Raw genomic sequence first — 54,975 nt, forward strand, 5'->3', positions numbered from 1 at the left:
TCGGAGGTGCCAGCGGCTCGGGCGAGGCCAGCCTGGGGCGAGTGCGAACCAGCGGCGTTCCGATCCGCGGAGTCCTAGCCTGGAACGTTCAGACCCTCGGATCCCGGCCTCGAATATTCGGGGCCCCGAGGCACTGACAACCCGGAGTGCCTGGGCGCGCCAGCCACGGGCGGCGGGCGGGCAGGATAGCTTCCGCGCTCCGCCCGTGGGAGCACTCGCCCCTCCAGGAAGCGCCCGCCTCGCCTCCCACTTCCCGCCCCACGCCCGCCCCCGCCCCCGCCCTCGGCCGAGGGAGGAGCCCGAGCAGCAGCCGCCGCCGCCGCAGCCACTGCCCGCCCGGCCGGGGAGGAGGACCGAACCTCGAGCAGCTGCGAGCGCACGCGAGCTGGCCATGGCCGCGGGGGCAGCGCCCTGAGCCTGTCCCGCGCCCGCGGGCCCAGCCGAGCAGGGGAGCTCCCGGGGATGCCCCGGAGGCCCGAAGTGCGGGGAGCGGCAGCCGCGCGGTGAGGGTAGCGGGACCCGGGGTGAGTGGGGCCCCGGCGGGGAAAGGGGCGGGTGGGGCGCCCTGGCGCGAGGGCTCAAGTTCGGCCTTGGGGCTCGGCTTCTGGTGCCAGTGGCGCCTTGGAAGGAAGCTGGGTTCCGCTTCGGGGGACTGCGGAACCACAAGCCCCCTCCCTCCACCCGCGCTCACCCGGACTCCGGCGTTTGGGTGACTGAGCTCCGACCCGGCCACGCGGGGGCGCTCCGTCTTCGCCCCGACCGCGGGGGAACAGAGGGCAGGGTGCCGAGAGGACGGTGGCGCCGCCCGGGGTCCGAGCCCAGCGGTTTAGGGACCCTCCTACCTCCCCGGAGGCGCCTGGGGGCTTCAGGAAGGTGGAGTCCCGCCATCATCGCAGCTGCGGAAGTGCTGAGTTCGGGCAGGCGCGGGGCCCACTCCTCGCCCCCCGTGCCCTACTCCCAGCCCCCCAACCCCCCTCCGTCCCAGGCCCCAGAGAACTGCTAGAGAGTCAGCTCCCTGCGGGCGAAGGGGGAGCAAAGAGAGGGAGTGGAACTGGGCAGCTTCCCAGAAGTCGGAGTGTGTTTGCAAACTAGTTTTTTCTCAAACGCTGTCTGGCACCTGTGTGTTTAGGGTGGGGGCGGGGAGGGGGGAGCATGGCGAAAGAGAGAGCAAGGCCCTTTCTTCCTTCCCGTTCCTCGTTCCCCCGCAGCGCTGCTTCTCTGAAAAATAGAGGGTTCTTACTTTGCTCTTCCCATTTCATCCCCCAGCCTTGTTGGACAAGCCCCTTTGGGGAAGGGGCTGTGATTTGCCCAAGGTGACAGGTGGCACTGGAACCCACGGCTCTGTTAGCCAGGTGGAAGTTCTTCTTACTGTCTGGGACTCCCCCAGCCCTGTTATGTACTGGGTGAAGTGACAAGGGCAAAGGATCTGGGAGAATTAGCTGAGTGACCCTTTGTTTGTCTGCCCTTAGTTTTTGCTCCCCTAGGGGTGTGGGCTGTCACTGAGGGATGGGGGGCTTTTTCTGTTTCTTGGAGCACCCACAGCTTCAGTAACTGGGGAGAGGAGCCAAGCTGTAACCTTCGGCAGCTGCACAGCCCTAATGGAGAGCTTGGGAGACCTGGGTCTGAACGCCTACCCAACAGTGGGCTCCTGGCCTAGACCTTCCTCCCCTCCGAGCCTCCAGGTCCTCATCTATAAAATGGGCTAATCGTCCAGGGCCTGTGCATATGGAGGCTGGGTGCAAGCATAAAAAGTGGTTTTATTGCAGTTCCTCTGGTATGGAGCCCAGTGAGTGCTGGGAGTGTCCCAGGCATGTGACATAGCTGGCCGGAGTGGGAGGGGTCACCCAGGCAGTTTTCTCCATGGAAAGAACTATGGGCTAAGAACGTGGACACTTGAGTTCTCCTGGCCCTCTGCCGTGTCCTGTTTGGGTGCCTTGTCACTCCTAGGGCTTCAGGGCGTTTCCATTGGTAAAATGAAGCAAAATTTGACACAATCCAGTTTACAGGGCTGCTGGGAGACTAGAACCTGGGCCAGGGGGCAGGTGTTCTGCAAAGTTGGGTGCACTGGTGGTCATGGGACCTCCCTCCCAGAGGCCACAAGAATTAAAAATCCAGGGACGTAAGAAGAGAGTCAGAGCTAGAGCCTCAGTTTCTGTGCCTGTAAAATAGTGAGAGCAATACTCTGTACATCTTTATAATCTTTTAGGGTAGTTGTGTAGTTCTTTTTTTTTTTTTTTTTTTCTTTTTGCGGTATGTGGGCCTCTCACTGTTGTGGCCTCTCCCGTTGCGGAGCACAGGCTCCGGATGCGCAGGCCCAGCGGCCATGGCTCACGGGCCCAGCCGCTCCGCGGCATATGGGATCCTCCCAGACCGGGGCACGAACCCGTATCCCCTGCATCGGCAGGCGGACTCTTAACCACTGCGCCACCAGGGAGGCCCAGTTGTGTAGTTCTTTAAAGGTAGTTGTGAGGATTAAATTAGACAACAAAGGGCTTGTGCACCAGCGCTGTGACTGGTGCCCGGTAAGCGCTCAGTAAATGTTAACCATCGTTATCATTATTCATGGGAATATTAGTAAGACTGACGTGGTTACTGATTTAGGATTCCTTCTGGGATTTCCTCAGGCCAGCTCGCTTCTCTCTCCCCCACTTCCTTCCTGGAGAGAGGAGCCTCGGAATCCAAATGTTGGACTTCTGGGCTGTTCCAGGGGCAGGCAGGGTCCTGAACAGGAAGGTGCCACTAGGCTGAAGAGAACACCATGGGGGATGGTAGATCCAGTGGGGTGGTCCCGTTTCCCCCACCTTGGGCTGGCCTCACAGGGCTCTAAGGGGTGATGGAAAACAGAAGAGCATTCTCTAGGAATTCCCTCAGGAGCAAGGTTGCCAGGCAAGGTCCCCTACTGTGAAGCCCTCAGCCAGGGCCGGGGTCCCATCTGCCTGATGCTCTCCGCTTCTCTAACCCTTGCAGGGGCTGCTGAGTCAGGGCAGTCACGTCAGGAATCCATCTCCCTCCAGCTGGGAGACTGTGGCCTCAGAGAGGGGGCAGGATTCCTCTCCTCCTGCCGGGTCCCCTGCAGGACACAGGGTGGGCTCCTTGGAAGCCAGGAGGCCAGGTCACCCTAGGGTCTTGGCAGGCAGCAACTGGAGAAGACGATCATGTCCCACCCATGCCGTCCAGAAATAGGGTATGGAGTCCCAAGGGGATTCATGGCTTCCTGAGGTCCTACAGGGCCTGAGGAATGAGCGGGGGTCCGAGGCACCTCCTGGCTCCCAGCCAGGTGTCCTCTCCCTTCCTTGGGCCACCCGGCCTCTGCTCTGTGGTGGCGTCAAGAGGGCTGTGCTGGCCCATGTCCTGGAGTGTTTCTCCACTAGCCCTGTCCACACGTGCCTCCAGAGCCCTGAGATGAAACTAGACTAGACGCTGATCCCTCGCTCACCATCACGTCACCTTGTTTAACTTTTCCCGAGCCATTAGCAGCTCTCTCCCAACATCTGATTCATTCAAGTGTGTGTCAGTTTGTTCTCCGCCCTCCTCCCCAGGGGGTCAGCTCCAGGAATGGCAAGGGCATCCTGTGTCCATCTTGTTCAGGGCTCTTTCCCTGCACTTACTGGCTTAATGGCTGAGTCCACCCCTCCTCGTGGCCTCCTGTTGAATGGGTCTGTGATGTTGGGTGATGGAGCCTAGAAGAATCATGAGCTCACCCTTTGGGGTTTCTGGAGGAATCTCTGTCTCACCATACTGAGTGCTGGGGCACTGTCAGAGGGCAACGATGGAGGAGGGGCAAGTGCTGGCCTGGGGGAAGGGAAAGTCGTGAGTCTGGGAGAAGGTGGGATTCTCCCGGCACTGAAGGTCTGGGGGAGGTGGTCATGGCGGCTGCTGATCTGGGTGGGGTGTCACCTGCTGCCGTTGCCTGCAGAACCAGAGGTCTGGGGTGTGCTGGGGGGAGTTACCCATCCTCCAGGTGACCTGGACCAAGTCTCTTAACCTCTCGGACCTCGGTTTCTTCATCTTTGTGGGAGCTTTAGACCAGAAGCTGGCTGTTCCCTTGCTTTCTTCATGTGGTTTTTTTTTAAAAAATTTATTTACCTTTGGCTGAGTTGGGTCTTCGTTGCTTCGCACACACTTTCTCTAGTTGGGGTGAGTGGGGGCTACTCTTCGTTGCGGTGCGCGGGCTTCTCATTGCCGTGCCTTCTCTTGTTGCGGAGCCCGGGCTCTAGGCACGCGGGCTTCAGTAGTTGTGACACATGAACTCCGTAGTTGTGGCTCACGGGCTCTAGAGCGCAGGCTCAGTAGTTGTGGTGCACGGGCTTAGTTGCTCCGCGGCATGTGGGATCTTCCCAGACCAGGGCTCGAACCCGTGTCCCCTGCAGTGGCAGGCGGATTCTTAACCACTGCGCCACCAGGGAAGCCCCTTTCATGTGGTTCTTAAGGCAGCCGTGAAAGGGGTTGTAAACCAAAGAGGGCTTTGCCCAGTTGGCGTGATTCCTTTTCCACCTGTGGCTTCGGGTCCCTGCCTTCCAGAAAGGCTTCCCTCACCATGCAACCATCTATTCGTCACTCAACAAATGTGTTGTGTTTTGTTTTGTTTTAATAGCGTAATATATCAAGGGTTTATTTACTGTTTTAGGTAGAGCCACAGATTTGTTTATTCATAGACTTTAAAAATTGTACTTTATATTAGAGTATAGTTGATTTACAGTTTGTGTTAGTTACTTTCAGGTGTATAGCAAAATGATTCAGTTATACATATACAAATATCCATTCTATTTTTTAAAATAAATTTATTTATCTTATTTATTTCTGACTGTGTTGGGTCTTTGTTGCTGTGCGCGGGCTTTCTCTAGTTACGGCGAGCAGGGGCTGCTCTGTTGCAGTGCGCGTGCTTCTCATTGCGGTGACTTCTCTTGTTGCGGAGCGTGGGCTCTAGGCACGCGGGCTTCAGTAGTTGTGGCACGTGGGCTCAGTAGTTGTGGCGCATGGGCTTAGTTGCTCCGCGGCATGTGGGATCTTCCCTGACCAGGGCTCAAACCTGTGTCCCCTGCATTGGCAGGTGGCTCCTTAACCACTGCTCCACTAGGGAAGTCCCATGTATCCATTCTTTCTCAGATTCTTTTCTCATATAGATTATTACAGAATATTGAGTTCCCTGTGCTATACAGTAGGTCCTTGTTGATTATCTGTTTTATATATAGTAGTGTATATATAACCATAAGTTTGGTAACCATAAGTTTGATTTCAAAGTCTGTTTCTGTTTTGTAAATAAGTGAGTCTGTTTCTGTTTTGTAAATAAGTTCATTTGTATCATTTTTTTATATTCCACATATAAGTGATATCATATAATACTTGTCTTTCTCTGTCTGACTGACTTCATTTAGTATGATAATCTCTAGGTCCACCCATGTTGCTGCAAATGGCATTATTTCATTCTTTTATATGGCTCAGTAATAGCCCATTGTATATATGTACCACATCTTCTTAATCCATTCCTCTGTTGATGGACATTTAGGTTGCTTCCATGTCTTGGCTGTTGTAAATAGTGCTGCAATTAACACTGGGGCGCATGTATCTTTTCAAAGTGTGGTTTTCTCTGGTTATATACCCAGGAGTGGGATTGCTGGATCATATGGGCTCTAGAGCGCAAGCTTAGTAGTTGTGGCACATGGGTGGCTTAGTTGCTCCGTGGCATGTGGGATCTCCCTGGACCAGGGCTTGAACCCCTGTCCCCTGCATTGGCAGGAGGATTCTAAACCACTGCGCGACCAAGGAAGCCCAGCACCACTTATTGAAGAGACTGTCTTTTCCGCATTATGTATTCTTGCCTCCTTTGTTGTAGATTAATTGACCGTAGCTACATGGGTTTATTTCTGGGCTTTCCATTGTTCCATTGATCTGTAAGTCTGTCTTTGTGCCAGTAACATACTAGTTTTTTTCTTTTTTAAATATTTATTTATTTATTTGGCTGCGCCGGGTCTTAGTTGTGTCACGTGGGATCTTTTAGTTGAGGCATGCGGGATCTTTTTAGATGCGGCATGAGGGATCTTTTAGTTGTGGCATGTGAACTCTTAGTTGCAGCATGTGGGATCTAGTTCCCTGACCAGGGATCGAACCCAGGCCCCCTGCACTGGGAGCGTGGAGTCTTAGCCACTGGACCACTGGGGAAGTCCCAGTAATATACTGTTTTGCTTACTGTAGCTTTATGGTATAGTCTGAAGTCAGGGAGCCTGGTTGCTCCAGCACCATTTTTCTTAAGATTGCTTTGGCTATTGAGGGTCTTTTGTGTTTCCATAGAAAATTTAAGATTTTTTGTTCTAGATCTGCAAAAAATGCCATTGGTAATTTGATAGGGATTATATTGAATCTGTAGATTACCTTGTCATTTTGATAATATTGATTCTTCCAATCCAAGAACATGGTATATCTTTCCATCTGTTTGTGTCATCTTTGATTTTTTTCATCAGCATCTTATGGTTTTTGGAGTACAGGTCTTTTGCCTCCTTAGGTAGGTTTATTCCTAGGTATTTTCTTCTTTGACACGATGGTAAATGGGATTGTTTCCTTAATTTCTCTTTCTGATCTTTCATTGTTAGTGTATAAAATGCAACAGATTTCTGTGTATTAATTTTGTATCCTGCAACTTTACTGAATTCATTGACGAGCTCTAGTAGTTTTCTGGTAGTTTCTTTAGGATTTTCTATGTATAGTATCATGTCATCTGCAAACAGTGACAGTTTTACTTCTTCTTTTCCAATTTGGATTCCTTTTCTTTCTTTTTCTTCTCTGATTACCATGGCTAGGACTTCCAAAACTATGTTCAGTAAAAGTGGTGAGAGTGGAATCCTTGTCCTGTTCCTGATCTTAGAGGAAATGCTTTCAGCTTTTCATCGTTGAATATGATGTTAGCTGTGAGTTTGTCATATATGGCCTTTATTATGTTGAAGTATGTTCTCTCTATGCCCACTTTCTGGAGAGTTTTTATTTTTTATCATAAACGGGTGTTGAATTTTTTCAAAGCTTTTTCTGCATCTATTGAGATGATCATATGATTTTTATTCTTCAGTTTGTTAATGTGGTGTATCACACTGATCGATTTGCAGATATTGAAAAATCCTTGCATCCCTGAGATAACTCCCACTTGATCATGGTGTATGGTCCTTTTAATGTATTGTTGGATTTGGTTTGCTAGTATTTTATTGAGGATTTTTGTGTCTATCTTCATCAGTGATATTGGCCTGTAATTTTCTTTTTTTGTGGTATCTTTGTCTGATTTTGGTGTTAGGGTTGTAGCAGCCTCATAGAATGAGTTTGAGAGTGTTCTTTCCTCTGCACTTTTTTGAAATAGTTTCAGAAGGATAGGTGTTAACTCTTTGCTAAATGTTTGACAGAATTCACCTGTGAAGCCATCTGGCCCTGGACTTTTGTTTGTTGGGAGGTTTTTTTTTTTTTTTTTTTTTTTTGCAGTACGCGGGCCTCTCACTGCTGTGGCCTCTCCTGTTGCAGAGCACAGGCTCCGGACGTGCAGGCTCAGCAGCCATGGCTCACGGGCCCAGCCGCTCCGCAGCATGTGGGATCCTCCCGGACCGGGGCACAAACCCATGTCCCCTGCATCGGCAGGCGGACTCTCAACCACTGCGCCACCAGGGAAGCCCCTTGTTGGGAGTTTTTAAATCACAGTTTCAATTTAAGTACCTGTGATTAGTCTGTTCGTATTTTCTATTTCTTCCTGGTTCAGTTTTGGGAAATTGTACCTTTCTAAGAATTTGTCCATTTCTTCTACGCTGTCCATTTTATTGGCATATAGTTGCTTGTAGTAGTCTTTTACGATCCTTTGTATTTCTTTGGCATCTGTTGTAACTTCTCCTTTTTCATTTCTAATTTTATTAATTTGAGCCCTCTCCCTTTTTTTTCCTAATGAGTCTGGCTAAAGGTTTTTCAATTTTGTTTATCTTTTCAAAGAACCAGCTTTTAGTTTCGCTGATCTTTTCTATTGTTTTCTTCATCTCTATTTCATTTATTTCTGCTCTGATCTTTGTGATTTCTTTCCTTCCAACTTTGGGTTTTGCTTGTTCTTCTTTCTCTAGTTGCTTTAGGTGTAAGTTTAGGTTGGTTATTTGGGATTTTTCTTGTTTCCTGAGATAAGATTGTATTGCTATAAAATTCCCTCTTAGAACTGCTTTTGCTGAGTCCCATAGGTTTTGTATCATTGTGTTTTTGTTTTCATTTGTCTCTAGTTATTTTTTAATTTCCTCTTTGATTTCTTCAGTGATCCATTGGTTGTTTAGTAGCATATTGTTTAGCCTCCATGTGGCTGTGTTTTTTACAGTTTTTTTCTTTTTTTTTTCTTTTTTTTGCGGTACGCTGGCCTCTCACTGCTGCGGCCTCTCCCACTGTGGAGCACAGGCTCCGGACGCGCAGGCCCAGCGGCCATGGCTCATGGGCCCAGCCGCTCCGCAGCATGTAGAACCCTCCCAGACCACGGCAAGAACCCGCGTCCCCTGCATCGGCAGGCGGACTCTCAACCACTGCACCACCAGGGAAGCCCTACAGTTTTTTTTCTTATAATTGATTTCTTTTTTTTAAAAATTAATTAATTAATTAATTTTATTTTTGGCTGCATTGGGTCTTTGTTGTCATGTGCGGGCTTCTCACTGCGATGGCTTCTCGTTGCGGAGCATGGGCTCTAGGTGTGCGGGCTTCAGTAGTTGTGGCACGCGGGCTCAGTAGTTGTGGCTTGCGGGCTCTGGAGTGCAGGCTCAGTAGTTGTGGCACACAGGCTTAGTTGCTCCACGGCATGTGGGATCTTCCCGGACCAGGGCTCGAACCCATGTCCCCTGCATCGGCAGGCGGACTCTCAACCACTGCGCCACCAGGGAAGCCCTGGGATTGTTTTTGTAGGTCTTTTTTCTTCTCTTCCTCTTTTGTTCTCTTGTGATTTGATGACTATCTCTAGTGTTGTGTTTGGATTTCTTTTCTTTTTTGTATGTATATCTACTGTAGATTTTTGGTTTGTGGTTACCATGAGGTTTTTTTTTTTTTTTTTTTACCATGAGGTTTTGATATAGCTGTCTGTATATATACAAGATTATTTTAAGTTGCTGGTCTCTTAATTTCAAATGCATTTCCAGTATCCTGCATTTGTATTCTCCTCTTCTCATGATTGCTGGTTTTGATATCATATTTGTGTGTGGATGATTTCGTACCTTTACTGTATGCTTACCTTTACCGGTCAGCTTTCCCATTCATAATTTTCTTGTTGCTAGTTGTGGGCTTTTCTTTTCTGCCTAGAATTGTTGTAAAGCTGGTTTGGTGGTGCTGAATTCTCTTAGCTTTTGCTTGTCTATAAAGCTTTTGATTTCTCCATCAAATCTGAATGAGAGACTTGTTGGGTAGAGCCTTGCTTGGTTGTAGGTTTTTCCCTTTCATCACTTTAAATATATCATGCCACTCTGTTCTGGCCTACAGAGAAAAATCAGCCGATAACCTTATGGGTATTCCCTTGTATGTTATTTGTTGCTTTTCCCTTGCTGCTTTTAATATTTTCTCTTTGTCTTTCATTTTCGTCAGTTTGATTAATGTGTGTCTCAGCATGTTCCTCCTTGGGTTTATCCTGTATGGTACTCTCTGCACATCCCAGACTTGGGTGACTGTTTTCCTTTCCCATGTGAGGGATGTTTTCAGCTATTACCTCTTCAAATATTTTCTCAAGCTGTTTCTCTCTCTCTTCTCCTTCTGGGACCCCTATAATGCGAATGTTGGTGCTTTTAATGTTGTCCCAGATGTCTCTTAAACTGTCCTCATTTCTTTTCATTCTTTTTTCTTTATTCTGTTCCACAGAAGTGATTTCCACCATTCTATCTTCCAGCTCACTTATCCATCTTCTACCTTATTTATTCTGCTATTGATTCCTGCTAGTGTTGTTGCTGTTGTTTAATCTATTTATTTATTTATTTATTGGCTGCGTTGGGTCTTCATTGCTGCGTGTGGGCTTTCTCTAGTTGCGGTGAGTGGGGGCTACTCTTTGTTGTGGTGTGTGGGCTTCTCATTGTGGTGGCTTCTCTGTTGTGGAGCATGGGCTCTAGTGTGCAGTCTCAGTAGCTGTGGCACACAGACTTAGTTGCTCCGCGGCATGTGGGATCTTCCCGGACCAGGGCTCGAACCCGTGTCCCATGCATTGGCAGGCGGATTCTTAACCACTGTTCCACCAGGGAAGCCCCCTGCTAGTGTACTTTTTTTTTTTTCAGCCTTTAATGGGGCATTGGCGCGTGTTTGCAGAGCCTGGGAGAGGGGAGTGGGAACACAGAGAAGGGGATGAACAATACAGGTCACAAGGTTTCCGCATGTATTTTTCTCACTTTACTGCTCTCTTCTCCCTGCAGTCCTGTCTATATAAATCTAGGGGAAAAACTCTAAAGCCATGCACTGGGTGCCTTCAGTGTAGAGGCCAAAATGGTTTGCTGGTTTTTTGTTTAATTTATTTATTTTTTGTTTTATTTTATTTTTGGCTGCGTTGGGTCTTCATTGCTGCGTGTGGCCTTTCTCTAGTTGCAGGGAGCGGGGGCTACTCTTTGTTGCGGTGCGCGGGCTTCTCATGGCGGTGGCTTCTCTTGTTGCAGAGCATGGGCTCTAGGCATGCAGGCTCAGTAGTTGTGGTATGCGGGCTCAGTAGTTGTGACCCGCGGGCTCAGTAGTTGTGGCGCATGGGCTTAGTTGCTCCACGGCATGTGGGATCTTCCCGGGCCAGGGCTCGAACCCGTGTCCCCTGCATTGGCAGGTGGATTCTTAACCACTGCGCCACCAGGGAAGCCCAGTTTGCTGTTTTTTCTAAACCTACTTTGCAAATGAATGGGGCGGAGTGAGGCTCTAAGTGTTATGCAGATTGTGAAACTGAGTTTTTGGATGGTTAAGTGACTTTTCCAAGGTCACAAAGCCATAGAATGGCCAAGCCAAGGCTTCAGATGCACCCCCTGGGTCACTCCCAAGTGCATATAGGGTGAATATGCCACCCCTGCTCTTAACCAGGTCCTGAAACCAGGTGTGTGATCTCAGTTGGAATACTGTGGGTTTTGGCCAGGTTGGAGTCTTGGCCAAAACCCAGATTGGGACTTGAACCCACGTGGCCGAGTGGTTTCAGGACTTAATGAAGCTCAGGTACTTGATGTCTCATTGCAGAAAGAATTCAGTGAGAGACAAAGCGATAGGTAAGAAGTGGATTTATTTAGAGAGAAACACGCTCCACAGACAGAGTATGGGCCATCTCAGAAGGCGAGAGCAGCCTGTTTGTTCTTTAAATTTTCTAGCTCTTTGTTAAACATTTCTTATATCTTCTTGGTCTGTGCCTCCATTCTTTTTCCATGATCTTGGATATCTTCACTGTCATTACTCTGAATTCTTTTTCAGGTAGATTGCCTATCTCCACTTCACAGAGTTGTTTTTCTGGGCTTCTATCTTGTTCCTTCATCTGGAACATATTCCTCTGCCATCTCATTTTGTCTAACTTTCTGTGTTTGCAGTCCCACAGGCTGCAGGATTATAGTTCCTCTTGCTTCTGGTGTCTGCCCCCGTCTCGTTGTGGCTTCTTCTTTGTCTTTGGAAGTACAGTATCTTTTGGTAGGTTCCAGTCCTTTTTTGTCAGTGGTTGTTCAGCAGCTGGTTGTGATTTTGGTGTTTTCATGAGAGAAGGTGAGCTCAGGTCCTTCTCCTCCACCATCTTGTCTGGGCAGGCTCCTCATCAAATGTTTTTTGAACAGCTCCTCTATGGACTGTGGCGAAGCTGGGGTACAACTACAGAGCTCTGAATAGAGTTGGGGGGATAGAGTGAGGCAAGCAAATGACAGAGAGACAGGAAAACTTAAGATGGTGGGAAATGCCATTAAAAGAATGAAGCAGGGTGAAGTGATTGAGATTGGTGAGAGTCTACATCAGGGAGACTTCTGGAGGAGGAGGTGTGACATTTAAGCTGAGATGTTAACCTATGGCATGACATTCATGGCTGTATCCCAGCAGGAACTAGGATACTTCCTGGATATGCTCCATGGATATATATTTTTTATTTATTTATTTATTTACTTTTGGCTGTGTTGGGTCTTCATTTCTGTGTGAGGGCTTTCTCTAGTTGCGGCAAGCGGGGGCCACTCTTCATCGCGGTGCGCGGGCCTCTCACTATCGTGGCCTCTCTTGTTGCGGAGCACAGGCTCCAGACATGCAGGCTCAGTAGTTGTGGCTCACGGGCCTAGTTGCTCTGCAGCATGTGGGATCCTCCCAGACCAGGGCACGAACCCGTGTCCCCTGAATTAGCAGGCAGATTCTCAACCACTGCGCCACCAGGGAAGCCCTCTCCATGGATATTTTTGAATGAATGAAGGAGGGAGGAGTGCCCAAAGCAGAGGAAAGAGCACATTACAAAGGCCCTGAGGTGGGAACATGCTCAGTGTGTTCCAAGAGCCCTTTCTCTCCACCACGCAGCTCTCTGTCTCCTTTGGTGGCTCTTGTGTCTCGTCAGGAGCTAGGGGCATCTGGCCCGCCTCCTGTGCTCTGGCTGTCCCCGCCCCGTGACACAGGAGAGTGCATGCTCAGCCCCCAGCAGATGATGCTATCCAACCTCTCCCTCCTTTGGGCCCCCAACAATCTTTCCGAGTCTAAGTCACATCCCTGTGGGCACCCTGAGGGCTGTGCTGGGCAAGAGCACAGTGGACCCCATCTCCTTTCAAACTCTGGTTTGCCACTGACCAGCTAAGTGACCTTGGGCAGTGTATTAGTTTCCAAGGGCTGCTGTGAAGCCACCACAAACTGGGTGGCTTCAAACTACAGAAATGTATTCTCTCACAGTTATGGGGGCTAGAAGTCCAAATACAAGGTGTTGGCAGGGCCATGCTCCCTCTCAGGTTTCTAGGGGAGGGTGCCTTGTTGCTTCGTCCAGCTCCCGGTAGCTGCAGGCACCCCTTGCCTTGTGGTGATGTCACTCCAGTCTCTGCCTCCTTCCCATGGCCGCCTTCCCTCTGTGTCTTAACATCGTCCTCCCTTAAGGACATCAGTCATGTGGGAACAAGGGCCCCCCGTACTCCAGCATGTCCTCATCTTAACTCTTTACATCTGCAGCTACCCTGTTCCCCGATATGATCACATGCTGATCTTAGGGGTTAGGATTTTAACACCTCTTCTGAGGGACACAGTTCAACCTCTAATAGGCAGGTTACATAACCTCTTTGTACCTCAGTTCTCTGTTCTATGAAATGGGGTGGTAATAATAGGGCTCCTCTGCTGGGGTTGCAGGATGGCCTGCACAGAATGGTGGGAACCTCTGGACAGGGCCAGGCACACAGGAAGCACGCGGTCAATGCTGTTATTTCCATCTTCTCAGTGAAGGTTTCCTGGGAGCAGCTGGCACTGTCCTGGGCCAGGAGGACTTACTGAGGAGGGCCTGGGGCTGGGCTGTGGGCTTCTTGCCTGGGATGCAGAGGCTCAGAGAGGCCCCTCCCCGCGTCTGGATGAGAAGGGGCGGGTGGGCGCCTCTTCAGGGTGGCGGGGTGAAAGCCATTAACAGAAGGTGGGGAGCTCAGTCTGCAGAGGGATGTGAGTAGAGGGTGCCCAGCCACTGTAGGCGCCCACGAGGGGATTCGGGTACTGAGCAAGCCCAGATGACCTTTCAGGCCCAATCAGCCTGGAGCTCCTGGGCAGGAGCTTGGGGCTAGAATCCCAGAGCAGCCCAGCAAAGACTGAGGGGCATATGTAGACTCCCCAAAGCCAGAAGGGGCCTGAACCCTGACAGGCAGGGAAACTGAGGCGGAGAGAGGAAGGGACTAGTGGGGAGTTCACATAGCGAGTTGGGAGCCCCTGTCTCCTAGTCTCCCCATGGTAGGCCCCTGGGTGGGTGTGGATGCCAGGGGGTAGGGCCCCAGGGCTGGGTCCCAGTCCCTGAGGCTGCCCCACAGTCCCTTTCAAATGAAGCTACTTTGGAATGACTTTGGCTGGTGGTCATTGTCACCATGCCCTCCTCCCTCCATTAGCTTGGTCCCCCCTCTCTGAGCCTGGCCAGATTCACCCCGAGGTCCCCGAAGTTCTTCCTGCATTCCAGAGTCCATCCACGCCCGTCCCCTGTAGCACTTGCTGGGAAGCAGGAGGGCAGGGCGTCGCCTGCCGCACTTTGCAGATGAAGGAGCTGAGACCTAGAGGGAAGGGGGAGCAGAAGCGGGCAGAACCCAGTGCCTGGACTCCTTGGGCGGTAGTGTGGAGGCTGCCTCTCAGCCTGCTGGACCAGCCCCTGGGGCAACAGGCTGGAGATAACCCGGGATCAAGCCCTTCAGAACAAGGCTCAGCTGAACCAGGGTCCTGGGGATCCGGAGGAGGCCCCCTTCCTCAGAGTCCAGAGCTTAGTGATTTGGTGGTGGCTACAGAGAATAGCCTCCCTCTGGGTGTGGTCTGGCCACAGCTGGGAGCCTCAGGGGAGCTGGGGGTGGGGGGGCGTCAGGGCTGACCCCTGCAGCAGCCTCCTCCCCATGCCGTCTGTATCTATATTTATCCCCATGTTGGCCTGGCTGCCTGTTGGGAGTGCAGCGTCTTCAGAGCTCAGCAGCTTTAGCTAAGGTAGGGAAGTGATTTGTGTCAAGATGCTGCCCGCCCCCCACCTTGACGGGAGCACTAGTCTGCTCTCTGAGGGGCTGTGCACCGCCTGGCAGGAGCCAGTGCAGCAGTGGGTGTGCAGCGAGGGCCCCAGGGAGTATTAGCAGCTTGGGGATGGACCCCCCCACTTCAGAGAACCAGCGCTGTGGGACATTGGGGTGGTAGGGCTGCGGCTAGAAGGTGGCACCAGATAAACTGTAAAGCCTTTCAGCTCAGAGATTCAGAGAACTCCTGATTTCCGAAATCCTAGAATTCCCAAACCCTGGGATTCTGTGAGTCTGTGAATCTGTAGGCTTCTGCAATTCCAAGATGCCACAGATTCTCTTCCCTTCCCCTTCACTCTTCCTTCAACTTTCAGCAAACGTTTGTCGAGCTCCCGTTCTATGCCCCTCTGCGCTGGAAACAACAGAGATGAAAATAAGATCTGGTCCCATCTTTAAGCTCAAGTGAGGGTGACATTTCCTAAGCCAGTGGTTGCAATATGGTAACAATGTAAGTGCTTCCCTCTCCAGGGCCAGGGGCTCAGGGGGCACTTTGTAGAGCAGTCCCCAAGTTGTGTTTTTTTAAAAAACGTTTTCTTGAAGTATAATATACAAAATAGAGCAGACTTCCTGCTCAGTGGCTGTTCACAAACCAAAAACATCCATGTTAGCAGCCCCTAGACTGAGAAACAAAGGTGACCCTCACTGAAGGCCCCTGGTAGCCCCGTCCGGTTACTCACACCCTCCCCCACTATCTTGCAATGCCCCTCCAGCAGCATAGACTTGTTTTGCCTGGGTTTAACTTCATGTAATGAGATTATACAGGATGACATGCTCCTTTGCGTCCGGCTTCCTGCCTTCAATATGTTCATAAGACCTATTCATATTGTTGCTGTCCTTGTGCTTCCTTCATGCTCGTGGCAGTGTAGTCCACTGTGTGCACGTTCACCATTTATTTATCCCTTTTCCAGATGATAGGCATTTAGGGGACTCCCGGCCTGGGGCTATTACAAATAGTGCTGCTCTGAAAGTTCTCCGGTGTGTCTTTTGGTGAACATATTGTGTGTTTCTGCTGGGCGTTGCTGGGTCATCATAAGGGATGCATTTATTTAGCTTTGTAGTCGCTGCCAAACATTTCTCCAAAGCGGTTGTACCAATCTACACTCCTGTTGGTGACGTATGAGAGTTCCAGTTGCTCCACATCCTTGTCAACACTTGGTATTGCCAGCTTTTTAAATTTTATCCTGGGGGTGGGGGCAGGAAGGCATAGTGGCATTGATTTCGTTTGGTTTTGCTGAGCTGAGTTTGAAGAATGACAGAGCTAAGTGAAGAAGAGGGAAGGGCATTCCAGGCAGATGGAGCAGCATGTGCAAAATTACAGAGGCATGAAAAGGTACTGTTGGAACTCTGTGTAGTAAACAGCATAGCTAGAGCCAGAAATGTGTTGAGGCAGTGCGGTGGGCGGGGCGGGGGGGGGGGAGCAGGGTGCGGCGGCTGTCAGGGTGTTTGGACATTGTCCTGAGAACAGTAGGGAGTCCCGGAGAGGATTTTCTCATTTGAGCGAGTACCTGCAGTGTGTCAGGCATTTTGTAATTTACATTTTTTTAAATTAGTTTCTGCTTTATAACAAAGTGAATCAGTCATACATATACATCTGTTCCCACATCCCTTCCCTCTTGCGTCTCCCTCCCTCCCACCCTCCCTATCCCACCCCTCCAGGCGGTCACAAAGCACTGAGCTGATCTCCCTGTGCCATGCGGAAGGGTAAGCTGTGACAAAGCGAAAGAGAGGCATGGACATATATACAGTACCAGACGTAAGGTAGATAGATAGTGTAATTTACATTTGATGGATAAGAAAACTAAACTGAGACTCAGAAAGACCAAATGACTTGTCCTGAGTCATATTAGCAGAGGCTCTGGAATGCACGTCCTTCCAAGCCTCAGTTTGCTCTTCTGGAGAATGGGAGTGGTGATAACACCTCAAGGATGTTGTGAAGCTATAGAAGTTAAAGTCCATAACACACTGGGCACAGGGCCTGGGGCAGGCGTTATTATTACTCTCATTTTATATCCTGTCTCCATCACCGCAGCCATGCCACCCCCTCTCTTCCCTGCCAGCTGACAGGGTGGGAGTGGGCTCTCCTAGCTCCCACAGTTAGGAAGGGCTGGCAGAGAACTCTAGCTTCAGCACCCTATTTTCCTGCCCCACGGCAGGTCTTCTAGGTTGCTACAATGATTAATCTACAATGGTTAATCTTATGTATCACCTTGGCTAGGCTATCGTGACCAGTTGTTCAGTTAAACACTAGTCTGATGTTGCTGTGTAGGTATTTTTTAGATGCGATTAACATTTAAATCAGTGGACTTGTATTAAAGCAGATTATCCTCCATTACGTGGGTGGGCCACATCCAGTCAATCAAAGGCCTTAAAAGCAAAGACTTAAGGTTTCTCCCAGAAGAAGGAATTCAGCCCCAAGACTGCAACATAGAAACCTTACCTAGTTTCCAACCTGCTCGTCTTGCCCTGTGGATTTCGGACTGAAGACGGCAATATCAACTCTAACCTGAATTTCCAGCCTTCAGTTTTGCCCCGCAGATTTCAGACTTGTCTTCTCCAACAAGCTCATGCGTCAGTTCCTTAAAAGAAATCTCTCTCTATATATGTAGATACCCTATTGGTTCTGTTTTCTCTGGAGAACCCTAGTACAGTTGCCATTTGACTTCCTGGATCTTTCTCATCTGGGAGATGGGGTGAAGGAGGCAACTTAGATCTGGATGCGTTCAAGGCATGTTCTGACCCTGTAAGTTCAGTAAATGCAGCCATCAGGGCTAGTGGGGACCAGGCATCTGGTTAGCCGAGGGTTCCAGTTACCAGAGTGTCACCATCTAGACCAGAGGCTGCAAACTCAGACATCTGCCGAGACCTGGTGGGAACTCAGCGTGTGAAGTTGGCAGGGCTTGTATGGGGACCAAGTATGACATCTGCCTAATTAGGCCAAGAGCGGGCTAAACCAGAGCCATCCCTGCGGTATGGTCAGCCACTGGTGGGCCGTGTAGCAGCCTCCCGCCTAGGAGCTTGGTGTTCAAAGTATGGTCTCAGATGGGCCGCCTCAGCAGCGCCAGGAAGCTTGTTAGAAGTGCAGACTCTCAGGTCCTTCCCCAGACCTGCTGCATCAGAATCTGCCCCACCTACCCACCCCTCTGGGATTTGTGTGTTATGAGGAGGGCTTGTTAAAGCACAAATGCCATTCTGGGGACTGTTTGGGGCCCAGGAACCTGCCTTTCTAACAAGCTCCCAGGAGATGCTGAGGAGGCCCATCCGGGAACCACCCTTGGAGCGGAGAGAGCCTGCGGCCACCCCAGCATCCTCTGTTGTCACTGATTAGACCCCACTGAGCAGGATTTGCTGCATGATGAAGACCCAGGAGCCCTCAGCCCAGGAGAGTAGCACCTTGAAGGGTGTGTGGGTGTGGGGTCTGAATCTGTTACTCCCTCCCTGGCCCCCTATCTACCACTTTGGTCTCCCTTGGCATCTCTGAGCTGTGTCTTCCAGCTGAGAAAGGGAGCCTAGAACCATATCCTCAACGAGTTTTCACTCCTGGTCCCCTTTACATACACCATAAACTTCACACACCTCTCCCCCTGCCCCCAGCCATCAAGAATCGCTGATAATAGCACAAGCTGCATAGTGTCATTCTAAATGCTTTACCTCATTTAATCCTCGACATCAATACCTGATGAAAGCACTTTTGTTGTTCCTGTTTTTACAGAAGGGGAACAAAGACCAGAGAGGCTAAGTAACTTGCCTGAGATCACACAGCAGGTAAATGACAGAACCAGGGATTCAAGCCCAGCAGTCTGAGTCCAGAGTCAGTGCTCTTACCCTCAGCACAGTACCGACCAGAGGACCGCACCCCTGTCCTCGTAACTGCTGCCAACAAGACTGTAGAGCGTTACTTGCTGCAGTTCACACTGAAAACAGAATTTCATTTTTCAGATATCAGGTTGAGCATGCTTTTTCAGAGGGCACAGGATGCCCCCCAGTTCTGACAGGCCATCCCGCTGTTGCACTTGCCCCTGCAGTGGGGGGCACCTCGGCACTGCCCCTCCCATCTCCCTCTTCCCCACCTGGGTCTCCAGGTCTCCACCTCAGCCGCTGCCTCCCCGCCCCCTACCGGCTCTCCCTGTACCTGCCTCTGTTGGTGTCTCCCATCACTGCCCGTCTCTGAACTGGGGCCCCTGCAGGCCACCTCGGTGTCTCTTCCCCACAGTGGGTGGGGTGCACAGCCGGGCTCCTGGGTCCTGAGCTGCTGGGGCCAGTGATGGGCGGGGAAGTTGGAGTAGGGCAGCCCTAGCTCTTAGCCTCAGCACCATTCTTCCCTGGCTTAGAAGCACCACTGCCCCCTTCTTGGGCCTTGGTTTCCACCTCTGTGAAATGGGACATGAACCCCTCTAGTGCTGGCCTCTTGGAGCAGTTATGATGGTCCCGGGACTGAGAAGGGGCTTTATGATCTCTCAAGTGCTGTGTGTAGCGGGGAGGTGGTTGTGATTCCTCTGGGGCTGCAGGTTAAAGAGCCTGCCTGAGGGGCTCCCTTCCTCATTCATTTGCCACAGTGTAGGTGCTGCTCTAGGTGTTGGGGAAACAGTGATCCCTCCCTTGTGGAACTTACATTCCAGACAGTGCACAAGGCAAATAGACAAATTAGTAAAAATGGTTGTAGATTGCATTGATCTGTGAAGGAACCAGTGTGGGGCTGAGATTGCATTAGCTTGGGTGACCAAGGAAGGCTTCTGAGGAGGTGACATGAAGCTGACAACTAAGACCTGTCATGTGATGGGACTTCCCTGGTGGTTCAGTGGTTAAGAATCCGCCTTCCAGTGCAGGGGACACGGGTTCGATCCCTGGTCGGGGAGCTAAGATCCCACATGACGAGGGGAAACTAAGCCCGCGTGCCGCAACTTGAGAGAAGACTGCGTGCCGCGACGAAAGATCCTGCATGCTGTAACTAAGACCCGACACAGCCAAATAAATCAAAAAAAAAAAAAAAAAAAAAGACCTGCCATGTGAAGAAAGGCATTTCTGGCAGTGGAAAGAGCAAGTGCAAAGGCCCTGAGGCAGGAGAGAGGTTAGCGTATTTGCAGAGCAGAAGGAGGCCAGTGCAGCTGGGGCACAGGGAGCGAGGGAGAGTGTGGCATAAGGTTGGGTCAGGTCAGGCCCTGTTGGCCTGGGGAGGATTTGGATTGTGTGACAAGGAAGGGCAGCCACTGGGAGATTTTCAGGAAGAGCTGTGGTAGCATCTGATTTGCATGTTTAAAGACTCCCTCTGGCTCTGGCAGGGTGTGGAAAAGAGAGAGTCTGGGGGCTGGGGTTCCTCAGGGAGACCTGACATGGGCCAGGGAAGTGGAAGCGGGGAGATGGGGACGATGCTGGATGCATCTTGGCGGTGGAACCGACAGCAGTAGTAGGGTAAGGGGGATGAAGGAAAGAGAGAGGTCAAGGAGGATGGGTTCCTAGGTTTCTGGCTAAAACTGGAATGTTCTAGACCTGTGACTCAGCACCAGAGTCTCCAAACCCTGTTCTTCTGCCTAAAGGGTAAGATGTCTTAGGAGCCCGGGCCAGCGGACCCTGTGGGAGCTTAAGCCTCAGTCTTGTTCATTGTTGAAGCCCGAGAGAGTGCTCAAGGAATGTTTGCTGAATGAATGAATGGGAATTCCCAAGCCCTGCCCACTCTTTGCCTCAGTTAACCCATCTGTAAAAGGGACTGCTAGTTTTGTATCCCCGCCTTCCAATTCCTTCCCCGGGGCTCTGGTCACCCCAGAAGGCCTGTGTCCATCTGGGCCAGGAGTCAGGACCATCCACGAGCAGGCCCCAGCTCCCCAGGCCCCCTCTCCAAGCCTGAAACCTCAAATTACCTGTGCTGCGGTGATGCCCCAGGGAGCGTTTCCATCTTGCCCAGATGCACATGGCAGGCCCAACCCTCCCTTAATGACACCTTGCCTGCCTGCCCTCCTGCTGGAGTAGGAGGGGAGGGGGCCCGGCCCAGCCTAAGCCGTGGTTTCTTTTTCCATTGCGTCAGGCCTCAGGGTCTGGCCTGCCTGCCCGCTGCCGGCCAGCACAGAGGGGCCCACTCTGACCCCCCCCGCCCCAACTCCAGACATCATGTGCTCCCCGTTTCGGGGATCCAGAAGCTTCCAAGCAGAGGGTGAGTTGGGGATGGGGGACCTGCCCCTAGCTGGGGGAGGAGTGCCCCTTCCCCGCCCACTCATCACTCACTCTCTCTGGGGCCTGCAAGCTGATCCAGGTGGGGCCACAGTGGGCTCTGAGGAGCCTGGCCCAGCCCGACTGTCCCCTGGACCTGGCCCTCCTGGCCACACCCTCAGCCAGGCTGGAGCCAGTGAGGGGTAGGAGGACAATGCAGTAACCTAGGCAAGGAATGATGGTAGCTCAGACCAGGGGGAGGGTGGGGGAGAAGTGGCCCCAGAGTGTCCATACAAGCGCTTGCCTTTGCATCTGTTAGCCTGCGGGCATGTGTGTGCGTGAGTATCGGTGTGACGTGCACAAAGAAATGTGTGAACCTGGGTGTGTGTACCTGATACCCCTCAGGTACGGGATGAAAACAGAGGTCTCTGACTTGGCAGTATGGGGGATGGTGGCCCAAATGGCATCTATCATGTCATGAAGGGGGCTTGTGAGGTGGAGAGGGGTGGGTGAGCTGGAATCCACCCCATTAGTGATGATGGGAGAGACAGGGGTGCGGGCAGGGTAACCCCAGAGGAACTGGTGACCTTGGGGGCGCCGGGGTCTTCTTAGCCTCAGGCTCCCTTTGGCCTGGCTGACTCCCCAGATGCCCCCACCTGGTTCTAGGTCCCCACCATGCCCAGCAGTCCCCTGGCCCTGGGGCCATATGTTGGCCTGGGAGTCTGGAAAATTGGTTCACAGCCTGCCTCTGTTTCCTGACTGTGTGACATTGTACAGGTGACTTCTGCTCTGAGCCTCAGTTTCCTTATCTGCAAAATGGGGGTGACTCTTGTGCCCCACCCGACCCCAGGTAGTTGTAAGCATAAACAGGTGTTCTCTCAGCCTCTGTGTGGATGAGTCCAGCCCCCAAGCACTTACCCACAAAGGCCAGGTTCCAACTCCTTGACTAATACCTTATCCCCTGACTGTCGAGTGGGTAACTGGCCCTGCACTGCCCCAGAGGAGGGAGGTGAGAGGAGGCCATTCCTTCTGAGAGCATGACCCCACCTGACCATGCTGACCAGCACTGACTACAAGCTGAGCACGTCACCCACATGATGTCTCTGATCCTTATTCACTCTGGCGGGGCAAGTCCTAAAATCGCCTCACCCTCCAGAGGGGGACACTGAGGCTCGTTCATTCACTCTAGAGTGTTTACTGAGTGTCTACCAAGTCCCAAGAACTGTGCCAGAGCTGGGATCCTGCGGTAAGAAGACTACCCAGCTCCAGCCCTCTAGGACCTCATGTTCCAGGCTGGCTGAGAGCTGCGGAGGGCAGCCAGGTCCTGCGGGCTGCAGGCTCCCAGAGGGAGCCGGGGCTTTATTCGGAGAGTGATGGAAGTCTTGCAGGGTTTTAAGCAGAGAGGTGACATGGTCCAATTTGTGTTTTTAAAAGCTCACTCCAGGGGCTTCCCTGGTGGCGCAATGGTTGAGAGTCCGCCTGCCGATGCAGGGGACGTGGGTTTGTGCCCAGGTCCGGGAGGATCCCACATGCCGTGGAGCGGCTGGGCCCGTGAGCCATGGCTGCTGAGCCTGCACATCCGGAGCCTGTGCTCCGCAACAGGAGAGGCCACAACAGTGAGAGGCCCGTGTACCGCAAAAAAAAAAAAAAAAAAAGCTCACTCCAGCCCCTGTGGGGACACAAGGGGTGGTTAGACTAAGGAGGGGCAGCAGGGAGGCTGGCGAGGAGGTGGCTGTCCTCCAAGCGGGAAGGACCGAGCCACAGTGGCAGTGCTGGGCCCGCTCCCTCTCCCTCTGACCCCAGCCCGCTTCCTGAGCGCCGGCCCCTTGCTGGGCACACAAAGCCCTGGTCTGCAGGAGGCCTGCGTGAGCGCGGTCCCCTCTTCCGCTCCAGACACAGCGCCCTGGGCATACCTGACAGAGAGAGGATCTGGACAGTGACAAAGCCAGTGCTCAGCCTCCGCCCTCCCACCGTCTGTCCCTAGAACAGAACCTCATTATGGTCACACGAGCCCAGAGCATCAGCACAGCACTGCAGTTTGCCTGCAGTATTTATTCTTGTCGTGTAAAAACTAGTTTCCATCGGAGGGGCTGGAGAGCTGCGTGTGTGCCACAGGGTGGCCATGCCAAGTCAGGGAGGGATGAGCAAATTCGTGACCCGGCGAGGGGAACGGGGAATAGGGATGTCCAAAATGGACATCTTGCCGGGTGGCTGATGCTGGAAGGCGGGCCTGGGTGAACTTCAGATGTGCCAGTGGAAATAAGATCTGACCACACCTTGTAGGACTGTGTCATGATGTGTCGTTAGCACATGAGGAAACTGAGGCACAGAGAGCCGAGGATAAGGACCAACTCAGGCAAGATGTGAGCGATATGGAGCGTTTGTCCATTCGTTGATTTATACACTTACCTTTTTTTTAATCCAACAAATGTAAACTGAGTGCCTCCTATGGACCGGTCACTGTGCTTAGGCTGGTGATACAGGATGAACAAGACAGATAATGAACAAAGTCAAGTTTTGGATAAGTGACCAGAAGGTAGCTTCCTAGTGGCCAAAGCAGTGAGGGAAACCTGAGCAATTACAAACTCCGTTGTAGCCGCAAGATGCCGATATGCCAATTGCTCAGGAGAAGCCCAGGTTTTCCTGGCAAAATGAATGGGATGCCGGTGTCCACTGTGATTTGTTGCTGATCTGACAGGGGCAGCTTGGACCTGTGTGTATCTCACAGGTAAAGACGGACCAAAGCAGAGAATGACTTCAAAGACAAACTAAACACACCTACCGGAGACTCCTTTTTCACGCATTTCCTGCATTCTTCAAGCTTTTGCCCATGTCATCCTCCACACTGCCACCCCGCCCCACACACACTCCTTTTGTTCCATCTTTACCCACATCTTGAGGGTCAGGTGGTGACGCCTCCCCAGGGTGGAGTGGCGTAGCAGATGTCTGTCCCCTCTCTGACCCCCAATGCTGTCCCCTCAGACTGCGAGGAGCTGCTGCTGCCGTTGCCGACCCCCATGGCCTACATGCCGGGTGGAGGTGCCCCAGCACCGGGGGTGGCCCCCGTGGGCTCCCAGTACTGCGTGTGCAAGGTGGAGCTGTCAGTGAGCGGCCAGAACCTGCTGGACCGGGACGTCACCTCTAAGTCCGACCCCTTCTGTGTCCTCTTCACAGAGAATGATGGCAGGTGGAGCGAGGTGAGGCCCCTCTGTGCGCAGCTGCAACGGGTGGAGGGTGGCTCGGTCGCTGGGGAGGGGCTCTCATTGGATCCCAGGGACCTGGGGTCAGGCCCTTGGAAGTACTTGCAGTGTGGGCCGGGGGTTACTTAGAAAATTGTTATTCTGAAAATCAAATTTTATTTAAAATGTTTATAACAGTACTTAAAATAATTATATTTGTGTTTATTATAATTATATAATTTTATATTTAGTGTTCTATAATATTTTAAGTTACTATAATATATAGTTAAAACCTTAGAGTTTTGCAAAATGCTTGCTTTCATTTTTAAAATAACTTTCCCTTCTTATTCCTAAATGAGCACAGTCAGTGAGGAGCAAACAGAGAAATAGGGAACTCAGGCTTTGGTCCCAGAGCTGGACCAAGACCCAGCTCTGTCACTCCCTGCTGTGTGGCCTTGGGCAGGTGGCTATCCCTCTCTGAGCCTGTCTCCTCATCTGTGAAATGAGGATTTTCTTTCCCTGCCTACCATGGAGAGTCCCAGAGCTGGGGATGTTGATGGTGCCACAGCCAAGGACTTCTGAGCTGGAAGACTTTGGCCTGAGGGCTGGGGAAAGATGCAACTTAAGGAAGGATATTGAGAAATCCAAACTGTTAAGACTTTCAGTGTTTAAAAATGGCTTTGTTTCCTATTCCGAAAGGGGTCTATATTCATTGCAGTAAATTTAGAAAATCCAGGTAGACCTAGAGAAGAAAGTCAAAATGGTTGGGAACCCGCCTGTCAGGGAGAACCAACTGTTAATGGTTTGGTATCCAGCCTTCCAGATAGTTTTACATGCACATAAATTTTCCAAAATATGTTTCTATTTTTCATAGTTATTTAATGAGGCTTCGGTGGGCGTCCCACAGAACATACTGTGGTTTACAAAGAGTTTCCACAGATGTTGGCTCCTTCTTATGGTGCCAAGGAAATGGGCTGGGATTGTTGACCCATTTTACAGAGGAGAGCTGGGGCCCAGAATGGGGAGGGACTTACGTGTCTCACCGAGCACGTTGGTGGTACAGCCAGAAGTGGGAGGTGGGGCATGAGGTCCGCCGAGGATTGCGGGGGAGCCCCAGGCCTGAGGCCAGCATGGCCAGAGTCCCCTCCGACAGGTCTCCGGAACTCCCCCCGCCCCCGCCCCGCCCCTCGGGGAGTGATGTCCTCCCCCACTGCACCCACCCCCACTCATGGCATGCCCCCCACCCTCCCTGACAATCTTGCTCCCACCCAGGCCAGACACCCTGGCTAAAAATAGCTCAGGGCCAAGACCTCTTCCATCCCTGCTGCTCTCTGGCCCTTGGAAATGGGATGGGTGGGAGGAAAAATCAACACAGCCCAGGCCCCAAAATAGACTGTCACCCAGACTCCGCGGTTTGGGGCTTCAGTACAGAGAGGCTGGGAGGCGGGGTTCCAGTCCCAGCCCCACCAGGGTCCCACAGTGCAAGGCCCTGCCCTTCCCCAGGCCTCGGTCTCCACACTAGGTGGGGGGTGGGGGCCGCTAGCTTCCTGGTTTTGACATTCCAGGGTTCGAGGAAGGTACAGACACCTGCCTCCAGGGAGATGGGGAGCCCCTGACCCCACTCCCCCCTAAGTACCCCTCCTTCTCTCTGTTTCTCCTCTCAGCTTCCATGTAAAATGTGGTTTGAAAAAAGGGTTCTCCCCACATAAAAAGGATGAAAGCCGCAAGTGTCAAGTCCTTTCATTTCACAGAAGGGGAAACTGAGGTCCAGACGGGAAAAGGGACTCCCTCTGTCACTTAACCTAGGCAGGGACAGGGTCCGACCTCTTACCTTGGAACCTGGGTATGGAGTCAGGACCAGTGTGTTAAAAGTGTGAATGGTGGGCTTCCCTGGTGGCACAGTGGTGAGAGTCCGCCTGCCGATGCAGGGGACAGGGGTTTGTGCCCTGGTCCGGGAAGATCCCACATGCCGTGGAGTGGCTGGGCCCGTGAGCCATGGCCGCTGAGCCTGCGCCTCCGCAACGGGAGAGGCCACAACAGTGAGAGGCCCGTGTACCGCAAAAAAAAAAAAAAAAGTGTGAATGGTAGAGTCAGGACTGGGTTCAAACCTTGGCCCTGCCCTCTAGCTGTTCGACCTTGGGTGAGTCACTTAACGTCTCTGTGCTTCAGTGTCCTTATCTGTGAGCTGGGAGTAATGATTGTTTCAGCCACCCGGGTAACTGGCCATGAGTGCCTGGCACAGAATTGGGTGTTCAGCAAGTAAGCACCATGATTCCCTGTAGCCCAAGAAGGGTTGAACCAGCTACTTGACTCTGACACCTGTTTCCCTGCCCCCTGCCAGTATGACAGGACAGAAACTGCAGTCAACAACCTCAACCCCGCTTTCTCCAAGAAGTTCGTCCTTGACTACCACTTTGAGGAGGTGCAGAAGCTCAAGTTTGCCCTGTTCGACCAGGACAAGTCCAGCACGCAGCTCGAGGAGCATGATTTCCTGGGCCAGTTCTCCTGCAGCCTGGGCACGGTGAGCCGGGCTCCTCCAGGAGGGCGGGGTCAGTGCAGTGCCGCCATAAGTCACCTAGCTCCCGAGGATGGGGCAGCCCCCTGGAGAGTCTGCTGCTGCCTGCTTTCCCTGGTCCCGTTTTCCCGCCTGGCTCCCGAGGTGGCATCACAAATGCCGACAGCCTTGGGGGCCAGCGGGCACAGAAAGGGGGGAGTAGGCAGGTGGGGTTGGGGCCAGGCTGAAGTGTTCCCCTCGGAAGACACTGAGCACAGTGCCACACAGGAGTGGGGTGCCCTGTGGCCAGAGCTTCTCAGTGGTAGAAGTAAGCAAGTGTGGTCTGGACTTCCTGGGATGGGAGCATCTGACCAGCAACCAAGACACCCATGATAGTCCCACTTGATGGCTGGCTCACTGTGTGACCTTGGGCCTCTTCCTGTCCCCCTGTGGGCCACATTTCCCCCTCCAGCTCACTCCTTGGTGAGCTTACGGAGGTTGCAGGGCTAAGAGCTCCTGATACAAGTTCCGATCATTGTTAATGGCTGTGTGCCCTAGGGCAAGCCCCACACCCTTCTGAGCCTCACTTTCCCCATATTTTACTTGGGGATAGTGATGACCTCTCTGCCCAGTCTGTAGGGATGGTGGGTGAATAAAATGGAAAATGCTTCGAGAGGTTCTAGTAGAGACTGAAAGGCCCTGGGCCTTCCAGGAGATGATATTCAATGAAAAAAGCAAGGGCCCAGCAGTTGTGTAAGAAGTGGGGTGTGTCTCTCAGGGTCCCCGCCATGTGTCTACACCCTCAAAGGGTAATGGAGGAGAGAGCTTTAGGACCAGTGGGCAGGGGCAGGAACCGACAAGGGCTGAGGAAACCTTTACAGGGCTGACACCTGCCAGAAGCCCAGTCACCCTAGCCTGGAGGGAGGGGCGGGGCAGGAAGTGGTGTTGCCAGGTCCTGGGGAGAGCTGTGGCCACCACGGGGAGGCCTCTGGACTGGAGCTGAGGCGGATGATGAGCAGCAAAGCTTCCGCCAAGGCTCAGCCCAGCCCTTCTCCCCTCCTGCTCTCCTAGCTCCTGCTGGCACCCCCGTTGGCTGAACCCCAACAAGCTGTAAGACAGGGGAGCCAGGTGATGCAGTCCTCAGTGGCATAGAGAAGGTGGAGAAGGGCAGAGAGAGGACCTAGGGAGAAAAGCTAGCACAGGGAGACTAGGAATATGCTCACATTGGCACAAAGAAACACTGGCCTTTTCCCCAAGAAGCAGAACTGTGGTGGCACATGGAGGGTGTGGGAATGGGGTGTACAGAGACGGGTGGGAGGGAGACTTTACAATGTGTTCCACTTGTCCTTTCTATATTGTATGGATCCTTGAACTCTGTGTGAATGTATTCACTATTCAAAGCAATGAAAATACATAGGATGAGTCAGGGTTTGATCCTCTCCATCAGGGATCACACCCTGAGGGAGGGTGGGGGTCTCTGGATGACTCTGGGGGAGGCAGTTACCTGGCTAACCTCCCTTCAGCAGTCTCCAGAAAGTGAGCCTTACAAGAGCCTTTTCCTGGGGACAACCAGGTCAGCAGAATCCGACTGCTGGGATTCTATCCCAGCTGTGGGACCTCGGGCAAGTGTCTTAACCTCTCTGGGCCTCAGTCTCCTCAGCTGCCCGGTGGGGTTAGCAGTGGTTGCTGTCTGCCTCCCATGGCGGGGATCACGCAGGGGGAGGTTTAGCCAGCGCCTGGCATGGAGCATCGTGCTGTGAGCAGTGCCTGTTGAGGATTTTTTCCTCCCTGGGTCTCCTCCCCAGCCCTCAGAATGAGCGCCTCTCTTCTCTCCCTCCAGATTGTCTCCAGCAAGAAGATCACTCAGCCTCTGCTGCTAATGAATGACAAGCCTGCGGGGAAGGGCTTGATTACGGTACCAGCCCCCCTCCCCGCTCTCTGCAGGCCCCCCACACACTGCCCACTGCCCTCCCCCATCAATGAGCCACTTCACTGGCAGATAATCACCAGCTTTGTTTGGAGTAAAAAGGCCCAACTTACAACTTAGCAACAGGTCTCTTAGCAACGGGCTCCTGGCTCCACATATGATGTGTTGGGGCTGCCAAACTGGGGAGTGGGGGGCACTGCCAGGGGTCCCCACGGTGGCTCCCCAGGCAGGGGCACTACTCCTCCTCCCTGGAGGCCTCCAGAGCCCTCCCTGCATCCACTCCCGGCACTGGCCCCTTGGGCGTCTTTCAGGCGTTTCAGGGCCTTGCCCATCGGAACTCTGCCTGTGGCTGCAATGCGCAATGATTCCTCTGATGCGCAGTGATTCTTGCGATGCGCAGGCCCTTTGAGCGGCTGAGCTCTTCGGTCATTAGACTCCCGGAAGCAGGGAAACCTGGTTTTACAGATGAGGGAACTGAAACCCAGAGAGAAAGTGCCCTTGGGCGGTTCAGCTAGTGAGGTTCGCTCCTGGATTGTCCCTCTTCAGAGCCTGTGTGACGCCAGGGGTTCTGGAGGGAGGAGGGCTGTACCTGTGTGTGTTCACAGGCCTTACTCCCCTGCCCTGGAGCCTTCCTGGCTCCCCACTGCCTGTGGAGCCATGCATTCCAGGCTGGGAGGGAGCCAGCAGTCTCAGCTGTTTTTTACCCCGTTCACGTCCATGGCCTGGGTTCAAGGCAAACTGAACTCTTAGCATACCCTGCACTTACCCCAGGCCCTCATCCACTGTTCCTGCCACCTGGAATGTCCCCTCCCAGCCTCCCCGACCTCTTGGGGTTTAAAACCTCCCCATCTAAATGCCTCCACAAGCCAGCTGCCCTCCACATGGAAGCCAGCCCAGAAGGACCCCACCCAGCGGGTATGCCATCCTCTGGCATTTCCAGCAGTTCGCCTCCAGACCTGGGTTCTGTCCTCTTGTGAAATGGGGGCAGTAATAGGGCCTACCCTATGGGGTTGTTGAGCAAGTCTTAGCTGGAGGGGAGGAAGGGGAGAAGGGGCCTCTAGCCTGGCCTCTGTCTGTGGTTCTCAGGGTCAAATAGCTCATTAGGTGAGGCCATTCCAGAGGTGTGGGAGCAGAGGAAGTCCTAGCCGAGGGAGGGCCCAGCCCATTTGGGTTGCTGTTAGCCAGAGGGCCTTCCCTGCCACTCTGGGGAGGTGAGAGGGAGAGGCCCGGAGAGGGCAGATGGCAGCCTCGAGGTCACCCAGGTGGTGCATCACTGGCTGGCCTGGGGCAGAGGGCCATGGCTGATGGGGAGGGCATGGAGGCTAGATGAGCGGTGTGAGCTGACTAGACAGCAGAGGGAGCTTGGGTGGCCCCTTGCCTGCCCTGGGCCTCAGTTTCCCTGGCTGCACAGTGAAGTTGTTAGAATTTCCGACACCTTGGTGTTTTGAGGTGGTTGTGTGTGCTCCCTGGATCTGCAGTGGGGACATGAGAGGGTCTGTCAGGCTGCTCGCTGGCCCAGAGCCTCTCCCTAGGGCTCAAGACCACCCTCCATGTTTGGTCCCTGCTTCATCTCCCCCCCACCATCTCATGGCCCATCTCTTGAGCCACATTGGGGTCACTTTCTGATTCCTCATATCCAGAAGAGTTATTACCCCCATCTTCCAGAAGATGGAAACTGAGGTTTGAGGAAGACGACAGACTTGTCCCAGGTCACCTGGCACTACTCTTCCCCACCACTCCCCTCCTAGCCCTGGAGAATTGACTCCTGGGGCAACCTGTGTCCACCCTGCCTGAACGGAGGCCAGAGGGAGTCTCAGGACAGACCCCGACCCCCGATGTTCCTCTGGCCTTACAGATTGCTGCCCAGGAGCTTTCAGACAATCGGGTCATCACGCTGAGCCTGGTGGGCAGGAAGCTGGACAAGAAGGTGAGGCAGGCAAGGGAGGGGGCTCTCCATCAAGGAGCAGCAACCCTCCCCCAGCCCTGGGGTTGTGTGGCCTGGGACTTCTGGCCACCACCTTCATTGCCCCTCCAGGGACAAGTCCATAGCACACAGTCCTACTGACACCCCCAATTAGGACTGCTTCCCCACTGAGGTAGTGAGTTTCCTATCACTTAGAGATATTCGAGACATGGCTGGAAACCCACTCGTTGGGGCTCCCCATCGCATGTAGTGTAAATGCTAGGGTCCTTACAGTAACCTACAGGACCCCACCTGATGTGTCCTCAGCTCCCCCTGACTCCCTGACCTCACCCCTTCCTCATTCCCTACTTTCATTCTGTTTTAGCCAAATCAGCCTCTTCATTGTCCTAGGATTAAACCAGGCACCGCCCTGCCTCAGGACCTTTGCACTTGCTGTCTTTTCTGTCTGGGATGTTCTTTACCCTGAATATTCTCATGACAGGCCCCTCTCTCACCTCCATGTCACCTCCTAGTGAGGCCTTCCCTGAAATTGCAGTGGTCCCTGATTTCCCGCCCCCTCCTCCTTTATTTGTCTCCTTAACACTAATTGCTGCCTCATGTATATTACTTACTCATTTATTTTATGTCTCCCCCTCTTGAATATAGCCTCTTTAGAGTCCATGTTTTCTTAAATAAATGGAGTTTTAAAGGACTCTTCTGCTAGGATAGTTTGTTTTTCAGAATCCCACTAAAATGAATTAAAATCCCATCCTGCTGGGTGCCTCCCTCTGCCCTGGGAACAATCTCCCTCTTGACGTCCTGCCCCACTGAAGATGCTGGAATTGTAACTTCTACAGGCTCCAGGTCTTAGGGTCTCTGAGCCCAAGCTCTGGTAACCCCAGGATGGGGCAGTTTCTCCTGGGGCTGCTGCTTGGTCCCAGGGGGCTGCAACTGCCCTGGGCGTCTGCTGAGCCCTGCAGAGGCTGAGGAGAGGGGCCAGGCTGGCTCTGCCCACAGCCCTCACTCCTGACGCCAGGTGTGGGAGGCGGCAGGGCCACACCCCCACCCCATCTGAATCTGGTGGAGTTATGCCTTCCTCACCCTCATTCTCCCGCTTCCTCCAGGACCTCTTTGGGAAGTCAGACCCGTTTCTCGAGTTTTATAAACCAGGAGGTGATGGCAAGTGGATGCTGGTCCACAGGACTGAGGTGGGTGTGTGGGGCTCCAGGGGTCTCTGAGCCAGTGGGTCTGTAGTCCGGCCACACCCGACAGCTCAGGACGGGGCTAGGCAGTCACAGTCCTGCGGTACACAGGAAAACCCAAACTGGCCCCTAAAGGACTTGTTCCCTCCCCATCACAGGGGTGCTCACTTCCATCCCCAGAGGCATGGCTGTGGGTCTCTCCACCTTGCCACTCCCTGTCCCATTGGGCTGGCCCAACCCCAGAGCTGTACCGGCCCTGGGCCTGAGTTCACCCTTGCCCCTCACTGTCCTGCAGGTGATCAAGTACACTCTGGACCCCGTGTGGAAGCCATTCACTGTGCCACTGGTGTCCCTGTGTGATGGGGACATGGAGAAGCCCATTCAGGTGAGGGGGGCTATGGGAACTCTGCTGCCCGCCCTACCAGCTCCGGCATCCTGGTTACCTGAGGCTTCCTGGGGGTGCCTTGGCAAAGCTCTGGAAAAAGAACCCTTGTGGGGGGAGGGGCAGGAGACCTGAGTCCTTGTCCCAGGTCTGCCTGACCCTCTGAGTGATCTGGGCAGGGTCCTCATCTCTGTGATTCCCTTGTCTAAAATGGGAACAGAGTGACTGCTCTTTTTTTCCCAGAGGGCTGTGTGCTGCTAGCTAGGATAATGAATGTAGAATCACCTTGGAAACAACCAAGTGTTGTTGCTTTGATGAAGGTGATGATTACTAGTCTCTACAGCCCTAAGTCCTCAGGGGCCATGTCTGAGAGCAAACGAGGTGGGGCGAGGCCCCGAGACCATGTAGGGATCCCCAGGCAGGGCACCAGGAAACTTGGGTTCTAGTTCTGGGTCTACTACTGCCACTGTGAGACTTTGGGCAAGTGCTTCCCACTCAGAGCCTCAGTTTACCCATCAGTACAATGGGTACAACAATTCCTGCCTTCCTTCCAGGAGTGTCATGGCAGCTAAGTTAAAGAGCATATCAAGCTGGGACTTTCTGTGCCCATCTCAGGAAGAAAATACCAGTCTAGGGAGGACTCCAGACCATAGCCCATGAGGCCAGGTGGGCCACAACCCAAGACAGATTAGCAGCCCAGTGTCAGGTCTGTGAGGTGTGCAGCTTCCTGCTCCAGAGGGAATGGCCTTCATTACTAGAGCAGGCACCCTTTCTCCTTTTCCCGGCAATCATGGAAGGCTTCCTGCAGGAGGCAGTTCAGGAGCTACCGGCATCATCCCAAGCCACCCAGTCAGATCTGGGGGGAGAGGGAGGTACCACCCCCCAAAAAAGGCATGGGATTTGCTCAGGGAGCTGAGAGGAGCTGGCGAGTGCCTCCTGTGGGGCAGCTCTGGGGTGACCTCGCTGGACCCACTCCAGGTTATGTGCTATGACTATGACAACGACGGGGGCCATGACTTCATCGGTGAGTTCCAGACCTCGGTGTCACAGATGTGTGAGGCTCGTGACGGCATCCCGGTAAGATGTGCACACGTGCGTGACCCCAGGACCTCGGCAGGGGATGGGGAAGGGGCACAGGTTTTTGAATCAGGCAGATTGGGGATCAGATCCCACCTCTCTGCCTTATGACCTTGAGCAAGACATTTAATCTCTCTGAGCCTCAGTTTCCCCATCTGTCAAGTGGAGGCAGAAGAGTAGAGTGGGAATTAAATGAGATTAAACAGGTAAAGTACCTAGAGCATAGTGAGCTGTCTATTTAACTCTGAGAAGTCAGGCTCTGGGCGACAGTTCTGGGTGCATGAGTGGACATGACTTGGATGAGTTGTCTGGGGATGGAGGGCAGATGCACATCTTCTGACCTTGGGCAGATATAGCTTGGCATGAGCCCAAGGTGGCAGGAACCGTTTCTGGGGGGGCTTCCTGGAGGAGGCATGCTGCCCCTTGGTCAATGCTGTGGAGTAGATTCTGGGGCCCAGGGGAGGGTCAGTCCCCACAGCAGCACCAAGCTGAGCTCCTCTTTCTCCTGTGTTGCCCAGCGGGAGTTTGAGTGTATCAACCCCAAGAAGCAGAAGAAGAAGAACTATAAAAACTCAGGCGTCATTATCCTGCGTTCCTGCAAGGTGAGCCAGCGTGGGTGGGCATGGGGCACAGTCCCAGTGTGGGGCCACACAGAAGGTATATCACTGCAGAAGAGACAGAGCGTTGGGTTTGGAGCCAGCAAGGCCTGGGTTCAAATCCTGGTTCTGCCATGTCCTGGCTCTATGACCCGAGCTTAACCTCTCTGGGCCTCAGTCTCCTCATCTATAGAATGGGAAGGTTAACCAGGTAAAGCATGTAAAGTGTTAGTTTCATATCACATTCCTTTGTGGAAGTCAAGGAGGGCATGTGATGACCTTCCAGGGTCTCCTTGTTGGAGCGTAGCTGTAGGGAGTTACTGCTTCCCAGGCTTGCCCGTTGCATGTTCAGCATCAGAGGGGCAGAAGATATCAGGCCAGGGTGCCCTGTCCTCTGGCAGTGACATTAGTGAGGACTGAGGTTACAGGACCGTAGTGTAACTGGGGCCACTGAAGTCCACAAAGACAATGAAGTTTGCACCGGCAGTGGCCAGGCTGAGGTCAGGGGCCAGGCCCCCCTGGATATCTGGTGGCCACGTATCTGCTGGAATCGGGTAGGACGTTAAGGAAGGCAGCCCAGGCCACAGCAGCAAGAACCCTGGATGCTGGGCCTGACGGTTCCAAGTCCTGACACTCTCTCTACCAGCTGGCCGACCCCAGGCCTCAGTTTCCTTGTCTGGAGACTAGGATTTACATGACCATTCAGTGAGGTCACAACGTAGCAGTGCCCTGTAGAAGTTAAGCTGGCAGGTTGCAGCATCATGATTTCGGGTCCTTGTTTCTGAAACTTGGGTCATTCACATCCCTCTTCATGATTTTTTCCACCTGCCTTGTTATGTTTTGTATTCAGCCCCTCCTCCCCCCATTTTGGTGTCTATTTTTACTTAAATACATTTATTTTGAAAGGAACCTTTCTAACGCCACCAAAATTGGAAGGCCAGTATTCTTTGCCAAAAGGAGGCAGAGACCATCCAAACAAACAATGTTTTAGCAGCTTTATTAATTATTAGTTTATAGCAGAAGGCCTTGAGCCAGAGGCCTGGCCTCTCTCTGTTCAAAGTCGAGGTTGGTAAGGGCTACACTGGGCCCTGGGACACTGCCTGGACTCATCGTGTGTGCGTGCGTGCGTGCGTGCGTGCGTGTGTGTGTGTCCGTGTGTCCCACCTATTGGTAACTGTTGCTCTGAGTGCTTTTATAGAGGGATTTGGGTTTTGTTGTAATCAGATCAGGTCCATCTGCCTTTTTCCGCCTCCTTGACCCCTGTCAGGACACAAAGCAACAACTCCCCAAAGGTCACCTGTGGAGTGTGGCCAAGTGAAGGCGAGCCCTCAGGTACAGGGCAGGGGCCCACTCACCCCTCTGATTCCTTCCAGATAAACCGGGACTACTCCTTCCTGGACTACATCCTGGGAGGCTGCCAGCTCATGTTCACTGTAAGGCTCTCCCCCATCCCACCCCACCCCAGTGAGGATCCTCCCTAAGGGCTTGGGCCATGATTGCAGCAGGAGGGTCTTGGGATAAACTTCAGGAATGATCCTCCCCAGGGCAAGGGGTGTGTCTGGCCCAGAGGAGAGGGTATAGGTGGATGGGCCTGAGTCAGGGCTTAGCTTCGGTTCAGGGCCTGGCTGCCCAGCCCTCAGAATGTCACTGGTTACACTTCCTCAGAAGGAAAAAAAGCCAAATTCCTCCCCACTTCCCTTCCTGCCTCATCTGCTGTGCCCTCATCCTTGCTCACTCAGCTCCATCCACACTGATCCTCCCCCAACACGCTAAGCTCTACTCTGTCTCGGGGCTTTGCATTTGCTGTTCCCACTGCCTGGAATGCTCTTCCCACAACCTTCTCTTGGCTGCTGCCCTGCCATCCTGCAGGCTGTGACACAGAGGTCACCTCCCCCAGATGCCTCCTGTTCCTCTTGTCACTTCTCCTGTTTTATTATTCTTCAGGGCACTTGCCACTCTGAATTTTCTTAAGTATTTCTCACTTGTCCCTGTCCCACTAGCGACTAGTGACTGTGAGTGTCCTGAGTGCGGGGCCACTGTTTTGTTTTTTTTCCCCCTCCACCCTCGGTGTATCACTCAGTGCCTGGCACATAGCACCTGCTCAGTATATGCTCATTGGAAGAATGAATTGTCACTCTGCCGGTGGCCTGGAGTGTATGCCCCATAGACTTCTCCCGTTCCTCACCCGAAGGGAGGCCTCAAGCCCAGAGGAGAACTCCTGCCAGGGTCCCATACTCTGCTCACCTCCCACCTAGCCTCTGTGCTCTCTATCACTGCTTCTGATCCCATGGGGGCTGGAAGTCATCTGCAGGACTATAAGGTGCAGGGGATTGGCCTTGTTGACCTGTAACCCCACTGGTCACCACAGCCCCCCCCCCCCTGCAGAGTGGCCGGGCCCTATTGTTCCTCCTGCATGCATGTGTTCACTCAGCAAATGATACCAAGCACCTCCTGTGTGCCAGACTCCAGGCCGTGCCCTTGCAGGGGTCCCTGACTGATCCTAACTGAGTTCTCAGGTGGCCATCTCATGCCCTGGGTCCCTCTCCTAGTCCTCCCCAGCTGGGCAGTCTTGTCCGCCCCTCTGTGCTGGAATTCCCTCGGGGCTGAGAGAGCAGGTGGAGCCCAGTACCCTGCCCACCCGCCAGCTCCAGCTCCCTGTGGGGCACCCACCTGGTGCTCTGTGCCCAGCCCTGGGCCTGGTTCCAGGGCCATGTGTCTTACCTGCAGTGATCATCCAGTCTGACTGGGAAGGCAGGCACTGCCCTACCAGGCAGCCCCAGGTCCTGGTGCCCCTTGGTGGTCTGAGGGGTGATGAGGAGATGGCTTGGTGCAGGGGCGAGGTGTCTGGGAAGGCTTCAGTGGGGCAGTGGCACCTGAATTGGGCCTGCAAATTGGAGGAGAATTAGATAGGGAGACAAGGTGGCCTGGCTCTTCAGGTAGAGGGAAACTCATGAAAAAAGGCCTGGAAATGGGAGGAGATGAGTGTGTGGGTTGGGACAGTGAGGGGGGAAAAGGAATTTGGGGCTGTAAGTTGGCTTTGTATCACATCTGGGCAATAGACTTTATGTTTGGGCAATAGGGAGCCACAGATGGCATTAGAGCCAGAGGAGTAATACAGTCAGACAGTTTCCAGGTTTTGGACCATCTTTTGGAAGGGTGGGTCAGGGCTGGGAGATGAAGTGGGCTTCCTGTGTCCCATCAGCCCGTCTGTTCCCTGGAGGTGAGGTAGGGAGCTGGAGTCTCTGGCCACACTGGGTGGCCTTTTCCCCCACTCTGCAGGTTGGGATAGACTTCACAGCCTCCAATGGAAATCCCCTCGACCCTTCCTCTTTGCACTATATCAACCCCATGGGCACCAATGAATATTTGTCAGCCATCTGGGCTGTTGGGCAGATCATTCAGGACTATGACAGGTAAGCTTGGGGAGGGACTCTGACTAGTCAGCTTGGGCTCCATCCATCCTGGGAAGTTCAGCTTTTCAAAGCTAGAAGGGACCCAGAGATCATCAAACCTAGGAATGAGTAGCATAGGACATGCATGCAGTTACCATCCCTTCCTATACCTGTGGCAGACATTGCTAATCAACTGCTGATCTCTGACCTACTGAGCCCAGATCCATACTGAGATCCTTCTCCACACGGTACACCGAGTAAGAAAATGAGTCAGGATAGAAAATGAAATCTGTTTGCTATTGCTGCAACCTCCACTGTTAGAGCTGGGGGAAAATGGGCCTAGGACGTAGATAGAGAATTTATCCAGTCACCCAGATCAAGGAACTGGAACCCAGACATCTTGATTCCTGTACCTGCCACCTAATGGCCTAACAGCCTCACTCCTGTTGGGAACTTCAGAGGAGCAGCCAGCTCCTCTGACCATGCTTCCTGGAGATCTTTGGGTGGGGTGGGGACAGTGGAGAGTCAGGGAAAGCTGTGTAGAGGGTGTGGCCACCAACAGGATGGGCCAGATGCAAAGTCAAGAGGGCCTTGGAGGATCCAGAAGTCACTTGAGGGTTGTGATGTCATTCTCACAGATGGTGCTTGTTCGGACCTCCAGGTCAGAGTGTGGAATGACCAGGAGGACACATGGGGAGCAGGGGAGAAAGGAGCAGGTCCCACAAATTTGGTAGGAACAAGAGCAGGCTCAGGAATCCTGTGTGCACTTCGGCCTCCTTGAGAGAGGCAGCCTAAGGTGCAGCTTCTGACTCCCAGGGGGTTCAGGGCCTAAGGGGTGGCTGTGACCCCAGGCCACATTAAGAGAGGTATGGCATGCAGAGCAGGGGAGGTGGAAGTCCCCACCTGCATGGTTGGGTGGAGGAGCCTGCTGTTGCTGCTCCAGAGACCCTTGTATCCAGCTACCCACTCAGCCCCTTTGCTGAGCCTTCTCATGGGCATTCAGGCGTTACTGGACACTTGCTCCACCCCTACCCCTCTTACCCTCTTCCCCATCTCAGGGAGAGGCACTACCACTCACTGAAACCCTTCACTTCCTTTCTTTCCCTCATCTCCCCCATCATTCCTTCAGGAAATCCTTTCAAAATATGCTTGAATCCAGCCTCTTCTCCCACCCCTACTGCTACCAGCCTGTTTGAGCCACCATCACCTCCTGACCAGAGCGATTCAGTAACCTCACTGGTCTTCCTGCTTCTGCCCTAGTCCCTGACAGTTTGTCCTCCACACAGCAGCCGGAGGATTCTTCAGTAAATACATGTTGAATGAATGAACAAATGAGATACAGTCCCTGCCCTCAGGGAGACCCCATTCGAGGAGGAAGATAGGGAAGAAATCACTGGGGTTCCAAGAGACCGGTTTACATGTGAGACAGGAGCTGTGGGAGCACCAAAGAGAGAGGCATCCTGGGGTCTCAGGGAAACCCACAGAGAATGGGCCATTTGAATTGGGCCTTAGAGGATGAGTAGGAGTTTGCCACAGGGAACAGATTGGGAAAGGTAGTTCAAGAAGGGGTGCAATAGGATTGAAGTTGGAGCGTGAAGATGCCCTGTGTGTTTGGGGAACAGTGAGTAGCCAGTGGCCAGGGCTGGGGGACTGGGGAATGAGGGAGGGCAGGTAGAAAATGAGACTAGGCTCTTGGGCTAGATGATGAAGGGTCTTGAATGCCAAGCCAGTGTTCTCATTTTAGAATTTTTCCCAGCCATAAAAGGGTCGTCAAGAAACAGCCAGTACATTTCACTTGCATCATGACTGTGGTTTAGTGATTGCCAAGGTCCCCGTTTGAGAAGGATCTAGAAGCTGTACTCAGGCCCATGGTTAGGAGTGCTGTGGTTGATTAGCAATGTCTGCCATAGGTGTAGATGGGGGTCAAGCCTCTTATTCACCAGATACCCAGAAGTGGGTTTGGGCTCAATAGATTATTCAAACAGAGCTTTTTCTAGAGGTGGTGAGCTTTTTCTTTTTGTCCGTGGAGGTATGCAAGGCAGAGTGGGCCCAGCCCTGGGTAGGGGGTTGGGAGGGTGAGCGTGGGTAGATGAGGCCCCTGTCTGGTTGTCTCACAGTATTTTTTTCTCCTTTCTCTGATTAGTGATAAGATGTTTCCAGCTCTGGGCTTTGGGGCGCAGTTACCCCCAGACTGGAAGGTAAGTGAAGCCAGACTGTTTTCCTTTTGGCTGAGATGGGATTTGCATGTATGGCCTCTCTGGGATCTGCTTTGGAAAGGTTGGGCTATGGCCCAGCTGCCCTGCCTTCTCTGCGTTTACCCCAAACCTACACACATTTCTCAGCTTGAACCTCATGCAGGCAGTGGGGCTAGAACAAGGAATAAGTTACGATATCTGTCCCCTGGTACCCCAGTCAGGTAGGGAAGATGCTAGATTTTAGGAAATAAAAATATAGGATACCCAGTTAAGTTTGAATTTCATATAAACAAGTTGTTTAAGTATGTCCTAAATATTGCCTGGGACATACTTATACTAAAAAATTATCCATTGTTTTTCTGAAATTCAAATTTAACTGGGCATCCTCTATTCTGTCTGGCAGCCCTAAAGACAGGCAGTGTCATCAGTGCTGAACGGGGCAGCAGTCCCTAGAGGAGGGCCCCAACCTGGCCTGGGGGTATCAGGAAGGCTTCCTGGAGGAGGTCAGGTCTAAGCCAAGAGGGGAAAGGAGAGTAGGAGTTTGCAGAGTGACTTGAGGTGGTGACGTGGCAGGTAGAGTGTTCAGGGCAGAGAGAATAGCCTGTGCAAAGTCTGGGAGGCAGAGGGAGCAGGGTGGTTGGAGGAACTGAAAGAAGGTGGGCGTGATGAACTCTCCATGAAAGATGGGCAGGGTGGGGAGAGATGTGGCTGGAGAGGTGGGGAGCCAGCCGTGCAGCAAGCAATGGGTGGGTCTACCTGGGGTGTTATTGGCATTTTTGAAGGCTCACTCTGGCTGCTGAGTGGGGACTGGCTGGGGTGATGGTTGGCAAGATGGAGGGATGGAGAGAAGGGGCAATGTCCATTACAGGTGAAAAAACAGAGGCTCAATGACTTGTCCAAGGTTACGTTCAAAACAGGGAGCCTGAATTCCAACTGGGCAGGTGGACTCTCATGTCTGTTCTCAGAATGTGCTAACCTTCTGATGAGAAGCCTGCGGCTGTGGGCATAGAGGACTCCTAAATCTACATGTATGTCTCAGCCAGTGGCCCCTCGTCTGCCCTGCTGTACCACATGCTGTTTCCAGAGTGAGCGTTCCCCTCACATCCTCTCCGGGGAGGGCAGTTTTCACCTAGAATTTCAGGGAGTGGCTCTGTGGCCTGCTGGCTATTGTATGGTAGGGGGCAGGACCCTGTGGGACCACAGCTGGGCCTCTGGGCAGACACGGTGATGCCACTGGGGGCAGGGCGGGCTGGTGCAGCCAGGCCCAGCACTATCTTGTTGCTAGGACACCAGCCAGCTTTCAAAGAACTCTGGCTGAATGAGATGTTTTCTTGTGCAAAAGCCTCCTTGGAAATGTCACAGGGCAATTCTGGGGAGGCTGGGGCTTGGCCAGGCTGGAGTGCCCGGTGGTGCCAGGAGGGATGCTGGAACGAGGCTTGGAAAGGGCAGATGCTCTATCCCACCTCCCCCTGCTGCTGGAGCTGGCCAGACCTGGGCCCTCCCAGCCCCTTACCTTCCCTCTCATTCTAACTCACCTTACTGTGCCACATGAACCTTCTTCTGTTCGTTCCTACCTCAGGGTCTTTGCATGTGGTCTTCCCCTGGCCTTTTACCCCCTTTTACTGACTTCCCATTGCTGCTGCTTAGCCGAGAGATCATTTCCTCTAGAAGGACTGCCTTGAGCGTGCACACGTGGGGCCCCTCCTCCCTGCCCCGGAACTTTGTGGTCACTCTGTTATGTGTTGATTTGCTCATTGTCTCAGGGAGGGCACTTGGTCTCCTCCTTGCTGTGTCTGGCTCCAGGCATGCAGTACGTGATTGTTGACAGTAAATTTGGGGCCCAGTGGCCTGAGCAGACAGAGGTGTTGGTTCTCTGAGTGTGGGAAGTTAGAGGGAGCGTGCCACTCGGCTGCCTGCCCTCAGGACCTCAGTCCCTCCCTGGGCCTGGTCCAGGTGAGCCCCAAGAGGACCCCTGACCTGGGTAGTGGCTGAGGGACTCAGGAAACATTGGCCTTTCAAAATTAGCCAGAGTTAGTCAGATGAAGAGAGGGATCAGGCTGAAGGACAGGCCTGACCAAGGTCTGGGGTGGAGAGGAGCACAGTTTATAACTCTCCCCACTTTATAGATGGGAAAACTGAGGCTCAGAGATGATGGTCACTCTGAGATCCCTTCGACTCCCTCCATGCCACCATCCACTACCCTGCCAAAACCAGAGGGAACAGCCTCTTAAGTAACTCAAGACCATGGGCTGGGCCTGGCCAGGTGGGGTGAACGGGACCATTGATCGTCAGAAGGCAGCAGGGAGTCCCAGGGCAAAGACCTGTGGCTGGCCAGTCCCCAGGGGCCCCTAATCGGCTTGGGGTGGCCTCCAGGAAGCTTGTCGTGTTTGCTGGCATTTCTCAGGCAAACTAGGGCAGCAAGTGTGGGAGGGGGCTGGGCTGCTACAGACAGCGTGAACTCTTGTCCCCCAGATCTGGTCCCGGCTCTGCTGTGGCTCACTCGTGTGACCTGGGCATTCCTCGGCCCCCTCTGAACCTCAGTTTTTCCACCTGTGAAATGGAGCTGCTGGGTAGAGTAGATGACTTGGGAGGCCTCCAGGGTAGATGGGTAACCTGCTACAGCCCCACCCACTCAACCACCAGGCCCCACTCTCCCCTTAATAGAGGAAAAAAATGGAGAAGGAAGAATTTGGGTGGCCGAGAAAACAGAATATTAATCCATCCCTATCAGGAGGTGGCTTTTCCCCCTTGGTCTGTAAAATCTCCTAAAATCTGATTTTGCAGGAAGTCGTTGGCCCAAGGGAGGCCTGTTTCCCTGGCAACCGTTTTCCTCTCTCAGCCCCCTCTGTACAGGCCCCCCCTCTTAGTCACTATAGAGGCTCATGAAGTTTCCATGGCAACAAGGACCTCCAGCCCCCACACCTGGAGCCCGGGCCGGGGACAGGGTGAAGAGGGCCCCTGGGCAGGAACAGGGCCCAAGAGGGGCATCAGGGGAATTGCTCCATGTCAAGCACTCAGGGCTGAGGGAGCAAAGAACAGAAAAGTCCATTCCCCTGAACAGGTAGGGATCTTCTCCTCAGGCTGCCAGGCACAGGGCAGTGCTGGGGTGAACTTCTCTGCTGAGTCCTTCCCATCTTGGCCCAGGAGGGCTCCCCAAGGTCAGCGGCCCAACCCCTTTACCAGGCTTGAGGGGCCTGGGCCTCAGGTCTGTTCTGTGTGGCCTCGGCACCTGGCTTCCCCTCTCTGGGCCTCAGTCCGTTTACTTGTAAAATGCGGATGTCAGGCTTGGTAGGGCCTCCCAGCACCCCCCTGCAGTGTCTCGGAGCTAAAGCGTCTGCCTGGGATCGTCTGTGCCTGGACTGGAGTGCTCCTCCAGCCTCTGAGGGTGGGGGGTCCCTTCCCCCTGGGCATCTCTTCACCCTCCCATTTAAACTCCTCAGGAGAGGAACACCTTCTCGGGTTAGTGGGTTTATGGATTGTGAGCTCAGGAGGCAGCCTAATTTCAGTTCTAGTCCCAACTCTCCCCTTCAGTAAATATGGGAACATTCTGGTCCATTCTCTCTCTCAGTTTTACATCAGAAAAAGGGAGTAATACCAGGCCTTCCTCTGTTGGATTGTTGCAAGGAGTGAGGGGATGCTAGCAAAGCCCTGAATGTGGACTGTGGCACACGGTTCACAGGGAAGGGGCCGAGTGGGGGTTTTGACAGAGGCAGCAGGGGAGGGAGGGAGGGTCGTCTTCCCATCTGAGGTCTGGCTTCTCCTGAGGCCCTGGGTTCTGCAGCCACCGAAGTCTGACCCACAGTCCTGAATGGGGTCTAGTTATCAGTCCCTCTGTGGGCTAGCAGCATCCGGGAGTGTGCAGGGTCAGCCTCTGATGATGCCCCCGGGCTAGGGGCTGGGTCTGCAGGAACTGGGATATGGCTCTCTATTCCCTGCCCTTCTGGCCCCATTATGCTTCCTGATCCCCCAGTCCAGCTTTAAGTGGGTTGTCAGCTAAGCCCCAGTTTGGCTCGCTGGCATAAGGTGGGCTCCCTTCCAAGCACTCGTGCCTATTAGTAGGATGGGGGAAAGCACTCAAGGCCCGAAGAAGTGGAACTCTCGTTATAGCCCCACCACAGTGAAAGCAGGTGACATTCCAACTGCTCCTTGAACCCGCCACCCTCAGATGCATCTCCACCCTACTCAGGGACTCTTCCCACTCACCCCCGCCCCCACCCCCAGCTGCTTTGGGTCTTCATTGCTGCCTGTGGGCTTTCTCTAGTTGCGGTGAGCGGGGGACTACTCTTTATTGCAGTGCGCATGCTTCTCATTGCAGTGGCTTCTCTTGTTGAGCTCTAGGCGCGCGGGCTTCAGTAGTTGTGGCACGTGGGCTCAGTAGTTGTGACTCTCGGGCTCTAGAGCACAGGCTCAGTAGTTGTGGCTCAGGGGCTTAGTTGCTCCGCAGCATGTGGGATCTTCCCGGACCAGGGCTTGAACCCGAGTCCCCTGCATTGGCAGGTGGATTCTTAACCACCGTGCCACCAGGGAAGTCCCTAGGGACTCTTATAGTGGGGCGAGGAGGCATAGACAGCCCTGACCCCTCGGAAGAGATTGGGGTGGTGTGGAAGGTTCTGTTTCTTCTGTTACAAAGTGAGGGTGGTTGGGCCTGTGGGTCAGACCTAGCAGTGGAGGTGAAAGCAGATGCAGGGGTATCAGTAGCCTTGACCTGGGGTCAGGGTGGCAAAGAGCCAGGTTCCCTCAGAGGGAGCCTTGCCTGGCAGCAGGTGGGCCCAGGTTTAGGCCAGGAGGCTTTCAGCTCAGCATTTTCTCTGCATTTCAGGTCTCCCATGAGTTTGCCATCAACTTTAACCCCACCAACCCCTTCTGCTCAGGTGAGTGTCAAGCCCACCTGCATCTCCCCTGGGTTTACGCCAGGCCTGGCCATCTCCCTGGGCAGACGCGGGGGAGGAGTACGGGTTTCTGTTCTTTTCTCTCCCCTCCCCTCGCACTTGCTCAGTGTGGCAGATGGGGAGAAGCTGGAATTTGGAGTCAGGCAGCCCTGGATTCAAGGCCAGCTGCTGCCCTTTTCTGGCTGTGTGACCTTGGAGAGATCACTGCACCCCATTGGGCCTCTGCCTCCTCACCTGCCTCAAGGAGGTGTGATAGCAGGGTAGCTCACCTCTCTGGGTGGTCAGGTGAGAATTAAGGGAAGTGTTGACAGAAAGCCCTGTGTAGGCCAGGAGGAGGTGAGAGCAGCAAATTACACACCTGCCTCTCACCTCCCTTCTGCCCTCACTGGGCGGGCCCATTCTTGTCCTGCCCCACCCTGTTCTCCCCACCTTCCACAGGGAGCCTTGGCACCTAAGGATTGAGCATGGCCTGGGCGGGGGTGCTGGGCAAGAGGGAGGGGCAGGCAGCAGAAGTGGTGCCTGTGCTCTCCCTGCCCCAGGCCTAAGAGGATTTCTGAGCCTCCCAGAGTCAGTTAAGAAACAGTGAAAGAGAAGGGGCTCCCAGGTGGGTATGGAAGAGGGTAGTTCCTGACACCATGAGAGCTTTCAGCCTAGGACTTGCCTTGGGTGTAGCATCTACCTTCCCTGGGAATCCCTGAAGCTGGGTCAGGTTTGTACTTGGAAGGGAAATGCATCAAGTCACCACGATGGGGATGATGCTGTGACTCAGAAGCCATGGGCCTCTGTTGGCTGAAATCGTGGCCCTGTCCTCCTACTGGGGCCTGTCTGGTTTGGAGCAGGTCTGCCGAGATGTTTTATCCAAGTTCAGACTGGTCAACCTCATCTCTGGCCAGAGGCCTTCTGGACAGGACAGCAGAGCAGGGGGGTATTCTTAGCCTTGTAACGGTGGCTATTTACAGAGCACCTACTGTCCGCAGAGCTGCGCAAACATCTCAGTTCCCCCAGCAACCCTGAGAAGCCATAGCGTGTCCAGAATGGATCTCCAGGTGGCTCCCTGTGACCCCAAAGTGTCACCGCAGGTTCTGCCCGCCCCTTCTCTGGGAGGAGCCTGCTGGACACCCTCCTGCCAGCTTCCCAAGGGTGTAGATTACTGGTCTCCTTGACAGACAAGGAAACAGGCTTAAATAACTTTGCCCAGGTCCCACAGCTAAGAAGTGGTAAAGGCAGGAATTGGAACTCGGGTCAGGCTCCACGTTCAGGGCTCTTTACTTTACACCACTCTGGCCCTGCCCTCTGGAGCTTCCAGTACCACAGGGCCCAAACTGGCCATGGCAGGGGCATTTGGGGTGGGCAGCAATTGGGATGAGAGTGGGTGCAGGGTCAGGGAGGACCTGGCTGATCCAGAGTCTTCTCCCCGAGGCAGGCGTGGATGGCATCGCCCAGGCATATTCGGCTTGCCTGCCCCACATCCGCTTCTATGGTCCCACCAATTTCTCTCCTATCGTCAACCACGTGGCCCGGTTTGCGGCCCAAGCCACGCAGCAGCAGACAGCCACGGTGAGTAGGTGATCACTGGCATGGATGTGCACGATAGGGCTGGCACAGGCTGGGCCTTCCCTGCCAGATGGAGATCTGTCCTTCCTACCCTACCCACCCATGGGGCTGGCTGGCGAGCTGGATGTTGTTCTGCCTCCCCTTGTTCTAAACTCCTAGGTGAGCCCCGGCCTCTCCACCTCAGTTTACCAGCAGGGATGGGAAGGGGGTTGGAAGTAGCTCAACTTGACTGGTTCTGGATTCCTGGAGCACAGACTCCAGGACAGACAGCAATTCTGTTCGTTCAGCGCTTAGTAGGAAATAGGGGCTGTGATTAATGGGAAGTCCCTCCAGGCAGAGGGAAACCCGGAGACTGTAGTCCCTGCAGCCCTCAGGCTGACCCTCTGGGCCACCTAGTTCCCATTAGAGCAGCTGCCACCTCATGCTGAAGCGTTTGGAACCGTCTGGCCTGGGTCCGGCACTCAGTGACGAGGCTCAAGCTTGAGGCTGCCAGGGCTGCTGTGTGGCATCTGGAATACATGGCAAACGGCCATCCTGGGCAGCTTCATCCCAGGTCTTCTCCCTGCACCCAGCTCCAGGCGCAGTGCTGAAGTCACCAAGGGTCACCTTGCCCACCTTGCCCACCATCCACCAGCCCCTGCCCCAGGGCTACTGCCGCGAGGAGCTGAGCCAAGTCTGGGAACCCGGCACCTGGCCCTAGGGTGGTGGAGCCCGGGCTGGGACGTGAGTCCGACTCCCACCTGACCAGGCCCCCGAGCCACCGCCACAGCCTCTGCCCCTGTCTGGGCCTCCTCCTCCCCTGGAAGGAAAGGGATGCTGCACAAGTGCTGAAGTCCTTTCCTGACTGTCCTTTTCACTCTGCCTCCAAAATACTATCCTCAACTCGCCTGCTTCCCCATTGCCATGGCCACTGTCATCTCACTGGACACTACGGCCGCCCCTCACCCCTCCTATCCATGCTCCTGCTAGAGGGTCCTTTAACTGCGCACATCAGATCCTACCCCCTCCTGGCCTCTCCTCCCTGCAACCCCACACCCCTTCCTTTACTTGTGACCATTCCACCACTGACCTTGTTCCTATCCCTCAAAGACACCAAGCTTGTCTCCCAACAGATCCTTTGTCCTGCCATCTCTTCTGCTTGGAGGTTCTTCTCCCCTCTCCCTGGCTTGCTCTGTCCCATCCCTCAGTGTCCCTCAAACGCCACCTCCCTGCAGCCTTCCTTGCCTACCCACCTGAAACGTATCCCCTGCCTTCTCTGTTTATTCCTGTCTGGACTCTGATGACGGTGGCAACATCTCCTTCACATACTCTGCGTTTCTGTCTACTGGGTGTCTCCCTGGTTGGCCTCTCAGCCCCACAGGGCCAGGCTGTGTCTGTGTGTTGTCCGTCATCTACTTGGTGGCCTATGCTGTGGCTCGTGTTCTGGGAACGGATGGATTTAAGTTGGCCCCTGTCGTGTGCTGTGCACTGTGCGAGGAGCTGGGAGGAGGTGACTCAGCCAGGGCCTCTCTCAGAAGGAAAGGAACCTGGTCCCATTGGGACTGCCCAGAGGAGGGAGGCACCTGCTCAGTCACTGAGGAGGTAGAGGTTGCCTTCCCGAAGATGGAGACAAAGATAAAAGGGGAGGTTATGAGAAAGAGGACACCAGGGCCAGTGTGGGGAGGGCAGGACAGTAGTATGTGGTCTGACTGTCTGGGAGGCAGCAGAGGGTCTGTGGGAAAGGGGGTCCTGGGGTCAGCCTGTCAGGGTTTGAATCCAGCCCCTGCCCATCCCTCACTGGGTGACCTGGGTAAAACTTACCCTCTCTAAGCCTCGTTTGTACCATAGGAATACTAATAGGACCTACCTTAAGGAGGTGGTGTTAGGATTAAATGTGATAACACAACAGCTGGCACCCAAAGAGACCTGAGGATGAGGAAGGACAGGTGGCAGAGAGTTCTGGGAAGAGCACCCCAGGCAGGGAGAATGGCAGGTGCCAGGGATGGACCGGAGGGAGGTCAGTGCACGATGTTGGATTGAAGGAAGATGGTCCTGGTCGTTTCTGCTTCAGGGAGCGTGACTTGCTCTAGTCCTGGCCTTGGTGATGGCAGCTGAGGGCCTGAGACAAGTCCCTTCCTGCTCTGAGCCTATTTCCTTTATGAAATGGGACAAGTAAGCCCATCTGAATGGGACAATAACTGGGGAGGACCTGGGAGTGGCTTTTTTAAATTCCTGGGGTGCTGGGCTAGAATTGGATGGAGAGGGCAGTGAGGGGCTGCCCCTCAGCTTGCACACCGTTTGGATACCTGCTACCAGCCAGGCCATTGTCCCACCCAGACTTTTATCTGCCTGAACCAGCTTTCAGAAGGATGGAAGAAAGGCCTGCATTCTTGTTTAAGGGAAAAAAATGGGGCAGAGCAGGAATGAAGCCCAGTGTTCCTCTCGGGCTCTTTCACCTGCCAGGCAGGGGCAGAACTGGGCAGGAGATGAGGTCCTGGGGAGAAGGGGCCTGTGTCTGCTGGATCCTAGGTCTGGAGGGGCTTGGGCCCTGGGGACCACCAGGAAGGTGTCTTTGCATTCTGGGGAACAACTGCTGAGGGCCCTCCAGAGGGAAGAACTGGGCCCTTTCTGTGAACAAGTCCTAATCCTCACAGTACCCCAGCCGCTTTCGTCGTGACCAGGTCCTCCCAACCTGAGGAGGCAGCCTTCCCTGGCTCCCTCACCCTGGGGAAGCGCTGTCACCCACCCCAGCCGTGTGACTTTAGGCCAGCATCTCTGGGCTGCAGGAGGCGAGCCAGGGCTCTCTACTGGCCTCTCCTACTCTGATGTCCAAGAAGATACAGATAATTCTCTAGCTCCTGCCTTTACTCCGTCCATCCATGCACGGAAGGTGGGGATGCCTCAAGGTTTGGAGGCCCATCGACCTGGTTCAAACCCCAGCTCCCATACTTCCTGTGTGTCCCAGAGCAGGTTGCTTATTAAGCTCTCTGAACTTCAGTTTTCTCACCTGTACAATGAGGACGATGGAACAGTACCTGCCTAATAGAAGCATTGCAAGGATTCAACGAGCTCAGCATCCAAATTGCTCAGCACAGCGCCTGGCACACAATAGCACCTAATAAACGTGAGGGGATGAGTCTTCTTAGGACACCTCTTGGGCCGGCATTTGGTGATGCTGAGCCCATGTAGGCCTAAGGCAAAAGGAAATAATTTGTGCATTACCTGATGCTTCCATACAGCTGCTTTTTGGGAAACACTTGTGTGGCTTCATCCTCCCTGTCCCCCACACACAAACATGCATGCACACCCACGCACAGGAAATCAAGAGCAGATGGTGGAAGCATCTCTCTAGGCAGGCCTGTGTTCTCCCATTCATTCACGCAGCTCATCTCTACCGCGTATGTTTCTCTGCAGCACTGGGGAGACCATGATGCGCAAGCCATGGCCTCTGCCCTTCCAGGGCCTGTGGTCTTGTGGGGAGCCAGGCCAGGAACAGCAGCTGTAATGCCAGCCAATTAAAACTGTGATGACGGAATTATAGGATTATGAAGGTGGCATCTAACCCAGACAGAGGGCTCAGGGCAGGCTCCCTGGAAGACTGATGTCCAAGCTGAGACTTGGAGGATGCTTAAGAGTTAGTCTCATAAAGGGTGTGTATGTGTGTGCATGTGTGGTGTCCCAGGCAGAGGGAACAGCATAGGCGAAAGCTTGGAGGCATGGTGTATGGCGTAACTAAGGGAAGGAGTGTGATGTAAGCGGGCTGGGTGGGGGTGGATGAGGTTGAGAAGGTAGGCCAGCTCCCACAGATGCCTTTGAAGCCAGTAAGGAATCTGGATTTTCTCTTTAAGGGCAGTGGGGAGTCACTGAAAGGTATTAAGAGGTTTGGGTGGTACCAGGGGACTCCTACTGTGGGGCCTCATCCTTCCCTCTGCTCTGACCCATGTGACTTGGGCCTTCCCATCCATGGCCCATTGCTGGTTGGCTACCTAGGCAACTGGTGCCATAGTGGAGGGGGAACTGGGAAGCAGCCAGCACCCTGGAAATTTCCCTCCACTCCCCAAGGTCCTCAGCAGCCAACTTCTCAGAAATAAGCTAGGGGTGAGTGCAGCTTCCCTGGACTCTGCCTGCAACTGTTATGGGCAAATCAGTTTCTTATAAATCAAATCACATGTTAAATGCATTAGGGGAAGTGGCTATTTACAGCCCTAGAAGCCTGAAGAAGCTCTTGGGTAAATGCTAGAGATACTCTGTCCTTGAAATGTGTTGGAAATTTGGGGTTTGGGTTCGACCTGGCAGCAACTGGCTGTGTTTATGGAGCCTGCACAGGGTGCCAGGCCCATGAGATGCAGAGGTGTGAGGGGAGGGGCTGCCCTGAGGAGCTCTTAGGGCAGTGGGGGGAGAGGAGTATCCAGAGAAGCCCGCCCCAAGGGGTAATCACTGGCAGCGAAAGCAGAGCTCAGGGCTTGGGGGAGCCTTCACATCCACTCGGGATGGAGGAGTAGACGCTCCGAGAGGTCTTGGAGCTGTGGCTGGGGAGGGTACGCCAGGCAGAAGGAAGTAAACCAGGAAAGGCATGGAGGTGGGAAAGCTTGGGGTAGGGTAGACCAGGACTATCTATGGGGACAGCAGAGGCCCTTCCCACCTCCTCCTGCCCAATTCCACCCTTCTTTCTCCCCTTCCACAGCCCCCCCCTCCCGCCGCCACCTCCCCTCTGATCTGTCTTGGGGATGGGATCGTGGACCCCTGGGGTTGCAGTAGACCTTAGAGGCTCCTGGACAACCTCATTTTTGCCTGGGATGGGCATGAAGCCTAGGACTTGTCAGCAGAACTTCACTTCTCCCTGCCAGGCCCCACTATTGGAGAGACAGCTACTACTGGCCACCGCTGCCATTGTGGAAAGAGCCCTAACTTTGGAGTTAAGGCTTGGGCTTGAATCTCAGCTGTGCCATTCCTGGCTGTGAGTCCTTGAGCAAGTCACTGAACCTCTCTCAGCCTGTCTCCCCAACCTCCAAAAGGAGAATCCCAGCGTGGGGATGACATGGAGCATGTGTGGTCACCATCACCGTGACTCACCTTTTCAGTTGGTGCCTACTGTTCTGCAGGAACCCAGGCCATGGGGAAGAAGGCTCCAAGGCTGTGAGGGGGGCCTCGGCCTGCGTGCTCCAAGTCTCCTAATGCAGACACGTGGCTGGTGGGAAGGGAGAGCCAAGAGGGCCAGGTGGGGAGGAGGGTGGGAGACAGCCATCTGAGCTGGAGGGGGCTTGGAGACCAGTCCCACCCCGAGTGGTGAGGCCTGTCACCCAAGGCCAAGTATTCTTTTCTGTCCTCATTGCTAGGCCTTTCAATGCCTTCCCTCCTGCCAGCCTAGGTGCCCCAGAAATACTGCCATGGACTATTTTGGTGGGATGGAAGTCAGGGCCACTTAGGGAAGGGGTGCTGGCTAGGATGATGGTGGGCTATGAGGGGACAAGGGTCTGGATGAGCTTATGAGGTGCCCCTCAACCCCAGGAATGGGGACGGGCAGCAGCAGCCCTCCACTACAGGAATTCGGGCTGCCATCTCCACAGCAACAGGTATCCATCCCCAGCCAAGCTTTCGGTCTCTTAAAGGCACAGTTCAGGAGTTGGACTACTGCTGTCGAGGGTTGGGGGTTAGGATGGTGGCATTCGTACCTCCACACGGTTCATTCTTTTCCGGTTGTGCTTGGGGGACAGGCAGGAGAGCAAGGCATCCTACATGGTCTCTGTATGTTTCCCAGGGAGGAAACGGCTTCGCTGGGTGAGAAGGTGGCCAAATGCTGAATTGGGGGCTGGCTTGGTTCTGCCCTTTATAGCTCCATGACCTTGACTAGTCTGGGTCCCCATTTCCTCTCCTGAAAATCAGAAGGGTCAGAAGAGAAGGCAGAAGCCCCAAACAGAGAACATTAGGGCAACAAGGGCTTTTCTGTTCATCTTATGTATGGGGAAAACTGAGTTCCCCAAAAGGGGCCAGAGGGTGCTAAGCACAGAGCCAAGTTGAAAATGAGGTCTTAGGCAGCTAGGAATGCTGGGGCTTCTGCCCACAGATCATCCAGTGAGATTTCCTGAACTTCATTCACTCACTCCCCACACCTCCACAGTCTATGCTATGGCCACCAGTCACCTACACTAATTATTCAGTATTTTTTTCATGTAAATAATTTTATAAAGAAACTATAACCCACTGTAAGGTAAAAGTTACTTACCACTTGCCATAGAGAGTAATAAAAATAAATACACCAGGCTGCACAGTGGTATCAAAGTCGACCTAGAGACTGCTGTCCCTGGAGCTCTGAGCTTCCAGCCTTTTCTCTCTTTTTTAATAAGGAAGGTTAGCAAGTGGGACACACGAGCACCAAACTGAGAGTTCCTCCTGGGTGCAGTTTGTAGAATTCAAAGACCACTGCAAAACCAATACCCTTCCCACTGTGAATGATGCTGTGGCTGGGGTGTGCCCCCAGGTCTGCTTGTTGCCAGCAGAGTCCCACAATCCCAGAAGCACTGACCTAGATGATCTGCTTAGCTCCTGCAAGGGGTCTCTGAGGCCGGCTGTGCTAATGGGGAACGAGCAGCGTCACAGGTGTTCACGTGAAGGTGGAGCAGAGAAGGGGAGGCTGCTCCCAGAGTCCACAAGCCAGAATGCGTATTCCTCAACAGCCGTGGGCCTCACTCCGCCACAGGTGCAGCTGTCGATTACCGAGCTGCTGCCACATGGCCGGCGTGGTCTCTTTGAAAGGTGCAGGAATTCCCACTTTGCAGACAAAGAAACTGAGGCACGGCGAATTGAGTCAGTTGCCCATAGTCCCACGGTGTAGCCACTGTCAGAGCCAGGCCTGGAGTCTGGGGCTCTCAAACCCCCAAGCTGGGGAGTCTGACATTGCACAGGGCAGGAGGAAGAAAGCAGTTTGTGCTTCCAGCTGTGACGGAGGAGAGGCCTACAGGGCCCAAGCACTGAGAGGTGGCTGCCTAGGGAGGTGGCTGGGGTTCGGCAACAGCTCGGGGAGACGAGCCACCTTCCTCCCAGGGGTCAGAGGGTTTGGGGAGATTCGGAAAGGACGGAGGGGAAGGGTGGCCAGGGGCCGAGGGCTGTGCTGAGTGCCTGTTGACCCCCTCCACAGCAATACTTCATCCTCCTTATCATCACGGACGGTGTCATCAGCGACATGGAGGAGACGCGGCACGCCGTGGTGCAGGCCTCCAAGCTGCCCATGTCCATCATCATCGTGGGCGTGGGTAATGCCGACTTCGCTGCCATGGAGTTCCTGGACGGGGACAACCGCACGCTGCGCTCCCACACAGGGGAGGAGGCAGCCCGCGATATCGTGCAGTTCGTGCCCTTTCGAGAATTCCGCAACGTGAGTGTGGGCCCGGGCTGGGGAGGAGGCAGTTACAGGACCCCAGCAACCATAGTTAATCATCCAGAATGAAGGCGCTGGGATTGTCTGCCCAATCCTAGGCTCCTCTACCCTCAGCTCTGTTGACTACGTACCTCCTGAGAGCCTATTACCCGCCTGGTGCCATGTGAGGCCCTGCCCCCAGGTGAGGCCATATGACAGTTGCATGAGCACTTGCTTCAGCAAGCTGACGGAACTCAAGGGAGTAGTGCCCAGTCCAGACTGGGGATCCAGGACAGGGGTTCCCGGAGGACCTGCCCTCTAAGCCTGAATCAGAAGTCGGCGTCATCCATGCAGGGGAAAGCATTCCAGGAGAAAGAGATGAGAGCAAGGCCCAGAGGCGTGAGGGGCTTTCCTGGAAATCAAACCTCACCCACCGCCTCGCTTCAGGTGGAAAACAGGGCCCATCTTAGGATGGCCTCCTCTCGCTAAGGGCCGCTCTAGGAGGAACCGGTGGCCTCCCTTGCTCCTGGAGGTGGCTCTGGTCCTATCTGCAGGTGACCCAGGTCTGCTTACAAGGAGGCTGGCATTAGCTTCCTGGTTGCTGTCCTTGCAGCTGGGCCCGCAGGCAGCCCCAGAGGGAGCAGTCTGTCAGATGCCAGCCTGGGGCCTAGCTTTCATTTGACCAGAGGCACACTGTATAGCCTTGGGCAAGTCCCTGACCTTTCCTCCTGGCCTCAGCTGCCTCAGCTGTAAGCCTCAGGGTGCTGTGGCTCAGGTCCTGGGAGCCAGTCCCAGCAAGAACTGGCCACTGGGATTTGTAACCACTGGTGCTCACATCTCTGCCCAGTACCCTCTGGGTTTGCCTGAGCTGGTTCAGTTCCTTCCTCTGGAGCGTGAGCTTCCTGAGGACAAATGCTGGGTGTTGGCCACCCAGTCACTGCATGGACAGTGAACGAGCTCCTGGTGTGCCCAGCCTGTGACTGGGTGCCGAGCAGTGAATCAGACAGTCACAACCCCTTAATACCAGCCAAGAAGGTGCTCAGGAAATGTTTGCCAGATGAGTAGGCCATGCAGCTCACCTCCACCATCTCTTTCCCCCCAAAAGCCTCCCATAGACAGATTCATCCTGAAACGTTACTCCTAGGCACCTCGAGTGCTCAGGTAAGAGTAACACTTAATGTGAAGGAAAGCACTGCTAAGGGTGGGATTTCAGGCCTGGGCTGGGCTGAGGAACGCCAGTTTTAGACAGCTCTGGCCCTCCGCTCTGGTTTTGTCCTCCAGGGACACCTTCTGTACCAGCTCCCTGGGCATGGTGCCCCTCACCACTTCATCCAGTGATCCTTTCTCTCTCCTCTCTCCACCCCACCCTGCAGGCAGCAAAAGAGACCTTGGCGAAAGCTGTGCTGGCAGAGCTGCCCCAACAAGTTGTTCAGTATTTCAAGCATAAAAACCTGCCCCCCACCAACTCGGAGCCCGCCTGAGTGCCAGCCCTCACCCAGCAGCAGCATGCCAGCTGGGCCTCCCGCCCTCCCCAGGAACATGCACGCTCACCCTGCTTCCTTGTGGGTGGCCTTTTTTTTTTTCTTTTAAACTGATCCACATTTTTATTTTCTACAACCGGACCTCCACACCCCCAACTTCCTCCAGCCCAGCTGGGCTTCCTTTATTGGAGTCGACTGATGATACTTCCAGGCCAAACTGGCTTCCTCTCCTCCTCTTCCCACCCTTGCCACTCTTAAGTATTGAATGTACTTTGTATAATTTTAGTGGAATTGTTATTAAAGAGAATAAAATTTTTACAATCATAACTGGCTTTTTCCAAGTAACTAGCTGCAGACTCAAAGGAATGTGTCCCCGGTGCATACTGTGTGGTAGCCTGCACCTAATTCCTGTTCTGTTTTTTAATACTGTGACCGTGTTCTACTTGTTATACTCAGGGTAATAAAGGAGTTTCAGATGTCCCTGTGTCAGCTCCTTCCTCAGCTGGGACCTGATGGGCTCACTGATCTGGGAAAGGAAACATGAAAACCCCTTCCCCCCAGCAAGCCTGTGAAATT

The 54,975-nt window shown here is 53.8% G+C and overlaps 1 protein-coding gene across 4 annotated transcripts; it reads left to right on the forward strand.

Moving 5' to 3' along the window:
* The first annotated feature begins 328 nt into the window (after positions 1 to 328).
* On the forward strand, positions 329 to 54,726 carry CPNE2 (copine 2). Of its 4 annotated transcripts, none has more exons than XM_060084558.1 (16): positions 329 to 524; positions 23,778 to 23,992; positions 26,316 to 26,495; positions 28,309 to 28,383; positions 30,251 to 30,322; positions 31,423 to 31,506; positions 31,796 to 31,885; positions 32,861 to 32,959; positions 33,478 to 33,561; positions 34,929 to 34,988; positions 36,835 to 36,968; positions 39,091 to 39,145; positions 43,962 to 44,013; positions 45,455 to 45,588; positions 52,700 to 52,936; positions 54,024 to 54,077. In XM_060084558.1, exons 2-16 carry the CDS (start codon positions 23,813 to 23,815, stop codon positions 54,060 to 54,062), a joined length of 1,575 nt encoding a protein of 524 aa, XP_059940541.1. In that variant the 5' UTR covers positions 329 to 524; positions 23,778 to 23,812; the 3' UTR covers positions 54,063 to 54,077. The 4 variants fall into 4 exon arrangements, with proteins under 4 accessions (XP_059940541.1, XP_059940542.1, XP_059940539.1 ...); XM_060084556.1 differs by lacking the exon at positions 54,024 to 54,077 and adding an exon at positions 54,292 to 54,726 and having other exon boundaries at positions 330 to 524; XM_060084557.1 differs by lacking the exon at positions 54,024 to 54,077 and adding an exon at positions 54,292 to 54,726 and having other exon boundaries at positions 419 to 503.
* The last annotated feature ends 249 nt before the right edge of the window (positions 54,727 to 54,975 follow it).

The sequence above is a fragment of the Mesoplodon densirostris genome, chromosome 19 (genome assembly GCF_025265405.1).
Source record: "Mesoplodon densirostris isolate mMesDen1 chromosome 19, mMesDen1 primary haplotype, whole genome shotgun sequence".
NCBI classification, from domain to species: Eukaryota; Metazoa; Chordata; class Mammalia; order Artiodactyla; family Ziphiidae; genus Mesoplodon; species Mesoplodon densirostris.

What these genes read in the sequence shown, in the direction of transcription:
- CPNE2 (XM_060084556.1), top strand. Translation starts at nt 23,813, where the DNA reads ATGGCCTACATGCCGGGTGGAGGTGCCCCAGCACCGGGGGTGGCCCCC. An exon ending in GCTGCCAGCTCATGTTCACT is followed by an intron (nt 34,989 to 36,834) that starts GTAAGGCTCTCC and finishes CCCACTCTGCAG; the next exon opens with GTTGGGATAGACTTCACAGC. An exon ending in ATCATTCAGGACTATGACAG is followed by an intron (nt 36,969 to 39,090) that starts GTAAGCTTGGGG and finishes TTCTCTGATTAG; the next exon opens with TGATAAGATGTTTCCAGCTC.